The following is a 71,853-nucleotide window of genomic DNA, read 5'->3' as shown; positions in this document are numbered from 1 at the left end:
TGTGGTGTAAGAAACAGCGTCCAAGAACAAAAATAAACATAAACACAAACACAAATGCACACACAACTACAAGTACAAATGTAGAAATAAGGAAGAGAGAGAAGTGTTGGAAATTGTTTTGCCAAGAAAGAAGTTCAGGCTTCACTTCCATGTGATTACTGTTTATTCCAGAAGACCAGATCACTTGGTTTGTATAATGATTCAAAACAGATTATTTTCAAAAATCCTTGAAAGCTTTCACAAACAGACTCCCAGCCAGCCAAAACCCAGCTGGCAAAGCTCCTGGGTGTGAGGACAGACGTATTTATCACTTCTCAGTGATGAATATTTAGGTTTATTTTCTTGAAAAGGGAAATAAGTCAGGGGTTTGACCATCCAAAGTAGCAATCGCAGCCCTAAAACAAGAGAACCAAGAGAGAGCACCATGAAGTTCTGCAGAAACCACCCCCTTCACAGCATGTTCCCAACACAGAGCTCAGCTGCACTGGTCTTGGGCTGGAACAACTGTTCCAGCTGTTCACTGAGTAGTCCTGAGCTTGTCAGCACATCCAAGCTCCCATCCTGCTCCTCATCACTGTGCTGAGGGCACCATGCCACCTGCACCCCTCCAGCGCATACACAGACCCACTGGTCTTGTGCTTCCCTGCAGCATCTTACCCCATCACACCTGGGCCTGAGCCCAGCAGAGCTGGAAGCTCCTCTGCATGAGAGCTCCTCACAAACCGGAGTGGCCTTGTGGCACTTCCCCGCTCCCCCGGGGCTGCCCGTGCTGGCTGAGCTGCCCCGCTCCGCATGCAGACACATGATTTGGAGCTACAGGCTCTGTGCCTTGCAGTTTTTTCCCAGTCCATTCATAAAAAATGCATGTGGGATGAAAGGTTTTACACAGCAAACAGAACCAGATTTAGGGCTACAAATGTCAGGTTTCACAACGCTCCAGCCGTAAAGCAGCTGGGAGGAAAGTCACATCACCAGTAGCATGAACTGGGGGATGGTACCACAGATCTCCCAGCAGTAAATGAAAACGACATCTGGAGTTATTTTTCTCCTACTTTTAAAAATCAGCAGAGCAGGAACATCAAAGTAATCCATGAGTCTGGTCATTCCTGTAACACATTGGTATAAATCAAAAACAAAACCGTGGTCGAGTCAGGTAGAAAATCATCTTCCAGAGACATCCAACTGAGCTCAGCAAAGGAGAAAAGGCTGACACAACATCTTTAAACATTTTTAATTACCCTGTCAAACTGACAATTATAGAGCTAATTATTAGGAAGACAATACCAGATATACTGAATAGCACATCAACAGTGTTTTTATGTAATTATGCAATTTAATGAATTGAAGGCTACAGTAATGGACTATATCTGGTTAATTAGGGACTCCCTTTCTGCTAATAATGCCATTTATTTTCAACTCACTGTATTTGTTTTTTCTGTGAAGCTGGGTGTATTTCCACAGCTGATGAAGGATTCTTTGCCGCAGCTCCTGGGCTCCTCCCATTACGTACAATACACAGGTTTTTCATGGGGTGGACAATGAACTCCAGCTGGCTTCTCTTTCATTTCCAACTTTGCTGTATTCCCTAGGGGTTAATTACATCCTGGGGCTGGGCTCCTGCTGCTTCGATGGCATCCAGGCCACCCAAAGCCACTCAGCGCCCTGGGAATGGCACCCTCCTCCCTCGAGAGCACAGGCTTGAGTCCCCACTGCAAACCCAGCCCCACACCAAGGTGCAGGGACAGACCCCTTCCCTCTGCTTCCCTCTAGTTCCCTCCGGAGCTCTTGCTGGTTGTGTGAAGGGCTGGTGAGCTGATTCCCAGGTGAAGCCTGCCCAGCAGCACCCTCTGGGCCCTGCACCCACACCCACAGCAGCAGCCATGCCTCTGCCAGCCCCCCAGCCCTGCTCCCAGAGCCCCTGGGAAGCTGGCATGGGGCACAGGGCTGGTTGGGGTGGGGGGGGGGCTGTTCCCTGGCACTGCCACAGGAAGGAAATTAAATAATTTAAACGTTTTCCCTTCCAGATAAAATTTTGGAGGGTTTGAAGCCTCCTAATTCCTCATTGTTGAATGAAAATTGTCTGATAAATTATTGATTGTATTTTAAATTTACCCACAGAAACCATTTTAATTTTTCTTTTCTCTTTTTGGAAATAATTAACCTGTTTAAATTTTTTAATCACTTTAAGATATTTCCCATTAATTGTTACCCAGAGGGGAGGGGCCCTGCCTGCCACAGGAGCCCACGGGCTCCGGGGAGGCTCGGAAGGGAGGAATCAGCTGTGGGAACCCTCATGGCCACACTGTGCTGCTGGCAGAGCTCCTCACACCTCACACAGCATGCCCTGGGTGGTCTGGGAGGAGAAGAGGGTGTCAAGAATAGGAGTGGTGCCTTTATTTGTGCTTGGACTCACACCACCGCCCTCCTTGCACAGGCCTGTATCAGCAGGGCTGTTCTGTGTCAGCTTACACCCCGCCTTCCTGCCCCGAAAGCAGGGCTGTCCCACACCAGAACAGACCCCCAAACCAGCCACGCTCTGTGTGTGTGTGTGTGCAGAAGCAACGGGGAGCAGCTGGCAGAGACCAACCTTCCCAAAGTTCCCAACCTTCCCATCCCTCCAGAGCCCGTGGGAATGACCAGGGTGGGGGTGAAGGGCAGAGGAGCCCTCTGGGGCCTAAGCAGAGTGGAAATGGATCTCTCCTGCGCCGAAGCAAGCCCTTGGCTGCGTGCTGCTGGCTCGGCGCTGCTCACCAGTGCACGGCTAGTTGTTTACACCCAGCACGGGAAACAGGTTGCCTGTTCCTGTCACCTGTTCCACAGCTGGCTGGGAGATGCTGAGCAGGCCCAGCCTGGCTGTTCAGCACAAACGAGGAGCACTGGGAACATTATTCTTGCCATAAGCACGAGCTGGGATGTGCAGCCTGCAGCCTGCGATAAACCCTGGTAGCCTGCTCCAGTGGGGAGCACAGCACAGCCATAAAGGAAAATGCAAGAGGAAAATGCTGCTCAGAGCCCTGAAACATTTCAGAGGGAAAAAGGAAAACTGCATGCTCTTGGTAACCCCATCCCTAATCAGAACAGCAACAGCAGTGGCAGCGTAGGGGCCTTCCCGAGTCCCAGCTCAGCTCCAGAAAGCAGCTGCTGCCTGGTTGCACCATGGGAAGGGGGGTTAGTGCAGAGAGATGTCCCCAGGCCAGGTCGTGGCACATGCCATCAGCCACCCCTCCTTACCCAGCCACTGATGCTCAGAGCCAAGCGGGCCCCAGCATCAACTGCTCAGGATTAACAAGCAGCTCTACAGAGCCACCTCAGGGCACAGGACATGTACTCCTGAACACACATCACGGCGGGATGGACCACTGCCCTTGGCTGTGCATGCAGGGAGGTAGCCTGGAAGGCACTGACTGTCCTTGTAGGCTGGTGGGACAACAAGGGGTCTGACTGAAAGCACCAATGAGGATGGATGTGCTGTAAAAAATGGGGGCCAGGAAAAGACAGCACTGGTGGAGACCAGGACCAGGAAGAAGCGAGATCTGGAGAAGGTATTCCTTAAGGACAGGAGACAGGGGCTGAGCAGTGCCCTGGCTGGGCACAGAGGGGACACCTAGCAGGGCTGAGATGCCCCAGATGAGAACACAGATATGAGTTAAATTTGGGCACTATTCTTGCCCACCTTGACTAAGCAGGCGACACAAACTCAGCTGAAGGATCGGGTACAGCTAGTGAAGGTTGTGCTTGGCTCACTGCAAGGGACGCAGCAGCCCACCAAAGATGGGTTTGGTAGCGTGGGCGGTGAAGCTTCTGCAGTGTCTCTGAGTCAGACAGAGCCACTGTCACCACAGGTTACTGCAGCACTGCTTTATGTGCTGCCCACCTCCAAGGGGAAAGCTGGGCTCCTGGCGCCTCACCCCTCCTTACGGCAGAGGTGCACAGGCAGGGACTGCGACCCTGACAGTCGGCCCACACACACCATCTGCCAGCCTAAAACACCCCTTTGGCTTTGGTCTCTGTTGCTCCTTTAACTCTTGCTGTGGAATGGGTTGGCGGGTCCCAAAGCGCAGATAGAAATAGCAGTGTTTCACCCCAAAACCAGTGGGGAAATAACACAGTAAGGTCACAGCTTGCTCAGGTTCTGAGGACGCTTGTATCCCTTCAGGGGAGGTACCAGTATGTATTTAAATCAGGCCATGCTACTGACTGGGGTAAGGCAGACACACCGAGTAGCTTCTCTCATGGTGGAGAGACACAACTTGAAGAGAATGGGGTGAAGGAAAACCCACTTTCTGCACGAAGCGTCGGTGGACACCTCAGAGTGTGCCCGAGCCTCGTGCCCCACAGGCTGGCTGGCCTGGGCCAGCTCCCCTGCTGAGCCCGGCCCCTGCTCCCCCACTGCAGGGGAGGCAGGCAGTCCCCCCCCCCCAAAACGCCTCCAGCCTTGACAAATGAAAGCACTGAACCTGTCTCATCACGCTGGCAGTTTGCTGGCATTAACGGCACAGTTACTGGCAGGTGACTTCCTCGCAGAGTTTTACTGGCTGTGCTGACCGTGCACACCCAAACACACTAAAGGACTCCCCATCTAAGGGAAAGCTGTTGTTAGGAAAGAAGAAATTCAATAATGCACTTGTAAATTAATAAAATCCTGGCAATTGTGAAAACATCCTGGGCTTTTGTTGGCCTGGAAGATTTATTCAGTCCTGCTGGCTTCCCAGCTGAGGCAGAAAAGATCATAAACCTGCCAAGAGAAATGCCTCTGCAAAATGTTCCAGGCTCAGCTATAACATTCCCCTACCTGCTGGCACAGCAGCCAAGGTGCCCCAAAAAGGCCAAGAGCTGAACTTGCAAACCCCATCGCCTTTGTCCTTGCCGACGGCTGCTCATTGGCATTAACACTGACTGGAGCCGACAATTCTGCAGTTTGGATTTGGTTTGGGGGGATCTTTCAAAGCTTCCTTCTTTCTAGGAATATAATAAGCCTCACACTGTGTTATGTGCCCATCAAAATCAGCACAGTACACGAGGGAGTGCTGGGAAAGCTGTTACAGGGATCTGGGCTATGCACCAGCTCCTGTTCGCAGCCAGCCCAGGGTCCTCGCTGTGCTGGTTCACCGCTCGCTCAGGCAGCAGGAGCTGTTGTCAGGCGCTTCCAGGATGCACCTACCTCACCCCTGAGCTGCCATTTGGCTCCTGGTTTCACTGTGGGTTGCATCTTCAGACAGCCAGACTGTGAATTGGCACTGCTGGCAGTATCCCACTTCCCTATCATCAACACTGCATCAGAAACGAGGGGACTATGGAGACTTGGCCAAACAAAGCTGCTTCTCTGAGCTGCTCCACCTCAGCTGCGTGTGAGAACCTTTCATAACTTCAGGTAGAATCGAAGTATTTTGCCTTTGAAGACACCTCAGCATCAAAGCCAGACCATGAGGAGGGTAATGGTATCGGACACCCGTGCCGCTGCGGTGCACCGTTGTCTCCATGGCAATGGGGTCCAGGAGCAAATCTGCACCCAGTCGCCTCTCAGAGCACAGCCGGCAGCAATCGCAGCTCTGAGCTTCTCTGCTGAGCTGCAGTGGGAACGGCACAGGGATAAGCAAACTGCCTGTGCCCTGTTAAAAGCAGGGGCACAGGGGGCAGGGGGAGCAGACTCACACTGCAGCATGGGCAGGCGGGGAAGGGAACGGCGGTGCTCAGCGAGAGCACGGCAGCAGCAGGAGCAGCCGTCTGAAGTGACACCCACGTTCCTGCTCCTGCCTGTTAAACAGTCCAGACACAGCTCTCTTGCCCTCACTCCCCCAGCGCTGCTTCGAGACAGGAGAACATTTTGCTCCTGTGGTATGAGTCAAATACATTAACTCCAACCCTCCAGGGAGCCTCTGAGTGCTCTGCCTGCTTCTGCCACTTCCCCAGGGGTCAGCAGCTGGTCCAGCATCTTTCCAACTATCTGTTAAGGCAGCAGCATTCACAGCGTTTTCCTTGGTCTTATAAAGGCCCCAGACCCCTGAGCCCAGGCACAGGAGGTCCATGCCCTCTGTGAGCAGCACTATTACAGGCTGGACCACAGTCAAGATGGAAGGGCTGCTGATGGGGTTCCTGCCCTGCAGACTTGCAGCCCAGATCCCAGATCCCTGCTGTCCCACCCCAGGCCAGGCTGTCTCTGCAGACAAAAGACATCCACCAGTCCAAATTCAAACTGCCCAGCTGTAGTGGCAAGACAGATCAATCAGTGGCCAGTAGCACAGGGTGCTTCAGCTGCTCCTCTCCTAGGGGCAGGGAGGAGGCTGCACCCAGGGGCTGGCAGGGGCTGAGCAGTGAGAGGACGACTCGAGGTCTGCAGTCAGAGTTTGCCAACTATTTAATAGACAAATGATCCAGAACCAGCAGTCCTTCTGAGGAGCAGCATCATTTCATTTCCATTGGGGAATGCTCAGCTAGCTGATTTTATGACAGTATGTCTTTTATATATATATAAAATTTAGTGCTTGTGAAACCAGAGGAGCAATAGCGCTTGCAAGAGCCAGGGCTAAGGTGGGAAGACAGGCCAGTGTCCTGTGGCCATGAGGCAGCACAGCACCGTGTGTGATGGATGCCACCTGTACCACACTCAGGACAGCAGCTGCTCTGCTCTTCCAGCTCCCCAGACCACGTACCAGTCTTTTCTGGGGGCAGAAGTGCTCAGTCCCTCAGGAGGAAAATCTCCACCAGTCTCAGCAGAGTCGCTTGTGCAAGTCCTTGCATGGTGCAAATAATGCCAAGGAAGCTTCATGCAGTGCTGCCTGCCAGAGATCCACACCGGTCAGCAGAGCGGTTACCTGAGATGGCCCAGGATGCAACAGAAGAGAAAGCAGTAACTTGTTTAATTTCCCTCCTAGTTAGGCATAAGCACAACCAAGCTCCTTCTCCTGCACTGCAGAGCACCCTCCCCTGCTGTGGTCTCTGTCCTCCCACTGCCCCTCACACGTCCAGGGGTACTAGGGAGCCCTGGGAAGCATCTTGGGCACACCGCCCCTTCCCACAGCATCACCCCCTGCTTCCAACTCAGTCCTCAGCCTCCACAGCCTCTGTACCCATTAATGCCAAACCCTGCAAAGCTGCCCAGGCCTTTTGTAACGTCTCACTAACTGTACAACCAGCAGTGACCACGGTGATACAACACGTCCTTTCCTCTGCAGTGTGAAAATGCCTCAGCCTGGGCCCCCACCCCCTGGCTTTACTCAGCTTCTCTCCTGCATTCTCCCACTGCCTTATCAGCTGCACTGATACTCGGTCTTCATCTCTCTTTATCTCCCTTTCATGCACTGACACAGGCAGATTTTTTTTCCCCAGTCATTTACACATTTTTGCTACTTATATTCTAAGATTTTTCTGGCTGATAATGAAAGAATCATCAGGAGGGACATCCCCATCACTTTGCTCCATTGACTGCCTCTTGCATCTGCTGGGCTTTTGAATATCTCAGGTGCACTTGAAGAACCAGCTCAACTTTCCCTTCTAGCTGTTCCTGCTCAGACCCTCCTGGGCAGCTGCTTGCTCTTGCCCCTCCTGCTCTGGCAGGTTTTTGGCAGGAGGTCAGATTGGATAAGCAGAGCTGTCTGCTCTGGTCTGGAACCTGTGAAATGCCAGATTTTACATCTGAGCTCGGTATCCATCTAGTGACCAACCATCCATCAGCTTGAGTGGGACTGCACAGAGCCCATGGGAGCGGCACGGGGCCAGCAGAGCTGTGAGCTGTGAGGACAGGGGAGATGGGCATGGCAGAGGAAGGCAGAAAGCTCTCAGGCACCATGGCAGTGCCAGTCCACAGCAAGCACCCACTTGTCTCCTGGAGCACAACCCCCTGATGCCGGGGAGAGACTGGGGTGCTAGAGGGCACTCACAGGGAAGATGAAGGGGATCCTGGTGTGGAGGGGCTGGCAAAGCAAAAGTCGATCCCACTCCTTGTTCTGCACGCTGAGGAGAGGGAGATGGGAGGCAGAAAGCAGGACAGCCCTTTAGGCTTTGGGCAGATGGTCCCAGTACTGATGGACTGGCCCAGAGTCCCCAGGACCAGGACAGGAGCTGAGGCATAGCCAGAGCAGAGAGCACGGTGCTGACCCACAGCCTGGTCCACTGTTAGAGCACAGCCCAGTCCTGGCTGCTTCCAGCTCTGCTTTGCCAAGGCCACTCCGCAGCAGGGGCTGGGCAGCCATCAGCTGGAGAGGCAGCCACCCCACAGTGCCCACCCAGCCTTCATCTCACCTAGGGGGGTCTGGGTGCTTCACCCCACTCCTTCCTGCTGTCCATGGGGTCAGCTCCTTTCCACCCCAGCACAGAGGTCAAACCCAGCGACCGGCGGATGTGGGGGCTGCGGGGCAGCAGGAGACCTCTGCTTTCTGGCTCTCAAATGTTTTTGCAGAGCTCCATCTAGGGGGGATGTTGCTGGACAAGGCTGCACAGCAGGGCAGGTACCAGTAAACAGGCAAAGGGTTGCTTCCCCTGGCCGGAGGCCTCTTGTCACACACTTATGGTGCTAATTAAAAAGGGAGGGCGCAGCCCATAAATTTTACAGTTTATTCTAAGTTGAGTTCCAGCTGGTTTTAAAAGAGCTGATGAAGGTAAGTGCATCTGTGCAGATCACTGGTGCATCGCAGACAGGGAGCCAGAGTGCTTAATTAAATGTTATTCTAGGAATAAAATTTAGCCCTCGTTGGACAAGACTGAATATTAAAGCATCAATTTCCTGAAGGAGACCGACTGTAATCAGAGTCTCCTGCTACTGGAAAGCAAAAATAATCCCAGCTACTGACACCAACATCCATCAGACAATGGCAGGGAAAGTACCAGGGCCACAGAAGCACACAAAGGCCAGTGCAGCCCCACAAGCCAGCACCCCTCTGAAGGTCCCACTGGCACACTCTGCTCACAGCCGTGCCAGCAGCAGGGAGCCCAAATCCTGCAGGAAACCGTGGCTGTGACAGCATTCCTTCTCCTGGCAGCATGGGCCAGATGCCTGGCACAGCATGGGGGGCTCATGGGAGCTGGGTTTGAGGCAATTATAGTTTTGGGCAGTTCTGAGGCCCCTCACAGGCATGGGAAATCTCTGCCTACCCAGAGCTGAAGGATGTGCAGACAGGCCAGCCCATGTGAGGCAGAGATGCTGCTGCTGGGCTGTGTCCACAAGCTGGTGCCTGTACGTAGACATGGAGTCAGTGTCCCCTCACCCTGATCTATCCACTCCCTGCACCCACCCGGCCACCCTAAGCCTCTCCCACTGCCTTTCCATCAGTGCCTGGCAGCTGCTGTTGTTTCTGCTGCCCCTCCAGCACTGCTCCCTGCAGCTCCCCTCACTGCTCTCCCTCTTTGCTGGCGTCCCTGGCCATCCTGGGAGCTGACAAGTGAGAGCAGCAGCACAAGCTGCCAAAAGCAAACTGGGCACCTCCCCAACCCCACTGCACCCTGAGCTATGAGACGCTGTGCTGGGGAAAGACCCCAGGGTCAGAGCTGCAGCAACAGCAGCAGTTGGGCAGCCGGGGATCGTCCTGGGGAGGGGGTGCAACAGATCTACCCACACCCTCCATGGATTGTTATTTCCAAGTGACTCGTGGTGTCTCATTTTACAGCACCGGCCCCGGGATGAAAGAATAGCATTAAACTTCACAAATCCTCCAATATTGCTGTGCCGACAGTGGGAGGCCTTCACATATGCAGATATTACTTCTCCTTTGCTCAGAGGTCTCTTTCTAATTTAATACTTCCCCAATATTGCAAAAGTCATAACATGGGCTTCTCCAGAGGAGCACAGCTGATCTCTGAGGAAAGGGCAGCCTGGCATTGCGGGCGACGCTCCGCATCCCTGCGGCAGGGCGGCGGGACGATGACACCTCCGCACTGGGGCTGGGCGGTCAGTGCCTCGTCCAGCCCCAAGAGAAGCTGCAGAGAGCACTGGGCAAAGGTCCCATGGCCCTGGGGGTCCTTCCCCCCTCCAACAGTCCCTGCCATCTCCTCACCCAGAGCCCTGACAGGTCTCTGATCTTAATGATATCAGCCAAGGGGGCTGGCAGCTGGCTCTGCCCTTTGCTGGTACTGTCAGATCAAATACTCGCTAATTGACCAACGTGTCTCCTTTTGCTGAGCTATTAGCAACGGCACCATGGCAGCTTTCTGACATTAATTATCCGTGAGTTAGCAGTATCTGAAGGCATAAATAATGGTTTGCCATGATGGCAGGGCGAGCTGAGATCTCCAGGCACACTGGGACAGGCTGACGGGGCCACCATGCCCTGGTGCAGCCCAGCTCCTGAGCTGTGGGTGCCATCGCTGGGCCCTGCAGCCAGCAAGGTATCAGGCAGCACGCAGGAATGGCCAGTTCTCTCCCAAAAGCACTCAGACTTTGGTCAGGCTGTCACAGTCCAGGGACACCCTGGTTCTCAGGCCACTTTTCATCAGTGACAGCAGTCTGAGAGACAACAGCACTCTGGCATGAGTGAGACTGGCTGAGCTGAGCCCTGGTTTTGAAGCGTTGTCTTACAGCCAATGTAAACATGAAACACAGCAAGAAAACAGCCTGAGCAAACCCACAGGGGAAATTCCTCCAGCAGATCATCACCAAAGAGAGAATAGGATCAAACATAGCAAACCTCAGTGTACCTCCCCTTTCCTGGCAGCTCTAAGAGGTTCCCATTCACCCAGGTTGATCTAAAGATGGGGTCCCAAATTGTCTGTTTGCAGTGATCACTGTGGACATTGAGGCAAGAGCCAGTCAGAAGACTCTAGAAATGTGCTTAACCAAGGCTCCCCATCACTCAGACCCCTGTTTGCCTAACACCAGCTCAGGACCAGCTGACATTTATGCCAAAGTCGATTTTTTTATGCAATAGGACTGAGCAGCGTAGGACACACTCATCTGCCTGTCCTGGTGTCACCAATGTGTCCCCACTGACCCCAGCGTCCCCACCACCACTCCCCACCTTGCGGTGCCCCCTTTCCGCTGCCTTGAGCTGGCGCAGCCACTCGGCACCATCCAGCCCAGCCTGTGCCCACCAGCGCTGCCAGCCCGCGGCTGCCAGTGCCCCTCACGTCTCCCATCTCATCCCAGCTCTCTGTGCCAAGCCACATGGCAGGCGCCTGGGGAAGTGACACCCAGGAGGAAACGCAAGCGGTCCCAAACCCACACTTCACTGCTGCCAGCGCCAAGCTCGTACGCGGAAAGGATCTGGCTGGCACCCAGCCCCTGCTCTTTGCCTGCATCTGCTCTGTCCCTGGGAGTCTGGAGGCTTCTAGCCTGCTGAGGACAGACAGGGCTGCCTGCAGCATCCACAGCTTTTCTCCTACTTTCCTGTGGGTGCTGGCACTTCGGTGTCTCTGAGTTCTGCTGCCATAGCTGTCCCTGCCAGCTTTTCTCTGCCTGCAGTGGTGAACCAGGGTGTCAGGGCCCACAGGGCCGGCCCTGACCATCAGCCACACACAGGCAGAGAAGAACAGCTCTTCACCTTGTGCCCCCATCACCCTGCCTGCAGCTCTACTTACTCCCAGCCTGTTCTTGTGAGCTCCTCTTTCTTCATGGCTCTTCTGCCATGAGGAGGAGACTCTCCCCAGTCCATGGCACTGCCATGAGTCCTCCAGCTGTGGCTATCCCCCAGCACTGCAAGCAGGATCATGCAGCATCCCCCGTGTGCCCACCCCTGCATTAGCAGGGGGTGAGGTGTGAGCCAGTCCCTGGCACAGCTGTGCTTTCCAGTCCCCCCATCTCTGTGATGTCTGGGACACATCACTGTGCCTGGTGGGTGCCATAGCTTGTGATGGGTCGGTGGGCAGCAGAGCAGCACGGTGCTTTTTGGCTGCAGCCCCAGGAGGGCTCTGCTGAGATCCCCTCTGCCCAGAAAACATGAGAGGCGCCAGCAGCTGGACTGGTGCTCTCCTGCCAGAGCAAGGTGTGTTACATGGTTCCCAAGGTTTTAACTGGGATGATCCTCAGAATTCTAACTGGGAACATACTGACAAAATGACAACCAGTGTTTCCCTAGGAAAGAAGAGATGAGCTCACTCACTCTCTGTCTCGCTCAGGCCAGGACAGAAGCAACTAGACCTCTTAGGAAACCAGTAGTACCGTGACCACCCAGCTGTGCCCTGTGCACTAGCAAGGCAAGGAAATTGCCTAAAGGAGGCTGAGGGGAGAAAAATCACCTTCTGCCTCCCAGCAAAAGTCCAGGAATCCTGTGTGGGCTGTGAAATCACAGCCTGAGCAGCTGCTCTGGGGCAGGGCACAGTGGCGTGGGGCACAGAGCTGGGTATGGCCCCAGAGCTGTTGGCAGGAGGTGGGGGACAGTCTGCAGGAGACTTCTCAAAGTTTCCACTAAGGTGGAGTGAATGGTTCCAGCTGTGGAGCCACTAGAGCTTCCCCTGCCCCCACTCCCTTGTGTATTTAACCCCATCCTGGGCAGCTCCCACTCTGTTGAAATAACCAATGGGTGAGAGAATGGTCTGTTTCTGCCCCCTCAGGACAAGCTGATACCCACCAGCCAACATCTTACTCCCCCCAAGTATCTGTCTGGGCAAGGCGTGCAGCACATTAAAACAAGGGGGTCTCATCTTCTGCTGGGCAGTGGGGGCTTTGAGGGAATTCAGACCTTTAGCCAAAGGTGGATGGGTATGACCTTCTGGAGTGTAGTGGCAACAATCTTGCCATTTTTATTCCCTAGCAGTTGAAATATTTCAAGAAAACTAAATGACCCAAGGTCATTAAAACTTTGTAAAGAGATTGCTGCAGGTATTTCCAGACATCTATCAAGAACCATGGCACCGACTGCCTGCGACTGGAGGAGAGCGCGGATCGGCAAACAGTAAATTGTCCTGGTTTATATCCCTTCGGAATTTCTGCTGAGGTTTCCTAATTCTTCATATCCAATTTGATGACCATATTAATTAAAATTACAGTTGAATAAAAAGTACCTTTGTCCTCTTATCACCCTATCTGATATGAAGAATGGGTCTAACTGTTGAAAAATAGCATGAAGATAGATACCTATATAACACAGGCTTTTTAAACCAGGCTCTAATTTAAGGCAGGTTACTCCTGGGGACTACTTCTGCTTGGCTGTGACATTTGAAAGGGATGTGCATAAAGTTCCCATGGTTTTGCTTTCTCTGTTCGTAGCTGCACGAGCAGTGGGTATATAAACTTGTGGAGACACAGGTCTGGGATACCTTCGTCTCATTTCTGGTGCTCTTAGCGCCTATCACAGTTTTTATGGTAAGAATAAAAGCAAAGCAAACAATGAGATGCTTCCAAGCAAAGGTGCTGAGCACACTCAATTGAGCCCAGACAGCCGGTGTCCCGCTGCCGCCGCGGATGAAGTGCAGTGCCCCAGTGATATGCAGCCCCACAGAGCTGGGCTTGTCCTGCCCTGGGCAGAGTTAGACCAGGCCACTGCCTGGGGTTCAGCAATACTCCTGCCTCACCACAGGCACCCGCTGCTGGAGGAAGAAAGTCAAAACTGTGTAAGAAATCATACACTGCACCAACACAGCATCACACGTTACTCCGTGCAAGGGCCACCGCAGAGCACCCCGGCTACCCCCTTGGTAAGCAGTAGCATCCCTGATGTGCTCCGAGTGACGTCACGATGCAGGATATAAAATCCTCCTCAGCCAGCATCCCCATGGGGGTTTCCCAACCCCACAGCTCATGAGGGGTGCAGGATGAGGCCAGCCCATCCATCGCAGGAGCCAGGATCCGCTCCCTGGAGCACCCTGACTGCAAAGGCGATGCAGCAGCACCAGCTACTCTTGCTGCTCATTTAAAAAGTGTGACACAACCTTCTATCACCAGATTAGATTGGGTTTTCTTCCCATTCTTTTTGCTTTGTTTCGGTGGGGGTGGAAAAAAAAATAACATCAAGCCCAGAGCTAACATGATCAGGGTGAGCACGGTGAGTGGCCCAGAATGCTGGGAAATCACATAAAAGATTTGATCAGAGTCAATACCAGCTGCTGAGCTGTAATAGCTTTTGTGATTCTCCTAACAGGATTTTAATTTTATGTTTATTATTTGGGGACTAGCAAAGCACGGGAAAGGCCTGTGAGGTGGTGTGGGCCCCCTTTTCTCTTCTCTGGAAGGCTGGGAAGACTCAGTGCAAAGCAGGCTGACTTTCAGTATTTTTAATTTTTGCTTGCGTTCCCCAGGCTTGGCAGGAGAGAGTGAACTTAATTAAAATCAATGGAGAAAAAGAATGGGATAAAACACACGCTGAATATTCGCGGTGTCTGTGTGCAGGCGCAGCACACAGCGCATGCTGGCGTGCCCACAGTGACTCCTTCAAGGTATGGAGCAGCCTCCCTGCCCTCCATTGTCCCCACCAACAACAGCTCCTCAGAGCATTGCAGCTCCACTACAGAGGCTGCTTCCTCCCTCCTTTGCTCGCTCTTTGCCAGGATGATGGTTGGAAGCAGCCAGGAAGATGCTCCTGCAGAGTCTGGCACACTGTCCTGGGCAAACAGCGTGCTCCCCCCAGCAGAGCCAGTCCACCCTCGCTGCCCAGTGCATGCAGGGGGGTCCCACCCCCACCAAGCAGACCCCTGGAGGCAGGCTCACAATCCATCTTTCCTTGTGTTCTAGATTTGGCATTTTCCAGAGATGTAGGGGAGTTGTCTGATTCTGTTTTTCACCAGGAGACTTGGTTTGGAAGCACGTGATTCCCACAGCAGCACAGAGCATCCACCTTCCCTCACCAGCATCCCCCATGCCTGGGGTCTCCCTGCTGCAGAGCAAGAGTTGGGGATGAACCTGGGACACGGATGGCAGGGACAGGAAAGGGGCTGCACCCATCACAGGTCATAAAACAGGAGCAAAAGATTAGGGAGAGGAGCAGCAGGAAGAGGGATACCAGGAAGGAAAGTGCCAGACCCAGCACCCTGCTCATCCCCAAACAGGCTGTTTAAGGGTAATCTCTGATTGCTTTTCAGAAGCAAGTAACAGCTTTTTAGAGTCACCTGCCAGTAAACATTGACGGACTTTAAAGCTTTTACCATGTCTGTTAGCATTAGATGCCATCTCTGGCATGCTGAGCTCTCGTGCAGGTTACCGCAGTGCCAGGGGTGCCTCACCCCAGGCCCACTGGGCTCTGCAGCCCTGCACCGGCACCCAGAGAACCAGCCAGCCCTCATGTCCTCCAGGACCGTGAGGCACCTGGCTGTGCCAGCGGCGTGGCTGCCCCAGAGCTGGCAGCCCTGATGCTGTGTCTGGTGTCAGCACCGCTCAGGAGATTTCACAGGGGCACCCAGGTGCTCCCCCAGCCCCACCGAGAACCAACACTGCCTCACTGCCCCCAGCCTCCTGACGTGCCCCTTTTTTCAAGCCTCTTTGGATGTTACATGCATTATAAGGAGCCACAAAGCACAGAGGAGACCTGGAGTGACCTGAGCCCTGCGGGCTGGAGGAGACCCCTGGACACAGACCTGCCGCAGGGAGCCCCAGCACACCGCAGCGGGCCAGGGCAGCCCGTCCTCCTCTCCAGCCTCTGCAAAGTCTCCACTGTCCCGACTTGCCTCCTCCTCGCCCTGCAGACCCACGACTGGCACTGCGCTGGGGCTCAGTCCTCCCACCACATTTAGCTGCTTCTGCAGCCATCGTGCAGGAGCTACAGGGCTTCCTCTCTCCACGCAGCCAGGGGTTCAGCCTTCATAAAAAAAAAATGATTATTCCATTGTTTAGCACCGCATGCCAATCCCTTCCAGATGAATTAATTTCTTAATCACACTTTTAATGGGGGAGACTGTTAGAGCCCATGCGGGAGTGGTTAATATTAGTACTATTTAACTGTCGAAAGCTTTTCATATCGTAAACCAGGCTCACGGTCCAACAATAAAACCCACAGTTTAATTGGTGGGTAACAGGCCTCCAGGCACTCGTAGCTTATGACGGCTGACAGCAGCAACACCGTGTGTCGGACCAGGACAGCCAGCTGCTCCACACAGTCTGAGAGCAGCCCTGCCACATCCCCCTGCCCTGGCAGCACCCAGGCCCTGCTCCCACCAGCGTGGTGGGGTGACACCCGGAATGGCTGTGTGGGGCATCCACCACCCCCTCCAGGCTGGGTATCCACGAGTGGTGGTGGTGAGCACGAGCACTCGGTGTGTATGTGGGCTGTTCATGAGGGCATTTTTCTTTCAGTCAATCTTCCAGAGATTTATGCTGGAGAAACGGGAGCATTAAATATCCCCTTGCTGTAATTCAGCATGCAGCAAGAGATACAGATTTAAATATTTAGTAGCACATAACTGGCTAAAAGCCTCAGCAACATTTTTAAAAATCACTTCTTAATAAAACTGGACTGAAATATTCCCAACAGTTAGAATTTATGGTTGGTAATTGGTGTTCTTGTGATAAATAGGAGTGAATATATATTTATGAACAACAAATATTAATGCAGAAATAACACGGAAGCCCAACTTCAGGCTGTGCAGCTTGCTATTACTCCGCAGTATTCCTCAAGGAATGCTGACATTAAGCAAACACAAAGGCCAGATCAACAGTGTTGTTGGACTGAAACATCCAGGAGAAAGGGAGCGAGCTCCCAGGGCACAGGCCAGCTCCAGAGGTGGCTGGATTCAAGGAGAGCCTCTGCGTAGAGGCACGCCTGCATCCGAGGTGAACTCTGCTCCCTTGCCTATGTATCAGAGCCATCGCCTATCTGAGCCCCAGCCTGCAAACACTCAGCACTATTGATTCTTATCATGGGTGAGCCATTAATTTGCATGTGTTCCCCCATGATTAAAAACCCAGAGGCAAATCCCACAGTAACTGCTCCTCTTCCGAGTGATGGCAGGAAGAGATTTATCTCTAGGTGATGATCTTGATTACTGCTTGGGCACAGCACAACCGGAGCAGCATGTTGATTTCTCTTCATTTCTCACCCAGCAGGAGCAGATTTTAATGTGTGCTGCCTTCTGCACCAGAATCTCGAATTAATGCCTGAGCCAGAGGAATCCCAGAGATCCCCATCCACTGGCTGATGGATCCTCACTGGAGCACACTGGTGCTTCAGGCCAGCGACAGGCTCTGCCTGAGCCCGAGCTGGGCAGGGTGGCAGAGGGAAGCAGCATCTGCAGCATTCTGGGTACCACTGCTGGGCCTGCTGGAGCTGAGCCAAAGGACATCCCAGGATCCCAGAGGGTACAAGAGCCCGAGGGAAAGGCAGGCAGTCACAACATGCTGATACAATCCCAGCCTGGCTGTTCCCCTGCCCGCTGCCCTGACTGCCCTCCCGGAGAGGCGGGCACCCTGCACCGTGCTCTGTCACAGCCACGCTGCCTGCGAAAGCCGCAGCAGCCTGAGGAAACAGTTCCAGCATTAAATAAAAGAGACATTTTTATTCCACGATAGAAGCTCTGTGATCTTGGAACACAATTTGCATAAACAGACAATTTGGCTATAAACAATTTCAACATTAACTGGTATTTACATATAGAACAACTCACTCAAAATACAATTAAAGGCCTTGATGGATTGGAAAATGTCAAAACATTTAAAAGGCTTCAATGCACGTGTTTGATTTACATCTCCTTGGTCAGACATAAAACTGGAGTTTGTTTACATTTTCGCAGCCAGAGCCTGGAGCACATGGAGATTCTGGCTCCCCGCATCGGCACGTGCAGGGATCGATTTACCAGTTACTCCTCCACACAGGGAATCATCTGTGCTTTCTCTAAGAACTAATTTAAAGGGAGAAGGCTATGGCTCAGCTCGCTAGGCTCACCTCACGGCTGTTTCCGCTCACTCGGTACCCTTAAAGGAATCTGCAGGGCCACTAATTTTCACACTGTCCAGAAAAAGAGAGGGTGGGAGGATGCCGTTTATCCTTTAGAAAGACTGAGCCATTCCAGCAGAAGACAAGACCTGGATCTCAGCCCAGGCTGCAGAAACAGAAGCACCCCAAATCAGCAGCTGCTTTTACCAGGTTGGGCTGTAACTTCTGCCTGTTATGGAACACCTTCCTTTATGAGGAGAGGCTGAGGGAGCTGGGCCTCTTTAGCTTGGAGAAGAGGAGACTAAGGCATGACCTCATTAATGTTTATAAATATGTAAAGGGAGAGAGTCAGGAGGATGGAGCCAGGCTCTTCTCAGTGATGGCCAGTGACAGGACGAGGGGCAATGGGTGCAAGCTGGAGCACAGGAAGTTCCATGGGAATGTGAGGAGAAACTTTTTCCCTGTGAGGGTGACAGAGCCCTGGGACAGGCTGCCCAGAGAGGTTGTGGAGTCTCCTTCTCTGGAGACATTCAAACCTGCCTGGATGCATTCCTGTGTGATTTAGTCTGGGTGATCCTGCCCTGGGAGGGGGTTGGGCTAGATGAGCTTTCAAGGTCCCTCCCAAACCCCTAACATTCTGTGATTCTGTCCAGAGAAGGCAACTGACTTCTCAACATCCATAGGAACAAACCCCAAAACCCACCTCTCCTCACTCCTGGCCGAGTCCCCTTCTTTCCTCCTTCCTCCTCCCCACCAGAAAGCTGACTGCCCTACGCAAAGCGGAACGGGTCCAGTACAGAAGAAACCCTGTTGTTGAGAAGAAGACGATGACTGACCTGGATTCTGGTGATTAAAGATTCCCAGCAATCTCTCCAGACACTTGGGATTTTTACCCCTAAGTCTTCTGCCTCTGACTGAACACTGGTTCAGTATGAGTGGAGTGGAGGAGCTTGAACTGCTTCCCCAAATCCCAGCAGCTCAACGAGGCTCACCTACTGCCAAAGCAATAAGCAAGAGCACTTGTCCCGTCTGTCCCTTCCCAGAACACTTCGAAAGCAGCTCACAGCTGTATTTCTTCTCTTCAAGGTCAGATTCCTCAAGGGCTACAGGCTCAACAATCCCACATGCATCTTAAAAATACAGAGCTTTATTTATAAACTGCCTAATATATTTTAAAGGGCAGGCACTCCACATTTTACTTTTTATTGCCACTTATCTTCCATCTCTGCTGCTGTGTTTATCCTTTGCTGTGCAGAGGTGCGTTTCCAGCCCTGGTGCTGTAAGGCTGACACGGCAGAACACCAGGCGCTCAGTCAAGTGCAGCCCTTGTAATCTGTCAGAGAGCTCATGGAGGAGATCACACACTTTCCCAAATACCACTGAGCATATAAAGCCAAGCGAAAACCCATACGTGATCACTGACCATGGAGCTCAAAGGAGGTAAAGACTGAGAGCTGCGCTCATAAACCCCACAGAATTAGCCTGGGAATGCGATGCACGAGTGGCTCCAGAAAGGAACACGCTTTGCTGCTGGCTGAGCAACGCCCTTGGCATTGGGAGCTGGTTCAGCTTACAGGGAGCCATTCTCCTAGTAAGGCTCTTGTATGCTTCCCTCCAGGCGACAGCAACAGCCTGAGCTAGGCACCAAGCAGCACACTCCCTGAGCCCTGTCCGTGCAGCTTTGCTGGGGGCAGAGGCAGCGAGCTGTGCTTGCACACACAGACAAGCCCTGGGATGAGGGGAAAGGTGCTGCACAGAGAGCCTGTGTGGAGGCCACCCGCTCCTCTCCCACCTGGGTGGGGGATGCTACTGGAAACGCTCCTCTGCCCGCAGCCCCCACGGTCTGTGTGGGGCAGGAAGCTCATTTGCTCCACCAAAGACATGGGCACTGCATTAGTTCGGCTTGCAGAGGGTTCTCCCATCTCATTAGCCTGATGCTCAACATGCACTAGCTCCTGGTAGGGCTTTCCCCCAGCAAACGCTCAGCCTGAGCCTTCCTTTCCAGGCCGTGGTGGAGCCCTTTGTTAGAGCTGCCTCTGCTATTGCCCAGCAAGTTGCGAGCTGTAATTTATTACAGCGCAGCATATGGATGCTCTCTTTTTCCATTTGTCTGCATTAAATAATTATTTAAGCTATATTAGGTATTTATCAAGTAAACTGTCAGCATCTGAAGTTTCTTTATTGTAGCTGGAGATTTAGAGCAGCAATTTGTATGCATCCTGGCCCTCACATGGAAAGGGCTTTCTGCAAGCTGAAATTATGATGTGAACATGATATTTTATGAGATACTAGAACTTAACCTCAAAATTCTGGGAGGAGGGAGAAGGGAGGTGAGGGGGTGCAGGCTTGTCCAGTGGTCTGGTGTAGCGAGAGGCTCCCAGCTGTGGAAACTGATGGTGGGGCAGCAGCAGACAAACCAGTCCCAGCCCTTCAGTCCCCTGTCTCCCCCAGGGATGTCAGAGGGCTCTGTGAGAGCACTGCAGCAGGGAACTCAAGCTCACTGCAAGCTGAGAGCTTCCTCCAGGGTCCTGCCCACAGCCCCCACACATAGGGCAGGAGCAGGGTTCTGGGTCAACGAACATCCCTAAGCAGGGCTGCCTCCAGCCCCACACAGGAATAGCTCATGCTCGTCCCAGAAGACAGCACTGCTGGGGTTCAGAGTTTCCATAGGGTGCTCCAACACTTTTGACTGGGGGCCAAAATGGGAAGGGAGGTGTGAGCCATTCCTGCCCTCCTAAGCATGCCCCCTGTAGCCCCAGGAAGGTCAGAGAAGAGGCCTGGGCTGCGAAAAGCTCTGCAATGGCTCCTCTTCCTCCCCTCTAGCTTCAGCATTTCTCTCACCTGCCCCAGCTCTGACAGTTTCCACAGCAGGAACCCTGCATGATGGACACGGCATCCTTTAACCTCCTAGATGCCTCAGACTGCTCCTTCCCTTTCCCTCTCTCCCCACCTCTCCTCTCTGCTGAGCTGTAAGTGCTTTCTTCTATGTCTTGTCCAAGCTAGACATCCACATGGGGAAACTGAGGAGATGATGCTCTTTAGAAAAGATGTCAGTTCTTGGCAACCTGGGTATTTGAGAGATTTAGCAGCTCTCTGCGTGAACAGCAACCCCAGCCACACTCCAGCCATCACCATAACTACAGCCTATGTCAGCCTCTCACAGCAGGTCTTTTAACAGATTAATTTAAAAGGTTGCAGTTTGGCTGATTGCATCTAATTTGCCTCGAACCACTGTCAGGATGCTGTGGCAGAGCTGTAGCTCTTGTCCTGGCAACCTTCTCTCACTTCACCAGATGGCTGCCTTGGCAATTTCACATCAACTGAAGAGGCTCAACACATCGGGTGCACACCAGGTGAGCCCCAGGAGATGGCACAGTGCTCCTTCCCATCTTTAGATGAAGCTTTGGTCTGTACAGAAGGAGCCAGGGAGCTCTGGGCAGTGCCTCAGTCTCCTGAGGAGGCTTGGCAGGGCCATAAAGTCAGCTCTTCTGGAGAAATGATCAGCAGGTGGCTGGTCTGGGATCAGAGAGGTAGGGAGAGCCCAGAGGAGAGGGCTCAAATGGGTGAGGATACTGGGTGCCAGCAGCAGAAGTCCTGGTGCTTTGCATGCACCCCAAACTGGGCATCAGCTCTGGGACCAGGTCCATGTTTGGGCCTTTCAGAGGTGCCAGGTGCCCCTCTGCTGCGGGAGAGCCCGCACAGGCGAGGGCTGTCAGCCTGCGTTTTGCTCAGTGCGTTTCACCTGGTTTGTGTGTCTGAGCAGAGCAAGCAGAGCATCCACAAGAGCCATGTATCCTTCCAACAACAGCTTCAACCCACGAGAAAACAGAAACTGCAAAGACTGATGGAAGAGTTACCTCCAACACAGGCAGCACAGGCGCCGGCACTCGTGTCCGGGCTGGGACCGTGTCCTGAGGTGGTCAGCACAGAGATGGAAACCCATCCGATTCTCAACTCCTGCAAGAAAGCACAGAAGACATTTCTTTCTTTATAGATTCTTGACACTTAACCTACTCAATGCTTTTTATTTGCATTGATCACGTTTTATAGTATGATTAAATTTGTATGGAAAAGAACCAATTAGTTTTGTTTTACACTTATTGAATCCACTTTATGGTCAGACAAATTAACTCTGAGCAGTTAGTTTGATTTATCCAGCAGCATAAAGCTTGACAATCTGTACTCTCTGATAATCAGGTTTAAAAGAATTATCTTTATTGTTATTTTTCCTGCTTGGGAGAAAGCATTAAACCTGGAGGCAGGTATGAAGAGGAAGCAAACACTGCCAGCAGACTGACCCTGGCTGGAGGTGTTTGGGTCCTGACACAGCCTCTGCTGAGAGCTACCGCCTCGTCCTGCAGTGCCTGTCCCTGGGCAGAGAGCAAGTGCCAGCACAGTGCCTTTCTCTTGAGGAGTGAGTGCCAGTCTGTTTTAGGAAGGTTGCTCTATCCACTGTCAGGAGTGAGTGTCTGAGCTGCTGCCCAGGGAGTGGGTGGAAATGCTGAGCTGAGGCCTCCACCCAGGGAAGATGACCAGCAGGACACCTAGAAGAAGGGTGTCAGCAAAGCCAGCAGTCTGAGAACCCTGTCTCGACCTGCCAAGGGTGAAGACCTGCTGATAGACACCCCTTCTCTCTGGGGTCTGCCCTTCCTGGCCAACCTGTGGTCTGTTCAAAGAACAGGATCTGTCCCCATGCTGCAGCCAGTGCTGTGCCCAGCCTGGTGGTGCCCCAGGCAGAGCCGAGCAGAGCCATGGGACCCATCACTCTGCTCCAAGAGTGTTAAAGGGGACACTGGCAGCTCCAACAGAGCCCCCAGCCCTGTGCTTAGCTGGCTGCCCTGGCAAGGCAAGCCAGCTGTGGCTACAGATGGCCCAAGCAGCCTCCTCTGGCAGCTGGCTTCACTAGCCTGAGCACTGGCAGGATGGACACCCAGCACAGCCCTCACACTGTGGCAAGAATCCTGCTTCCTCCTGATAAACTGGTGCCAGGGAAGGGATCCCAAATGGGATGGGCAAACACAAGGAGCGATGTGGCTGTGAGTGCTGCAGGAGGAGGAACAGGTGGCTGGAAACTGTGAAAACCTCCTGAGAAAGTGGTGGAAGTTCTGTTGCTTGGATCAGGAGCAGGAGAGCAGATGACCCTCATCAGTAGCAATCCTTGCTCTTTCCATCATTATGTCACTACAGATGCTGGGATTGGGCACAGGCTGTGGCTGATGGCTGCCCTTAGGAAGCTGCCCACTCCAAGCCTGTCCCTTCTCTCTCTGCTGCTTGGACCAGGCACATAGTTTGGAAGAACTGCCAGCCAGTTCTGATAATGTGCTCCTCCAAGCTGAAGCAGACCACTTCCAACTCAGAGATGGGTCCACCAGTGAGTCTGGTCTTCTTCTTGTGTAAGCATCCATTAGGTCAGGCTCAGTAACCCACTCATGTCTAGCAGGGCCCATCAGAAGAGCAGTTTATTACTGGCAGAGGGACACTGCCATTGACACAAGGACAAATGGGCCAAGGACACTGCCTGGCACCTGGGCAGTCTGAAGCCCAACCTCATTTGTATTCAGCAGCTACAAGTGAAAAGAATTTGTTCTCAGTTAGTAAATGAGATTTAGTTAATAAATTGGCTCATGTGTGCAGGCTGCCAGTTGTTCTCTTGCAGTGCAATAAATGAAGAGATGAAAGCTTATTATTTCATGAGAAGGAACTGTTTTCTTACAGGACTAGGTGCTGGGGAGACGCAAGGTTTTGGCTGACAGTGCCCATGTTCAGTGACCATTCATTTCAAGGATCTCTGCAAGGCAGTCAGGAGGCTTCTCAAGTCCACTGAACTGTTGAAGGGGAGCCCCTTCTCCACAGCTCTGTTGCCACCAGTCTCTTCCCACCACCTTGGCATCCTCAGCCAGGAGACACGGAGGGCTCCTGTCGCTGATGCAAGTCCCACACATGGCAGGGACAGAAGGAGCCCAGTCAAGTTACCCTGTGCAGCAGCCAGAGATCCACTTAGGGCTGTGGGTGCAACACAGAAAACCTGATATGGTAGAACTGAAAACTGTCCCAGGAAAAAGATCTGGAAATCCAGGGAGCAATTCCATCATCAGGCCTCTGCAGGCTCCTCTTTCCTTTGCCCTTTCAGCCTCTACCCAACTCTAGTCCCTTGCTAAATCCACACAGACAGACACCAACAAGCCTAGCACTTGTAGGCAAACATAGATTGATTCTTCCCTTTGTGCCAGAAAAAGTTGTCCTTGTCTGGTTCTCACAAAGGTCTTGTGGTCATCCATTCTGCAAACATACAGTGTCTTAATCCTGTAACCCAAAATCCAACCATAGCATCTCTTATCAGAGAGAACACTGTCTGGAGCCTAAATACCATACTGACAGCATACCAGCAACAGACTTACCAGCTGGGAGCAAAACTGTGGTTTGGAGGACTGCATCCAACACACAAAACAATCCCAGCACTCCTCTAAAGTGGATCCTAACTTTGCAGGGTCCTTAGAGGACACAGTTGCTCCTCTCCCTTTACAAGGATCCCCTTGAGAAGCTTCCCAAGTGCAGACTACACAACTGCCATTTGGCCAAGCCATGAAGTACTATGAAAGTCAAAGCTTGCACTGGGAGTAGCATCCCATCTGTTCAGGCTTGAAAGACAGGAAACAACTATCAAAACTACAGTCTAATCATAATCAGCTGGCTGGCAGCTAACAAGCACACACGCTGTCTGGTGAAGAGCTGAGATGCTTATCGGCCAAGCATCTTGCAACAGAGGAATGAAGTATCTGAGGGGCTGAAGGAGCAACACAAGAGCAGGCAGCTAAAACAACGCTAATTGAAGAGGGGAGTGGTGTGGTCCACTGAAAACTAGGGAACATCTACACAAGGTTCCTCTACTTACACCTACATACCTCTGGTTAAATTCATATTCACTATGGGGAAATGTGTAGGCCAGGAAGCAGTCACCTATATCTGTGTGAACAAAACTGAAGCCTACAACAGAGACAGGAACAGAGGACTATGTGTGAACCATGGGAATTAAGATATGCACTGGATAGAAAAGCCTTATCTATAGGAAAGTATGTAAGATGTCCTGTGAAAAAGGACACTGACAGCTCAGTGATGTTGGGTTCCTGATCTCCTTGACCCCAAGAGGGATGTCACAGTAACTGGCAGTAGTGCATTGTTGCTTGGGATTCATTATTTGGACCAATATGGAGGTGACAAATTAATCACCAAGTTAAATCTTGGCTCAGAGAAGTCTTCTGGGGTCAGTTCCTCAGTATGTCTGGAGCATCCACATAACTAATGGTTGGTGGGTGAACAGATGCTCCTGGGATAACAAGACTCTGGAAGGAGATAAACACAGCAAATGCACGTGAACCCAAGGAGATGCCAATTTGTAAATCAGTCAGCAGTGAGAGAGTCTGATCCTCACCAACCTGTCTGGATTCCCAGCCAGTTGACAGTCACCAGGAGCACACACCCATTCGCACCCTGTGCATCCGTTCCAACAGTCCTACTTGTGTGTATGAAGAAACATCAAAGGATTGTGCATGGATAAACCACTCAGCAGCCTGAAAAAAAATGAAAGCAAAGAACACCAGGCTCATCCTTCAACAAAGCACACTGAGGGGCTGACAGCACATCTTCAGAAACAGCAACACTCCGCATGCTGCCCTGTGAGCTGCAGCGAGCCATCTCTATCGGCCATGAGACAAGGCGCCAGGCAGCACTTCTGGAACATGTCCAGCCCACCAGCACGGAGGGGGAAGAAAGAGGAAGGAATGTGTGATTATTACAAAAACCATGGGGCCTCCTGACTGTAGTACCCAACGATAAGGAGGTGTGGAAAGGAGAATGATAAATTGACCTGCTGCGGAGCTGTCCTCTTTCAACACCCTGGTGAAAGCCCCACCTGAATAACACCAACATTTAATTTTGGGAAAACTGGAAGATAAAGAAGATGAAAAACTTAACAGAGACATGCTCACTGTAACAGCTGTGACAGCTATTCCTCAAGCACCACAAAGCACAGCCCTGTCTGCGCTCGGCTCTGCGGAGTAAATGGCAATTAGAGTTTGCCAATCATTGTTGCTTCCCTATTGACAACAATGGAGAGATGAAGGATCTGTGATAGACATAGCTTCTCCTGAAGCTTCTCTCTCCCATTTGTCATTTCAAGCTTGTGGTTAGAATCAAAGGATTTGCTCAAAATGTGTTTCAAGGATTTCTGTATGTTTCTGTTCTGGATGTAAAAAGCTCAAATTGTGTCTGGAACAGCCGTGTGCCACTCACCCTCACACACATGGAAGTGCATCAACACAGATGCCACAATACAATCCATGTGGATCACACCTATAGCATCCTACCAGCAATTTTCTGATTTCCTACGCTGGTCTGGATTAAGACCGACTGTCAGGCACAGCCTGGCACAGCCTGTCCTTACAGAAACAGAAAGCATGTTGCATTCAATGAAGACGAAGGGGCTAACTCCAAACTCCAAAAATCATAGAATCATAGAATCACAGACTGGTCTGGGTTGGAAGGGACCCCAAGGATCACAGAGCTCCAACCCCCCTGACACAGGCAGGGACACCAACCTCCAAGCCTGGAGCTACACAAGGCTGCCCAGGGCCCCAGCCAACCTGGCCTTGAACACCTCCAGGGACGGGGCATCCACCACCTCTCTGGGCAGCCTGTTCCAGCCCCTCACCACTCTCTCTGTAAAGAACTTCCCCCTAATATCTAATTTAAACCTTCCTTCCTTTAGCTTTAATCCATCCCCCTTGTCCTGCCATTATCTACCCTTTTAAAAAGTTGATTCCCCTCCTGTTTCTATGTCCCCTTCAGGTACTTAAAGGCTGCAGTGAGGTCCCCCCGCAGCCTTCTCTTCTCCAGGCTGAACAAGCCCAGCTCCCCCAGCCTCTCTTCGATCACAGATCACAGAACATCCCGCATGACCCCACAGCAAACTGGGGTGCAAAGAGTTCCAGGAAGGACAGGCAGGAAAAGGAAAAATCCCTCCCTACCCACCCCAGCCCCACGGCTGTTCCAGCTGCCGCCCCTGCAGACCGCACGTGTGCTCAGGTCCGGAATGCCAGCCAATATTGATCGCCCTGTCACTTGTTAATCGAAACAACTCAGGAAAGCCAAAGGTAGCTGAGTGCAGCCGAGCTGGGTACACAGAGAGGACGTGCACACACTGCAAGGAGCCGGGGAGCCGGCCCGGGGGGCCAGCGGCAGAGCCAGACCCCGCTCTCCATCTCCTGCAGGCGGGTGGAAGCGGAGCCCGGACCAGGAGGGTATTCCACAGAGAAGGCAGTGGTGAGGTAACAGCCCCATTTTCAAGTCAGGTGGAGGGAGCAGGCAGCCCCTCTCCCAAAATGGAGGGACTTTCTTCAAGTCTGCAGCTCAAAACCCACTTCTCTGTGGTTGAAGCGACCCAGGATGTGCATGTCCTTCACCGGGAATGGCTGCAGGCAGGGAGCACCTCAAAGCCCTGGCCAGGGACAAGCAGTCCCACAGTCACAGCTGAGGAAACACAGGGCAGCACAGCCTGCAGCTCCACCACCCCAGGGAAGACCTTCTTCGGGCACAGGGAGCCCATTGCGGAGAAGGAACTAAACTCAGGGAGTTTTCAGGCTTCTATGATACACCCAGTTCTGCTGCTGAACGTTTGTTTTTCTTTTCCTCCTGCCTTTGGTCTTTGGTTTCTTTCTGGCACAATAACAGGAGCAGATAAGCATGCTTTAATCTGCTCCCAGTGAAAAAGGTGGAATGCTGATTGCTTGCTCTGCCTCTTTTGGCCAAGCATTTTTATCCTGAATTGCTGTGGGGAAAGGTCTTGGCTCTTCAGGCTCCGGCTTTTGTCTTTTTGTGAGCTGAAGGGTTTTTCCCAAAGTGAGTACAGAAACGCTTCAATGATCTTTAAAAAAAAAAGTTGTGCAGATTTGGTGAGATTTTGGACTGCAGGAAAAGAAAAACCTAACAAGCTGAATGTCATTTTTTTTTAAGGAGATAAGAAAAAGGCTACTGGAGCTGTCAGAGTTTAAGCTTCAACCTTTATGTTTACAAAGCAAAAAGGGCAATTAAATGTGGAAAAATAAATCTTTCCAGGACCCTGCCAGTGGTTCTTCTGGTTTGTACTCAGACTGCTGAATGACAGGCTAGTTTAGTGCCTTAGGCAGGGACTCAGAATAGAGCAACCCTGACATTTCTTTGATGCTAAGTAGTGTACCCTAATAAAGATGTTCTTTAAAGACATTCCCTCTTGCCTGGCAACCAGGCGTTACAGAGCATCACCGCTGCAAGGGGACTGCCTGCCTGCTCCCTGCCTCCCAACAGCTGGCACTCTCCTTCCCTCCCTGCTGAATGTGGCTGTGTCAGACCTCCTGTACATCTTTGCCACTGGATCTGAGGAATAAACTGTTAGAATAAACCCAGGATATAGTTAATAGGCAAATTCTGCGCTTTCACCCTCGGGCTGTTTTGCAAAGCCTATTTTCACAAAGGTGTTGATGGACAGAAAACATCCTGGTCCTGCAAGCCAGTAAACACACACAGACCACCATGCCCACACTTGGAACAAGCTGCAGCCCTCCGAGCATCCAAAAGAGCAGATGAAGAAAGAGCAATTTTCTCAGTACGTGGAGAAAGCTCCTCTCAGATCTCTGCCCCTGTACGCTGCCACTCTGGAGCCTCTGGGCACATCAGCACAGCACCAGCTGCAGACAGGAGCACCCCTAATGCCAGCTGCGAGGCGCTGGCTGCCACTCAGGGAAGGGCTGCGTTGCCTCCACATTCCCTTCCCATAAGCCTCCAGCTCTTCACACATTTCTCCTCTCTGCAAAGACCAAAATGCAAAAGAAGAGATGAACAGAAGTGGGGAAAGGCACTGGGAAGCCCATCTCCAAGTGTTAAGCGACGGCAGATGGTAGAGGCGCCGCTCTATGACAGATGAAGAAGTCAGTAATGTATGTGTCGAAGGCAGTGTCATTATCAGCAGCCTGCCTGGCTGCCTGAGCTCCCAGAGCTGCCAACCCCCTTTGGACTTGGATCTCCTGGGGACACAGCACATCCTTGCACCTTCTCCCACAAAGCTGCGTGCCCTGGCCCTGGCACAGCTTGCAAGGGCAGCTCCTCGTCTCCTTGGGAAGGACCCCACCAGTGTGGGGTCAGATGATCAGCCTGCAGCACAGATTTGCTCGGCACTGCCTGGGTGGTAAGTGTTCCTCATATGCTCAGCAAAGTAACACCTTTCCCTGTACCATCCACCAGCCGAACATCAGAGACTAAAAGGCAAGGATGGCTGTTGGCATGGCCCCTCACACCGGCTAACGCCTGGGCACGCAGTGCTGCGAGGCAGCCAGCCAGAGCAATGGCAGCACACGGCTTCCAGGCCGACAGAAGACCAAGGTGCTGCCCCCAGAGCTGGAACAGGGCATCTCAGGGTCCCTGCATGCCCTGCTCTGCAGAGAGCTGCAGTGCTGCACATCAGGACCAGCACCATGCACAGCAAGAAAGGGAGAAGAGGATCAGAGTACACTGGGAACGGAGCAGGGCAGGCAGCGAACCTTGGGAGGCACCAGATTCATTTAAGGGCAGATTCTTCTTCCTTGGCTTTGTGCTCCATACATCACAGCCCCGATGCTCTTCCCCTCAAGCTGTTCCCTTACACAGCTGCTGGCTTGACACTCCAGGCCTTATGTCCCCTGCATCTCCTGGCTTGCCTACCACTTCAGCCCATTAAAGGTTGAGTGTGATGAACACACACTCTCCCAGCTGCTTCTGCAGAAAAGCACCAGGCTTGCTGTGTTTGTGAGGAGGTCTCCAGCAGTGACAAATGCCATGTCATCACCTCCCTCCCAGGTTCATAAGCCTAGGAAGAAGAGTGTCTTCTGCTTACTGACCCAGAGCTTTATAAACAGTGTAGGGGCCATGTTTGGGAGACAGGATTCAAACTGAAACAACTTGTAGAACAAGCATGGGAAATCCTGCTTTCATTGTTTACCCCAATAAATGTACAGACCAGGTAAGTTTCTATCTGCTAGTAGAGTTAGTATCATATTTCCTTCCTCTTTTGCAGACCAGGAACAGATTGAGGTTGCAATGTCCTTGTTGGAAGTGGCTGTGTGGCAAGCTCAGAGCCTGCCAGGCTTTAAAAAAACCCCTTGGATCACCAGAGATAGATGGGAATAGTAAAATACCAGCTTTTAAATGAACGTCTGGCTAGTAATTTGCCGCCTTTGCTGTTTAAAAACAAACAAAAAGAATCTGGAGAAATTATTCTAAGCATAATACAGGAACTGCTGAATGGGTTTTGAGCTCCACAGACAAGACAGAAAATTAGAAAGACGAAAGGCAGCTTTTAATTCTTTTAGTATTTATTAGTCCCAGGGGGTGGTATGGATTTCTTACTGAAATAAACTCTATGTAAAAAAAAAAGAGGTCATCGCACTTCTAGGAGCTGCTTCAGCCCTTTCAAGCTATTTACACTGGTCCACAGGAAAGGGATGTATTGAAGGGTTTGGCACACTGCAGATTTGCACAGGAATGACTGCATCTGAATGACACTCAAGTGCAGAATCCACATGTGCCCTCCTCAACAGCTGCCTCAGACAGCTAAAAGAGACAAATGAGACAGCAGTTGCTGTTTTCATGTTGGGCCCTCTGACAGCACAACGTGTGTTTACTTTTATATAGAGTCGACTGCATCAGGCAATAATCGTAAGTCTTCCATGCCCAAAAAACCCAAGATACACACAGACCACCCTAGTGTGCCAGCCAGAAGCAGGGCTTCCTGGAGCCTCAAGGAAAGGCTTCATGAGGTCTTCCAGGCAATAAGCATGAGCACAGGGGTGGGACTGCTGCACAGCGAGCCTGTGGAGTTGGCTGCATGGCTGGGGCCGTTATATCCCCTCCTGCTCCACGCCCCCCCAGCCCTAGCAAGACTCCTCCAAGTGTCTAAACCAGAATGAAATAATCCCAGCACTTAGCTTTGCTGAGAACTAGCCTTGGCAGCATGCCCATGGGCTTAGAGGAAACAAAGATGCAAAGACTTCTGTTCTGTGGGGAACTTCCAGCTAGGATTGTTCAGGGATCCTCCACCTGGGTCACCCATCTCCTGTGCTTTGCTCCAAGCTCGAAGTAAGCTGCTCACACAGAACAGCAAGATAAACACCCGTGTGTCACACAGCCCTCCTGCAGCGCTTGTTACCTGTGGTCTGTGCCAGGCCGCAGAGGGACCAGCTCCCACCCACCACCAACGGCGACACAAGGCAAGGCCTAGCAACACCTCAGCAACACCATCAGCCCCGCTGCTGACCAGCTCTGTGGTCATCACTGTGCCACCCACACACTCCACAGCCTGTCCTGGCTGTGGTAGCACCCTCAGAGGACAGGCACAGTCACACCACAGCCCACCGCCGTCCCCCAGATCGGGACCTGCAGGCCATTCGCTCCGGTGCAGCCTGCGAGCCGGGAGGCATTTGGCAAAACTGGAGAACTAAATGCTTGGTGGGGTTGTTTCCCATAATGAATCTTACAAATAGTGAAAACCTAATTAATAATAACACTTAGCACTGCCATGCTGCCTTTATGTTTACAAAGCACTGTGTAAACATTAACTAATTAATCTACTGTACTTAGCAATTATATAGCGCTTTATGTTTTCCAGGTCCTGTGCAAACATTAGCTAATTAATCTACTTAATTATTTCCATGTTTTATATTCCAAAGCACTGCACAAGGAGGATGCCTTAGCAGGGATACTCCTGAGCGGCTCTTCTGCTCTCTCAAGTGTCTGTAGCCCCTGCCACAAACACTGCCAGCGGGGCCAAGGGTGCAGATGCCTCCAGGGAGCAGAGGCAGAGCCTGCTCCAGCTATTTCAAACTGAAAGGGGTTCAGTGTACAGCAAGAATGATGTCACACCTACAGAACCTGCTGTGCAGTGAAGGACTGAAGTTACTCTGCAGATTCAGCACATCCAAGGGACATTTAAGAGACGACTTGCTCTCAGCCCATAACCCCCCCCCCCCCGTACAGGGACAGCACATCAGATATTCAAATAATGTTTAAATTAGATTTGACACCTGGAAAAGAAAGGTGGGAAAACTGGGGGTGAAATTCGCTTCTCTAAAAGGGACTGAACGATGCTGGGCCAGCGAGGCCCATGCTGAGGGGCAGCTGGAGTGAAGTTCAGGGGTTGTGATTTGGTGTGCTTCTAATTTCTGTGGGCTTTACTGCTGCCTAAGGGTTGGCCACTTAAAGAATGCACACTGGCTGAGGGAAAGCACCTGGCTTTGGAAGAGACACACCCAGGTATGAAGCATTATGCTCCTGGAGAAGCAAGGGCAGATCCCAGGCATGCAGCATGGCTGGCAGCAGAACCCACCCCAACAGCCAAACTACAGAAATATGAAGTATTTTCCATCAGAAAGATTCTAAAAGAACTAGGTCTGCCAATCAAACACTCTCTAAACAAGTATTAATGTACACCCACTCATGCAGAGCTGCATCTCTCTGCTGTTTATTGCATTTTAACATTGTCAACAGAGCTTGCTGAAGCACTCACAGTGCTCTGCTGACCTCCATTATTTATGTTGGCATGTGAAATTGATTGTGGTTGAAAGATCCTTACTGGAATAAAATGAGCTTCTCAATTATTGCCACACAAATAAATCTGTGTTTTCCAGTGATCCCCCCTAGGGAGCACTTGCATAACCCCGAGTTCACGACAACAGGTCTCTCCAGCTGGCACAGTACAGGTGACTGCACTGTAATCATTGCTGAGGTACAGGACGGCGGAGGTCAAGTGATTCTCTGTATGACCAAGGGGAAGGGAAGCTGTGGGACACTGTAGGGCTTTACTGGTGTTTCTGGGTGGATAAAATGATAAACTCTCCAGGAAAGCACGTTGTGATCATTTGTGCTACTTTCTGTCAGACGGGGTGCAGGAAATACGTGCTGAGTATTAATGGGATTATGAACAGATGAAGATGCACAAGCTGTGTTCAGAGACCCAGCCTCCTCCTTGCCTCTCCTCTCTCAGAAAGCCCCAGCTAGATGTAATGTAGTAACTCAACCCCTTACAGCAATCCTAAGAGCAATCTTGCCACTGTTTTTAACTCTCTTTTCCCCAAGAAACTCAGACCTCTACCCATGCAGTGGCAATACTGCACGGAGCATCCCCACCTGTCTGCTTCCTGGGTCTTCTGCTCGGGCAGCACCACAGACTGCAGGGCAGACCCTCGCCCCGTGGACCCCCAGCACTGCCCAGGCACCCCGGCTTCTCTGCAAGGATGAGCCCTGGTGGGGCTGCCTCAAGTTACTGGATTTCCCTCTCAGCACGGGATGTCAGCGGGTCACTGAAATGGAAACAGGAAAGCCTGGAAGATAAAGAGCCACGGAGAGTCCTGCCCACACTGTCCTGGTGCAGGACAGTGAGCAGAGCTGAGAGAGGGAAGCCCAGCCTGGGAAACCACACACAGTCAAGCCTTGGGGAGACATGACCTCTACCACTCAGGAGAACTTCATGGGAACAGATTTGCTGGGGATGTGGGGCTTGAGCCCCCATTTCTACGCTTACAGCAACCCCACTGTGAACCAAGATCTCTCTTGCACCAGTCAGAACTATTTTTCTGTTCTTACAGTTCATTTGCAATCCTTTGTTCCAGGTCTCCTGGGGGAATTTGCTGTTCAGGGCATTCAGTAGTTCTTTCTTGGTGACCTTCAATAGTAAGGAACATTATTAATTCTTGATTTTTTTAAACCAGTCTATTTTGACAAGATTGCAGAAGACGAAACTTCTCTGTTGAAGGATTACAGGCTGAGAATTAATTAAATGCCAACAACAGAGCACTGAAAGCTTTCCAAACACCCACTGAGGAATCTCCCTTCCTGCTCCCTTATCCTGATTCTTGCTAGAGACCTTTCTAAGAGGTCTGGAAGCCTGACACACTCGAAGGAGACAGGAACTCTCTCCTCTCTGCAGTGACCTCCCTGAGCCTTCCCTCTCTGGTTAACTGGGCACTGAGCAACCTCTCACAACCTGCTCACCTTCTGTAAACAGACATGGCCTGCTTTCAGTCTCAGAACTGTCTTCACAAGGACCAGCAGACTGGACCAACCCAGGTCCTGTCTCTGGACATTGGCCCAGAGCGCACAGTCCTGGAAATTCATCCTTCCTGTTCCTCCACCTGTTCAACCATCCTCTCCCAGGTAATGTAGTACACCTTGGCTGCACAAACACACAGCAATACAGAAATCCTCATGCTACAGTAATTCAAGAACTAGTTCTTCTCTAACTGTGCTTCTTTATGGCACTGTCACACAGGCACATATGCACAATTATTAAAAAAATGTAATTTGGCTGGAAAAAACCATCACTTCTCTATAAAACAAAGGTATGTGGAACAAATGAACTCCAAATCTTCTGCAGAATTATCCTGAAGAGGCTCCACGTTGACATTTGCTTCTATCGAGACCCATCTCGTAGTGCAATAGAGGTAACTTTACGTCTTTCATTACCTGAATATGCAAACCAGTAGAGCTCTGCAGTGACAAAATACACTATCAAACAGCATCCACGGCTGGAAATGAAAACAGTGAGGTTCCCCTCTTTAATCAAGATGCACATGGTCTACTCACTGGGAAGCAGACTGAGATTAGGACTCTGCCAGCCTTCCTGAAAGGGATTTCCTGTGTTCATCATGCAGGATGGTGAAAAACGAGTGCAATATTTTGCTGGTGATGTCATAAAAATGATTGATAATACTGAAAATGAGGCATCTTGCTGTGACAAAGTAAATGGTAACAACTTTCTACAAGCCTGGTCTTGAATAGGGTATTACAATTTGCTTCAATTTTCTTGGAGGAATCATGGGCTTCATGTAGAGAAGGTGCTGGTACATTTTCCCCTGCTATGAGGAGTTTTCAGTTTGATAGCAGAGGAGAAGAATGAAGAGCATCAGATAAACTGGCTACATGTCATGATGGATGAGACAATGTTTGGACAGCAGTTTGCAAAAGCTTTATGTTCCTAGAGCAGATTTCATTGCTTAGAAATAACTAGGGCCTTTCAGAGGCCAATTTCTCTTTAGACGGTGTGTCTAGGGAAAACCTGCTAAATACACTATCTATAGCATGTGGTGTTGTGATTCTAGGACATTATATCCTCTGAACAAAGATGCTTGTCTCTTCTCTCATGTCCCCTTTTATACTTGCTCCTACCCAAGTCAGCCAAAACACATTTATCTTGCATCAATTTTGATGTCCATCTCTCCCTCTTCACTCTATCTGCAGTGCCTTTCGGAGAGGGAAATGATCAAGGACACAGGCAGTAGGCACAGCAAGAGTGGAGGAGTCATTTACATGAAGTTGGGATGCACCAAATGTTGTTTCTTATCACATTTCCTGTGAATTCTTACATAATGTTTTGTATTTTGACTACTGGTACACATTGAACAGAGTTTCCTTGGCTTGCCTGCAACAATGCTCCACTTAATTCAGAACCTGTAAGAGACATGAATAATTCAGACTGCTCGTTCCAGTGTGCCTTGCTCTACATTTGTCAGTAGTGGATAACACTCCACGTTGCTCTCAGCTGCCACTGCCATGAGAAGAACTACATGTGCAAACTCCTGGCTGAAGTCTCCACGTATTTATCCATAGCTGGGCGCACTGGCCTTGTTGGGGTGACCCTCGCCACACATCGCCTCTCAGACTGACACTCCAGAGATGGATACCCAGCCAAGGAAGCAGGGTACGTGTCTTGCAATTCAAATGTCATCCCATTTTCAGATGGTCTGCACCAGCCTGGATTGCTGAATCACTTTCTCATGTGTTTCAGACTGTTCTGCTGACAGCAAGGTTGTCCCCTGCCAGCTGCTCCTTTCTGAGCCAGGTTTTCCACAATGAAGGGCTCCTCTCTCCTTGGAAAACGTGTGGGGTGGGAAGCAGGCCCCTGAGCACCACAAGCTTGACCTCTCTAAGCTGCTAAACGAAGCACTTAATCTACTCCATAAACACTTAGGCAGTGTTTTGTATCCCTGTTCAACAGGGAAACGTTTTTAATAGTCTTGTTCTCACCCTTCTGCCTGAAGACTGGCAGCAGCATGCATGCCCCCCCTCCCAAAGCATGTCCAGGAGGACTGGCCAATCTCTAGGGATTACAGCTGCATTGCTCTGCCATCCTGTCCTGGCAGCTTGGCTCTTCCAAAACCAGTCCTCTGGGAACACTGGAAGTACCCATTGTAAAGCTGAGGACCTCCACAGGCCACACAGCCATGGCAAGCCAGCAGACCCCGAGACCTCAGGAGAAACAGGCAGCCTCTCAAACCCCTGTGGTTGAGGAGGGGAGGCGAGGGGCTGATCACAACCTGCCTGCCCCAGGCAACCCAGCCTGAGCTCGGTGCCTTGAGCACAGGGTGCCAAGGGCAGGTCTGGGCACGTTTCTGGACAGTGAAGCAGCAGCCTCTGTCTATGCTGGCCTTAGCCTGCATCTGTCATAACTAACATATGAAGTATCAAAAATCACTTGAAATGCACCTGAAACCATCCCAGCTGAGCAGGAAGAGCTGTGTGTCCAGCATGGAGTGCCTGGCTCACCAGTGAAGCTGCCATGAGGCAAAGAAAGAAGTCCTTCCCTCATCAGAATCACTTTTTTAATATCCCTTTTCTGTGCAGTCTCAATTAATTCAGCTTCATGTCTATGTCTCTTGCAAATTAATTGGTTAGAAAAATGGAAGCCATTAAAGCCACTAGTTTCTTCCACATTCCCCTGAAGCAAAACGCTGCAATGCTGTCTGGGCCTGCTGTGCTCCTCATGAGCAGGACAAAGCATGGCCAAGGCATGGACTGTGCCAGGTGCTCATGGGTGTATGGGCCTTTTTCTTAAGCTTACCAGTGTTCTGTTACCTACTTCTGGCATTTCTTGGGGAAATGCATTTTAACATTGCACAGAACACAGGGGTGCACAGCATTTAGGGCCTGGGGCCAAAGCATGTGTGCAGCTGAACTCCCCAGGGGCTGCAGGGGTTCTTCTGCAGCGGGCCAGGTGCTGCTAGAAGCACATGCAGAGCCAGGGGTGCTTCCCTGTGGGCCAGGACAGCCAGCCCCCCACTCCACGGGGAGTCCAGCCCCGGGCCAGCTCCCCAAGGGATGCAGTGAGGAAGGAGCTAATTGCACAAGCGATGCCCTAGTGCTGAGCTGGGGAGCTGAGCCCAGAGCAGCCCAGGGACCCTGCACTGTCAGCTGCACGGCTGCCTCAGGGGAGGTGTGCAGATGTGGGGACGTGACAGCCAGAAAATGGCTATTTACAGCCCAGGCACCTTCAGCTGCTGGGAGCCCTCGGGGGGACTTGCCAGCCTGGAAGGGGGTTCTCAGGTGGTGATCACTGCAGCGAACACGTACACCCTGCCAGGGTGCTGTGAGACACACAGCAGCAGTGTTACCAGTTAAGGTGCTTTCAGTCAGAAGCATCTCCAGGGACTTCATTCCCTGTGCCTGCTCCACACCACAGAGAAGCTCATGCCAGTCAGGCAGGCAAGTACCTTGCCCACGTGCCTGGCAATTATTTGCAGTCGCATTAAGGAACAGATCTAGCAGACTGCTTAATATACATAACATTTAAATTTTCATTATAATCTATTAAAGATGGATTCTCTCAAGTTGCTGTTAGAGAAGAAAGATTTCTGAAAAGCTGATTTAAATACAGCTACTCACAGGGACAAAATCAGGCATTCAGCAAGCTGTTTCTGTTTACCTGAAAATATATTTATTCTGATGGATACAGCAAACACTGCCCATGGTCACTGGTAATTGGAATTCTGATGGCGTGTGCATTGGCATTTTAACACCAATTAATAACTGTTTTATAAATTTGCATTTATTAGAAGACTTTTTGTGTCTGGGAGGAAAAAACACCAACACAAAATCCTAAAATGTTCATGAAACATTTACCCATGCTTATACTTGCAAGCCACAGACTGATTCTGAAGAATAATGAGAATTCATTTGGATCTTGACTCTGTCCCACAAGTGTTGCTCTCAGACAAGCAGCAAAGCCCAGCGGACAAGTTCCCCATCCATCCCTGGAGAACGAGGGCATGGGGACTCTGCAGAAGGTAGTAAGGGGGACAAGGGAGGGCTGGGACAAGCAACCTTTGTTTGCTGTGCTATCTTACTTAAAAGCAAGAGGCTGAAAAAGGAGAAAGCCCACAAAGTGTGGCTGGATGCAGCTCTGGCTGGGAAGTACCAGCTAGTGGGGTATGAGTGCCACAGACCTCCAGAGCATCTGTCTCAGTATTGCTCTCCCCTCAGCAGGGAAAAGCACTCAGGACACAGGATAAGTAAGCAGATTTCAGAGAAGGCTTTGTTCCTGGAGAAAGACCTAAGAGGACATTTTAACCAGCAAGTGTAAAGAGATGACAAAACTGGTGCTGACACTGTCACTGCAGGGTGGCAGCACTCACACAGGGCTCTGCTCCCTGTCATGCATGATCTTCCCAGCAGCAGCATCCCACCACCCTACCACACTTCACCCCCAGACTCCACTCATGCAGAGTGAAGATACTTTCCAAACCTGCAAGAGTTGGGGAGCAAGAAGCAGGATGGCTCCAAGCAACACTGTAAAACACCACCACAGACTACAGCCACGTGTCTGCAGAATCAAGCAGGTCTAGCAGAGGAGAGAGGTGCTGTGTTGGGGTGAAAGTTAATGTCCAGAAGAAGACAAGGCCAAAGGAGGCAGACCAGCATCCTGTGCTTCTCTGTGTGTCTGCTGGGTTGGGAGTTGGGAGATTTTCAGGATCACTCGTGGCCCCTTGGTAAGATGAATCCAACAAGAAGGCAAGCAAGGAGCAGAGACACACTCTTTCCTAAGGCCTCCTGAGCCTCCACTGCAATCAGCACAAGATCTGAAGGCATCCACATGTCCTCTGCCCTAAGCAGCACCTGCACGAGCAGCAGCTGTGACATGGCACCACAGAGAACTACTGTGTGGTCTCAGGGACAAAGGCAGGACAGCTGGCTGCAGCCCCTGCCAAGGACCGACGCTCACAGCAGCCTGTTTTCAGCATGACTGTGGCTGAATCATCCCTGCCCTATGAACTGGTGCAGTGCTGCAGTCCCACTGCCTGCTCCCACAGCAAGCCCAGGGTTAAAACCACCCCCAGCAGCTGCTCCCTGGCCCCTGTTCTTGGGGCTTCCCTCTGGAAAGGCAAGCGAGCGAGCGCAGCCGGGTGAGAGATAAGCAAGCCACGGTGCTGTGACTGCCGCTCTTGGGGGAGTCAGGGGTGAAACACAACTTCATCAGCCTACGAGGAAAAGAACCAATTATCTGGCAATTGTATGCAGTCCATTTCAGTGGGAGGCTCATAACCTAACCAGCCCTTGTAGTCAAGGGGAATAAAATATATGCTGACATCAGTACACAGAGGTTCCCATTGGAAGCCACTTGCACTGCAGCATCGTGAATCTTTTCCGAAACAGCTTGAGAAGATTCATTCTGTGTATCAATCTTCCTGGGTCGCAGAGCTGACGATGGTTGTACATAATAATGCTTAAGTCAATTCACATGCACAGTCAGTGACTGTCTACAAGTCTTGGCCCTAATCAGTACATTAAATAGAAACTTATGACTAATAACTCTGAAAGGGCCTCTCCAGGGGCTGTGAAATGCTCCGCTCTGGCCACTGTCGGCTCCTCCAGCGTGTACTACAGAGGCACACTCTCCCCTTGGCTCCAGGAAGGGGGAATGGAAAGCTGTAACTCTTCCTCTGTTTGTTCGCCTGACACATTTTTTATGAGCTGAATCCTTTACTCCAGGTTTGACACTGATTCTGTGACTTTGTGTTCAACCTGTAATCACAGTACAGCTCCGGAGCAGGAATAGAGCCCAGAAACGCTGCTGGCCTGGCCAGCTCCGTGCTGGAGGGGAAGCAGATGCCCCACCGCAGCCCCTCTGAAACCATTCCTGCTGCCCTCTGCTCAGGCACCATGTGCCAGGGCTGGCTGGCTTTTCAGTGCAGCAGCAGTCCAGCCTGGGCAGGTGGACCTGCACTGTGCTGTTCCTGATGCCTCGGGGACCCTGGGAGCTGTAAGCAGAGCAGCAGCCCCGGCTGGGAAGGCACTGGGCTGTCAGGAGGTGGGATACATCCACTTTCTCAGCTCTGAGCATGCTGCTTGCTTCCAACTCAGCTGTCCTCAGCAAAGATGCCCCTGCCAGCAGCCTCTGCACCCACAGCTTTGCACAGAAAGCACCATGCAGCTGCTCTGCTTCCAACAGAGTCGGCTGAATGAGCTCACCTTTCCTGGAGCATTCATTCAGCTCCCCCACCAGCCGGGAAGGCTCCAGCCAACCCAGCCCCCTGCAAAGCTCCTTTAGATGCACGTCCTACAGAGCTGCAGCTGAGCTGAGCTGGGTCAGGGCAGAGCAGGGCCCAGGGCCCAGACAACCCCAGCAATCACAACGGGCACCACAGAAGACCCGTCCATAAGCAGACAAGAGAGCCCATGCCTTCCCTTGCCCACAGCTCCTGCAGCTCCAGCCCAGGCAGCACTTGGAGGTTTTCTCCCTCACCAGAAACCTCCAGTCAGAACAGAACTAAAGGAATGTGCTTTCCAGACTTCCACATGCGAATGCCCAGAGCAGATCTATCTTTGCTATTGAGCTGAGTCGCTTTTGTTGCCTGAATTATGGGGATAAGGAAAGCTATTTCTCTCTTGAACAACACACAGCAGAGATCCTTTCCTCACGCTTTCCCTTTTACCTCCAGATCCCATGCTTCATAGGCCACTTGAGGGATCAGCAACTTTACAGACCTAACAGAATGTCCACCTCTCTTTTAAGCATCTAAAAATGACCACATGCACCAGTGCTGCCTGGTGGGACCTGAAATGGACTACAGAGCTGAGCCCACCAGCCCTGGGGGGAGAGACGGCGGCTCTAGAGGAAACAAAGAGCACAGAAAGCATGGCCAGAGATGGCTGGAGACACTGAGAAGCCCTGTGAGCCAGGGGACATGGCAGCAGCCAGCCCAAGGCAGCCGCTCTGGAGGGCAACCTGTTGAGTCCCTTCTCATTTGAACCCTGAGGAGCAGGGGCTGTGGTCCACCACCACAGGACACCTGGCCACCCCAGCCACTGCAGCACCCAGTGGGAGGCAGCCTGGGAGAGGACCTCTGCTCTGTCCCACACAGCTCCATGTCCCCACCATGGCCCTGGGTAGTGCTTATGGCTCAGCCCCAGGGGCAGAGCATCCATCAGCCAGGGATAGCTACAAACTTACTGCTCTTCAGAAACCATCCTCTGCCATGTTCTCACACTGAGCTGCCAGAGACAAGCTACTGGGCTCTCAACACACTCAGATTTTTCTCTGAGAAAGGTCTGTCTTCCCTGTGTTGCTCCCTACTCCTTCCCCAGTAAGAACCTGGGGGAGAACAGCAACTTTCATGCTGACCTTCCCAACACCTGCTACAGGAGACTCCACAGTGGATCCACCCAGGAAACACGACTGACACATTGAAAACCTGTCAGGAGCAACGAGGTGGAAAGAAAAAGAGAAAGAAAGAAATGCAGACAAAGTGGAGGGAGAGCTGAGGCAGCAAGGAGCAAAAAGGGAATAGAAATTCATCAACTTTTTTATTTACTTACTTCATTCAAGGTTTTTTTAACTTCCCTATCCTTGACAGCAGAATAAAACCTCTGAATTCCTCGAGGGCCCACCCATCATTCCCTGCAGAAACAGCATGCACAACAGGGCATTTTTAAAACATGCTGTGCCAAAACATGAGTGAGAGTTGTAGCATCACCAGCACTTCTGCATAGGTTCAGAGAAGCCAACCAGCCAGGCAGGAGCCCCTCGGCCCAGCCAACCCCAGGTGCCCAGGGCACAGCTCCCCCTCAGGGGATGCAGCATCTCTGCTCGGACAGTTCTCCAGTGCAGCTGATGCTCAGCATTCTCTCTGCCCCTCCTGGTCCACTACTACCTGCAGCCCCAGGCCACTCACTGCACATGCTGCAGGGAGGGTTTGCAGTCCTACTGCTGGAGGCAGGAACAAACAAGCCTGTCTCCCAGGCCATCCCACCACTGCTGCTATCCACCAGCTTTTTCTTCTGCATGACAACGAAGGGACTTGTGAAGAGCAGTACCTGCAAAACTCCTACAGAAGCAGCTCAAGGAAGCATTTCAAGCCAGCAGGTCCTTAAGAGTTCCCTGGTGGGGAAGAAGGCTCATCACAGCCCACAGCAGCAGCCAAGCAAAGCAAGAGGTACAGACGTGGAACGCACACATGCACATCATTTGTAGGCCCAAGGAGGAGGCCGCAAACCTGGCACCTGCACAAGCAGGATTTAGCCCTCTGTTGATGCAATGCACCCTGAGAGACAACTGCCTGCATGGCATCACCAATGCACTGAGGAAGCACAGGTTGATGTTTAGAAGACATTTTGTCTATGTTTTAAAACCTCCTGCTCCTCAGGTCTTTAGGTGCTTCCCTAGGAAGACGAAGATACACAGCTAGATAGTGGGAGGCCTGAAAGTAAAACAGCTCTTGCCTGGTTTTCCACAATGTGCCCTCTTGTCTAACATCTCATTTCCCTCCTCATCTGTCACATCTCATCCCTCTCTCACATTGGAAATGCACCAGGAATGGACTTGCTAGATGCATTTGCTCTTCCTTCACCTCTCTTTCTCCACTGCTACATGTAATGGTGTTTTCTGCTCCTCAAGGTGCAGGGACAGAGTGGAAGTTTACCCTGAGACTGCACTGCAAGGCACACTCTGGAGGACCAGTGAAACCCTGCCCTGTACTTCCTTGAGAACCACAGTTCCTTCTTGAGGCTGTTCATGTGAGACACCCTGATCTCTGCCCACCCTGCAGCTCAACAACTGCCTGGGAATATCCCGTTTCCCATGCAGAACCTGGGCAGCCCTGAGTGTGTGAAGGAAGAGTCTGAAAAGGAACAGTTTGATAGCAGGGGCAATTCACCATGCAAAGTTTCCCCAGGAAGGCTGGGACTGCTCCACCACTGGACAGTTCTTTCCCTTTGGCTGTAAAGCTCTACAGTTTTGCAGGAAGACCTATCACCAGACCTGTGCAAGACACAAGACGAAGCAATTGCGATGTCTTCTGTCCTCCAAGTCCATCAGATGGACCTCATGGATTTTCATAATCACGGCACTGCAAAGGGACAGGCTGTGATTCCCCGGATTCCTGCAAGGCACAGGTGGCTCAGAGCCCTCTGGTTCAGGATCTCCCATCCAGTCAGGATTTCTGGAGCAGTATTTGGAATGCCATGCCAGTTATAACCCACCCTCCTCAGAAGTGGGACATGAGTGAGGATAGAATAACCTTAAATCCCACATCTTCTGCAGAAAGCATCTGATGCATCCTCACCAGACATCCAGGTGGGCATCGTATGCTCCAATACTGCTGGGAGCGTTCACTACATGTGCAGGAAAATCCCTCTAGAAGAAACATACTGCTGTTTGTAGATTTTCCCACATAAACAGCTCTTGTGTGTCTTTTTCCCTCATTGAGATCCTCGTGGGGGGTTTTAACAGGTAGCAGACCACCTTAAACCTCCCCTTTTCATCAAAACACAGAGAAAATCTGACCATTAGTCTCCTGTTCACCCCCTGGGCACAGACACCACTCATTACAGCGGCTGTGGGGGTCACCCATTTAATTAATGAAGCCAGCACTTATTTTCTGTGGCCAGAGGAATGTAGTGTTTGAGAGAGAGCCTAGTCTCCACCCTTCCTTACCTTGGTGTGTGCTTTACTGCTTGACTGACGGGGGGGCACTGCATTGCAGGGCCACTGCTGAGGTTACACAGGGTGCTCCACAGGTAGGCAGGACCAGAGCGAGCCGGGAGCTTGGCTTGGAGGGACACTGCTGAGACTTCTTGCAGGTTTGTCAGAGTAAAGAAGTGTCATCCAAGATCAAAGTCTTCTGAACGATTCCCTGTGAAGAAGGGGGATAGAAAGGAAAGCCTCTTACAAAGCAGATCCTGGCTGCCTCCATCATCCCACCTTCGTGTGTCTGCGGTGCAGCTGCTGGTGCAAGCACATGGGAGATGCAGGCTCTGCCCAGGTCATGCAGACGATGACTCTGAACTAGGAGCCTCTGTGGCATCTGCTGTGACACCACACCAAAGGCAGGAGAGCTCAGGAGGGGTGGCCAGGCTAGACTATGGCCAAAGCCCATGTTAAAAGCTCACTATATCTTGTTTTCTACAACAGCTGAATCACAGATGGTGCTTCATTAAGCCTGAGATTCATCAGCCATTGTTAGCGTTGCACTCAGTAATAAAATAATCATTTAAAGAAAACAGTCATCAGAACTAAGCCAGCCCACTGGCTGCTGGGTTTGAGTTCCCCACCAAGGCCTGGCAGACAGCCTGCTGCCTGCCAGCACTGACAGGCCGGGCAGTGATGGGAAAACCCCGGATGGCTCTTTTTATTGTGAAAGCACTATATGAAGCTGCAAACATATCTGTCACCTTCCAGCACATTGTTTACCAGCTCTCCTCAACATTCCCCAAACAATATTTTCTAGAGACTGTAATTCAATACCTCACACCCCAGAGCTGTAGCATCAGCCCAGAGAGCAACATGATGAATGAATCGCATTCCTCCAGGGCTTGGGCTCAGGAACTGGTTTGTGGTGTTCCAGCTGTTAATTATGCCTCTGCTTTTTGCTATTCTCATCCCAGCTGTGCCTCTGGATTTATCATGTGGGTCTGCATGCACTAACAACATTCTGATTGTTTTAAAGTATAAGGAGCAGTTTACCCCTTTTGTGCAATGTGAGGCAGCTCGGGGGATCAAATGGCACAGCCTGATCAATACGGCGCTCGCCAGATCAGAGGCACCAGGGCTCAGACCTCAGAGAGCTTGTTTAGGGGAAGTGCAAGCGGGGGAACGCACCGCGAATGTTAAGCACAGGCACAGACACGATTCCATCACTCTCCCGTCCCCACCCCTTCCCCAGCCTGCGTCCCAGAGACATCCTCAGATTAATCCCTGTGCTGAGGTGAATGCTGATCCATCCGGAGCCATGATGGCCCAGGCCAAGCTGTTGGCTGGGATGAGCTGTTCCTGCTTTTCCAGCCCCAGCAGCACTGGCTTCCCTGGCAGCTGGCACGCAGAGGGTGATGCCCAGGCAGCTCCACGCTCTTCCAGGGCGAGCCCCACACCAGGCCTGAGGTGCTCCAGCTCCCCAGCACAGCACAGGGCAGTGCTTGCAGCAGCTCCTGCCCCAGGAGCATACTGTCCCCAGGTCACCCAGACTTTCTCCTAGGAGAGCTGGGGTGGCAGCCTCCCGCTCTGTGGGCTGTTACCCTGGTCCCACGCAGGGAGCCTCAGCCATTCCCCGGGACGTTTCCGCTCACCCTGTATTTGTTAAGGGCTGCACACACACATTCCAGATGAGCATCCACCAATACTGACATAGAACTTAAACATCCCAACACCAGTCCTTCACGTATGGCCAGTGAGCGTGTCTCATACCTTCATACACACAGTAATGTGCCCTCAACTTTCTCACCACTCCACGACTTCTGCAGGGCCTTTCTACACCTGCACTGAAGTCTGTCTTTATTATTACTTATTCAACAAAGACAGATTGGGTGCTTTGTGAAGCCTGCAGCCTGCCAAAACAGTTGTGATGTACCAGTGATCCCTGACAGGGTCTCTGTCCCTCTCTACAACAGTGTCCAGGAGGCTTCTTCTTACCAAGGCACCACACAATGCCTTGCCCCTCCAGAAGTGAGAGGTAGCTGCTGCCTGCAGGGACGGCACAGGGTCCCGATTTGCTCATCATCAGCAAATACTATTATCCCCACTTTGCTTCCAAGGACCTCATACAGGTAATTAAGACCCATGCTGCCACTTCTTGAGCTGTGAATTGCTGATATTTAATGACATTTTCCAAATATTTTTAATAGAAATTTCAGGTCTTGTTCCTAATCTGACATTTATCTTCTATTAGCATGAAAACAAATAGAAGGGCCTGAGAATCATTGCTTATATTATAAATGACTTTATTGTTGGTTTTATTACCTTCCCCATTAAGCTGTCACAATCTGTGCCTCTTCCCATTTTTGTGATGACCAGCCAGTGAAATCTGTCATCGTTTCCATGTGATTTATACAGGACCCTAGTGATAACTTTATTCATGTGGAGGATAATTATCAGCTATATTATTAAGGTTGCTCAGTTGCCCTAGGGGATAATGTGTCAGAGAGGTTAAAATATTGACAAGCAATAAAGAATGTATTATAATTATACAAGCACCAGGATAGATAACTGGCTGTGAGCAAGGCGCTGAGATACAGTTTTGCATTTGCCCAGTGATGACATGGTCACATCTTACACCTCCCACTAGGACTGCAGAAGTCTGGGCCAGTTATTTGGAGGGGACTCCCATCAAAGAATATGTCCTGTCCCACTCATATATATCGATCACTTAAACCCTGACGACCGTGCCCTGTAGTGAGCTGGTCTATTATTCATAATTGGGCAGGATGTGGTAGCTGGAGTAGACAAGGCTTTTCCATGATCCTTCTGGATTTTTTCCCACGCCCTCTAAAAAAGTTTGTCTTCATAAGAATGGCAAAAGGAGGGAGAGCAAAGGATTGGCATCTCTGAAATGAAACATTGATTTCTTCAGGGATTGCAGCAGCAGGTGCATGCCTTATTGGTAAAATGGTATATAGGTATAATCTGAAGGACATTGCTGAGATAAATTGCCCTTTGGTTCAGGCACTAACAAAACGAAGCGCTGAATAACTTGGCACTACATCTGAAGTGAGACTATAAACCTAACCTTGGTCATTCCTCCAGATCTACTATTGTTACATCAAGAAGAGTAGACAAGGGACCGAGGAGCTCATAAATAATTTCTCATGGAAAGCACGTACACTAGCCAGACGAAATCTCTCTCTGAGAAAATGTGGAAAAGTGGTAGATTTAACCTACTTCAAAATGTCATTTTTTGAAGGAAAAAACCCCGATCCACATCTCTTTCTTGATGCTTAAAGGATGTGTCTGTACTGCAGCAGCATGTTAAGCACCAAGCCCTAGAATGAGCTTTGGGCAGCTGAAGGAATTTGCTGCAGCAAACCCTGACAGTTCCCTCCAGTATAATCATATTGAAAATAGATGGTCACCTCTGGATAAACATGACCAAACAAGAGCTGTAACACATTCAATAAACTACATCAGGTAACTTTCTGCTGCTATGGAAGTGCCAAGGACTATAGGAACTGCATTTATCTCAGGTTCATCTATATCTTTCTGGGTTTGTCCAGTGAAACATAACTAGTGTGGAGCACTGAGGTCCTGCAGACAAGGGTCAGAGCTGTAGCCCAGCCAGCAGGAGACATCTGGCAGCATTTCCCTGGAATATGAGTTTGTGCCATTCTTTCCCTGTCCCTGTGAATGAGTCATGGGTACTGGAGAAAGCAACTAACTTCTATAAAATGTCCTATTTCTGCTTGCCCCAAGTACAGAAGTGAGAGCATGACTTTCTTCTCTTACTCAGAGCCATGAAGACTGTTGCTGCAGATGCAGCCTTGTGCTGTTGTCTTCCGGCACAAGAAGTGCAAGACACTCCACTGGCTCCATGAGCAGATTCAAGAGCCTCCTCTGCCCTACTGTCATTACAAATCGTGACAAGAATCAGCTACAGCAAGTCTGTGAGACACTCCAGCTCCCCTGTGCAGGCTCTCTGGAGTCCCACAGGTGATGCACAGTGCATCTCTGGAGGAGAAGCTCCTTGGGTACCCACAACCATGTCTATCTACAGGCTTAACATTAACTCTAGAGATGGACAACCTATTTGTGCAGCACACTACCCTGATCCCTGTATGATAAGACCTCCACAAGGCCTTCCTGGGAGCCTGCCTTCCTGCCTGCTTCCCATGTTTTTCTTCCTCCTTCCAAGTTGCTGGCTGGCACTCAGCAAAGTGGCAGACCCAAGCCTGATTTGACTTAGGGACCTGGCTGGGTAATCCCCAATGCCAGCTCCAGCACAAACACACAGAAGTCCTCAGAGCCTCAGTCTGTTCTCCATGCCACAGGAGACATTCCTGGGGTCAGTGCTTCTATTGCACAGAAGGTAGCTTGACCTCCCCTGAAAGGCTCCTTTTCTCTCAAAAACCTGTTGATAATTTGCTCAGTAACCCACAGAACTTATGCTGCAGGAGGTGTAAGAACATGGCTAGATGACCAAGATTTTCCTCAGATGACAGCTTTGTGGAACTGTTCTGGAACTGGTTCTCTTGAGGAAAAGGTACTGGCCCATAAGGGACTCAGCCTGGCCACAGAAGGTGCTTGTAAAAGGATTAGCAGGACATGAGCAGCAAGAGCTGGAACAGGAACTCATTTGCTCCATAAGCACCTTGGGAGCTGAGAGCATTTTACAGTGTCACACCAGCATGCAGGGAACAGATGACATAAACGGAGGTGAATTAAAACCCACCATCTCAGGAGGGCAATGGCTGTAGCACAGAGCATCTGCTCAGCCTCCGGTTTCAAAACAGCACGAATTTTAAGTGTTACCATTTACAGAAGGTTCGTTTCCACCTTTTGGTTGACTGTAAATCTCTGAAACTTTATTAAGGCAAGGCGTGAGGCAGCAGGAGCGCTGTACCTGTCACACCTCTCCACATATGCTCCCCTCTGGTGCCTTACAGATCACCTCCACGGGAGAACACATCTGCATTCCAAAGCACAAATACTCCTGTCAGATAAGTAACAACCACGTGTCCACTATGTGTGTTTGACAGCAGGAGACAGTCCTGGGTTTGCAGTCATTGCTCCAACCATTAGCTGAGCCTGCCATGTTTCCCTCACAGATGGGCCTGCAAAGTCCCGTCGGAGTGGCCCATGCTGCACAGCCAGGAAGCCTGGATGTGCTCACTCCATGCTGTGGGACAACTTCTGCTACAGCGAGGGAAGAGACAGTACCTGCCATGGTGCCCTCCTGCGCCTTGCTCAGGTGGTTACCTCCTTCCCACCTCCCCTTCAGCCCTAACACTCTTCAGCCAGCACTGGCAGCAGTGTTGCTCTCTTGTCTCAACGTGGCAGGGGTCTCCTGAATTCCCCTCCTAGATTTGCTTCAGATCAGGCCATCCCAGCTCCCTCAGGAATTTGCTTTATCAGCTCAGGCAGTCTGGAGTGCCCCGTGCCTTTCAGGACAGCTCTCAGGTGTACAGGCCTCAGACTGTATTGGCAAGGCCAGCACTGTCTGCCCACAAGTCTTTGCTACGGAGCTGTAGCTGCAGCTTTAACAGAATCCTGATGAGCAGTGTAGCCAAAGGGAACATTTCCCTGAGTCTGTGTGTTGTGAAATAGCTGCACACCCTCATTTACAGGAGCCAGGTGACATGACGGTCCTGGAGAGGGGCTGGAGGACAGACACTAAACATGGAGTGCAGGCCAACACCTGGCAACCTGTTCAGGGCTCCGTGCTGGTGTTTCCCACAGCCAAGGGCTGTGTTTGGGGGCTGCCCTCACATCTGCCCCTCTTCCCATGGGGCAGCAGCTCAGCGAGTCACCACCCTGTGTTAAGAGCCTCAGGCAGGGACTCACCAGACCGCAGAAAAGGAGGTGCAGAGAGCTCCTGCCATGCTCGGGGTACCCAGGCACCCAGCCGGTTCAGGGACCGGGGGTAGTGCCTCGGGTAGGACACAGCACGGACACCAGACAGAGCACAGTCAACTTCAACACAGCAGGAAAAGATGCCTCTTTAAGAAATGCATGGGAAATCATAAATGTCAAGTCAAATTAAGAGGCTGTTCTCCTGGCCGACTCTAAATGTTATTTCCACTTTGTTTCAGGCAGCTCTTGGAATGGCACACACACACTTCACACATAAATATAAACTCCCTTCCTCCCTCTGTGGTCAAAACAAAGTGTCTCTCAGTGTGAGAATGGGGCAGCTTCAGGCTCCCAACCCGCTGCAGAACTGGGGGCAGGTCTCAGGGACACCCCCACCTGAGCCTGGGCAGCTGTTTGGACACAGGAGGTGCTTCCTAGATGTGCTACAGGGAGCAAGAGCACAGGGCACGCTGCTTGGTAGGAGCTTTCCCTGTGCTTGTCTTTGTCCCATTATTAAAATGATGAGACAAAAAGGAGTGAGAGGGACTGGTATGAGCCTGGAGAAGGCACAGGATGATGGTCTATGCATCCTCTTTCCTACCAGAAGCACTGAAGGGTGAACTCCCTTCTCATTTGGAAGAAACCCTTCCAAGAGACGTATTCACTGACAGAGAATTAGAGAACACAGACTCTGGGAGGAAAGCATGTTTAAATAACATACCATTCCTTGCACAATGCATACAAATGCCTACTTTGGCTCTCTGAACAGTAACATCTAGCATCATAATACTTTGTAGAGCACCAGAAGACCATCTCCACAGGACTATTACCTCTAACTCTTGATAAAACCTCTCCTGGAGTGTTTTCTTCCCATTGAGCCTTGAGGATGCTTCCTTTTTTAATTTGCTGGAGACAAGCAGCTGCACCTCTGAAAAGAACATCCTTCAATAATGCTCTGTATACAGCCAGATCTCCTTTCTCAGCTAGTACCGGTTATGTTTATCCTTGTTTATCAGAAGGGCAAACTGCAGCCCAGGACCATGGTTTAGGTTAATCTCACAAATATGTTCAAATAAAAATCGACTTTGCACTACTGACAGCTCTGTAGCTATGAAAAGATGGGAAACGCAAAGCCTTACTTCAGCTATGTATCAGAGCTTTCCTATTGTGATACCTTCTCTGAGCACAAAGGAGTTTTCTGCTCCTTACCAACAAAACCCAGATGGCACTGATTTTAATTGTCACCTTCTCAGAGCTGAGGATGCTTTTGTTGTGCTGGATCTATTGTAAGCTAGTTAGCTTCAGAGGTAATCAGATATTTAACATATCAGTAATTTAATGTGAAGTGTCTGGGATGTATGTAGTAACAAGCTTGTTAATTGTCAGCTGTTTAGCCTAACGACAGCATGGGGAGTTGGTTAAAAGCAGTTATGAAGACAGCATCTGACACTGGGGGCAGAACTTCATTACCAGAGGAATGGTCCCTCCAGCCTGCCCCTCGCTGCCGAATGCCATCCCACCCCGTGCAGGGCCACGGCGCGGTGCCACACGTGGGACACGAGGCACAGCATTTGGGAATGGATCCCCCATTAGCTGAACTGACCCTTGGGAATCAGCACACCCGCTGGCTCACCCACAGCTGCCTCAGCAATCGGCACATCTCCCAGTGCTGCTCTGCACAGGCACCTGCCTCCTGCCTCTGCACCGACCCAGGAGGGGAGGCTGGGAACATCCAGGGGCTGTCCCTGCGTTAGAGAACCGGGAATGCCATGAAAGCCCCCACACAGGGCTGCAACAGGGGAAAACCAGAGAGTGCTGATGGTACAAAGCTGCTTCCCTGCCCAGCTTCTGTCGTGGGAACTGCAGGCAGGATGTATCTGACAGCATGCAGGTCACAAGCTTTTGTCATTACCAGATTACAGCTCCTGGGAACATACAAATCACTCGGCATCTTCAGGGAACCCAATACAGCAGGGTTAGGAAATTCCTCCTACAAGTTGCTGTCCATTTGTGTTACAGTCAGCACAGCCCTAGGAATCAATATTACTGCTCATAGAAATTACAAGCGTTAAGGATGTTAGATAGAACACGAGCTTGTCCTTTCTTAGAACTAAATGTCTTTTAATGGCACTTGAAGCAGCCTAGAAGTAATCTGCCCTTATTGGATATATAATGGCAGCTGCTCTCCCAGTACGCTGTGAATGGATAGTGGGGCCAGCGCTTCAGAGTGTGGCACAGTAGCAGTGCATGGGTGACAAAAGAAGCCTGAGAAAAGGAGCTCCATGTCCTAGAGTCTAACACGGAGCCAGGCTCCGCAGGGACACAGCAAAGCAGAGATGATGCTGTGCAGTGCCAGAGGAGATGCTACGTCACCATTAGCACTTAGCACCTTCGTCTTCTCTAGGGACCACTGCTAGCTGATCATCTTCATATTACAGATTAGGAATATTTCAGCCTTTTCTATGCTGTGATTTTCCAATCAGAACTAAGTCACCAAAACTGTGGTTAATATTGCATTTGTGCTTGCTATGTTTAACCCTGGCCCTCACCCCAAGCTCCCTCATTGATACCTGGACCTTCTCTCAGATGAATGGCCAAATAGGTTTCATTTACTGTGTTTCTCATTTTCCAATGAGATAAATATTTGTATCTTTTTAACTGCTACTTTCATAAGATTTTCCTTGATCAAGAGGCTGTTTAACTGGAGGTGCCTTCTTCATGACTGTGAGATGATGAACATTTGGGGTACCTGCTAAAGTACCTTAAACAATCCCAGTGTTCATTCATGTTTATGCTTAAACTCCTCCTTTCTCAGAGATTTCAGTGGTCCCCATCCCCTTCCCTCAGCCAGCATACCAAAATGAAATACTGGGTCTGGGCTTGTATAATGAATGAGTTGGACCCAGAAGCCTAATTAAACCTCTCCTGCTGTTGCTGTCTACAGCCAAGTCCTGCTGACAATCGAACACCAGAGCCTCAGATCTCTTCAAAGGAAGATGCTGGGCTGCACAAGCCAAACAGCTCTCCTCTGTTCCCACGCTCTCTGTGGCAGCTGCTCTTCCCTTGTTGAACCCAGACATCACCTTAGCCCCCCTCCTCACATCTGCAATTCTGTGCATGAACTTTTGCCTTCGTAATGCAGCAAGTGGTAATGTTTGATGACTCAGAATAGGGTGAGGAGACAGGCAGGCACCACTCAGCAAGCTAATAAACCCCACACTCAGCGTGGCTTGTTATTTACTTTGGGAACATGAAGTTCAGGAGAGAGTATCTTGTGCCTCCTCCTAATAGCAATTTTGAGAATCCACCAGGGATCAGTTTAATGCTTTGGAAAAGGTTAATGTTGTTAGGGATTTACAGCTATATTTGAAATGGTTTAAACTATTATTTTTATTTCCTGGAGTAAAGTGGAATCTCAGTGAATCGTGCAAAGTTAGATGGTCAGTTTGTATCTGAAAGAGGTCATTAAAAGCTTGGGTGGTTTTACATAGCACCTAACTCTGTCTGTCGGGAGTGGGGAACCGCCATCAGCTCTGGGTTACCTGCTACATGTCCTAAACCTGCCCTCCTCCACTCTGAGAGCAGTGAGACTGAGCACAGCCAGTGTGCCGCTGGAGCGCGCAGCCGCTCCGCTCCCTCTGCCAGAGCGGCTGCCCGGGGAGCAGCTTGCTTCCTGGAGCTGTGTGCTCCAGGAGATTCCCAGCCTGGCTGTACGTTTCAGGCCCAGGGAGCATCCCAAGTAGCTGTGCTGTGAGTGAGCACAGCGTCCCATGTAGCTGAGCTGTGAGTGAGCACAGCATCCCAAGTATCTGTGCTGTGAGTGAGCACAGCGTCCCCAACGCCTCCACTGCTCTTCCCACCACTTAACCCACATCCCAGGTGCTTCCTCTCCCTGTGCAGCGTCCCACCTGCGGCGCTGCCATCCCTCTCCATAAGAAGTGTCAGCCAGCACCCTGACAGCCCAACACTCTCCCATGGTAAATACCCAGGGAGTGAGAGTTTTCCTCTCCTGTGGCTTTGATCCCCAGGCCAGTCCCGGATCCCTTGCCCTCTGCACCTCATAGTAGCTGCTGGCACTTTTCTCAAGGGTCAAGGAGGAGACAAATCACTTCATGCACCCCTCAGTCACCTCCAACTCCAATGTCTACTGCCAATGCTGTTACTCTCAGGTCACTGGAGGTATCTCATGGCCAAAAATGCTGACAGGGCAAAGTCTGTGTGCAGGCTGTGCAAGAGTGGAGTAGTAACACTGCTTCTTACACACAACCAGCAGAAAAGCGTTTGCTTTAAAAACTTGACAATGGCCACATGTTACCCTGAGATCCAGCAACTCTTCCCTGTGGAGGAACTTTAGGGCATTGGTGTCTCCTGCTGCTCATTTCAGGGGTCATCTGCTAGCCTGCAATTGAAGGCATTTGTGCAAAATGCTGTGACAATGTCAGCTGTAATTGCATCAGTCATGCCACACAACAAGACAAATGTGACTGGAGATGGCGTGTCAACCTCAGAAATTGCTTAAGACTGAAAAGCAAGTGGAGGAAACAGCAAGTGTTCAGAAACAATTATTTCACTATAGTAGGAATAATAACAGCTCTCATTTCCTCCACACAGTTCTCCTGGGAGGTGGTGCAGAAAGCTGCCAGAGTCTCTTCCCTTCCCCTTGGGATGCTCTCAGACTGAAATAAAAACCACAGCAATGGTGTCCTATTTTCTTACAGGAGGCTGAAACGGCAGGATTCACCCACCTGGACACAGACCTATCCCTCTTGGAATCTCTGGTCTTCACAGCCACAGATACCTGTCTCTATGGGAAGTCTAGTTCTGCTGAGATACATGATGAGGCATTTTGCACTGCCAAACTCATCAGCAAGAGACAACACAATGACTTGTCCCTGTTGCCTTCAGTGAGCTGTGGACACACGTCTGGTACAGCCCTGTGACAATGGCATCCTGACTGCATGTGAGATGACCTCACATTATCCCCATGGGAAAGGACAGGGCAGGTTTCCACCTTGGCAGACTGTTAACCTTGTACCAGCACTGCTGCCTAGACCAACCAGAAGGTGTGGGAGGGATTCTTCCTCCTAAAATTAAATAAACCTTATGTGAGAAACGCCATTTTCAATGGCTTGAGCTGTCAATTGCAGGAGAAAGTGATATTGATTTCTACAGAAACTTTATTTAAGTGAGTGACCTATTAAGTGAAACTTATTTGACACCAGATGACTCTTGCAATTTAATTCCTGAATGAAGTGATGTCTCCAAGGCTTTGTGATGTTCTTTACCTCAAACGATGAAAGACATTTTCCTTACAGACATTTGCTCATGTATCCCAGGGTCTTTGCAAACACACTCCTCCAAAGAATCCAGAATGCTTATACCTTCATTAAGAACCCCCAGCTGATAATGAGACAGCCCAGCACACACCAGTCCTTAGGAGCAAAGCTGAAAGGTGCAAAGAGACAAAGAAGAACCACCAGCCTGCCATGTGAATGAAGGTGCTGAGGAAAGCAGGAGGATCCAGGACCTCAGCTGCAGCAGGCTCTGCCATCCTGACCCTTGCCAATGCTCCTGCAAGAGCAACCCAGCTCTGTGCTGAGGGACAGGGTGACCTCTCAGCCCAGGGCACAGAGCTCTCCTGGTCAGCAGCACCCGGAGGGGATGGAGCCTGCTGCTCTCAGCACAGGCACTCTCAAGAGATGCATGGTGGGGGCTGCCTGGCCCCACCGAGCTCCCCCCTCCCAGCCTGGGAGCACAGCAAGGCATCCAGCCCTCTGAGACCATCCTGACAGACACACTCCTTACCATCACTGCCCAAAATGCAGCCCTGCACTTTCTGTCAGCCTGTTTAATGTCAGGGCCATTGCCCCCCTGCCTCTTCTGTCTGCACCAAGGTTAATTCCCCAGCAGTGGTCTGCCAGCAAGCAGCTCCTGGAGACATGCACTAAACTCATCCCTCCCAGGCAGACTGCCTCGGGGAGCCTGGCAGCCACCCTGCCCTTTCCCAGCACCCACCAGTGTCTCCCATCACCACCCCAGGCTTGGCAGTCTGCAGAGGCTACCAGTCCTTCAGAGAAGATGTCAGCAGGATGCTGCCTGGAGGGCAAGGACACGCAGGTGGTGTATAAAAGCAGCAGATAAAGCTCCTAAGCCAGCAGTTCCTCCAAAAGCAAACTGAACACATCACAGTGCCTGTGGATGGGCTGCTCCCCAGACACCTGGCAGCAGCCTCTGTGGAAAGCAGTCTTACAAAGGGGGTGGGGGGCCAGGAGGCATCCAAACAGACCCACTCTGCCACCAACTCCATCACCCTAGAAAAAGCAAGTCCACCACAGGCAGTCATGGGAATGTCTGCACCCACTGAGAGCCCCTGCAGAGGCAGTCAGCTCCCAGCCCCATGCCTGCCCTTGAGAGGGAAGCACCCCAACTGCCTGTTCCTTGCAGTCTCACCCCGAGCCTGTCAGCCCCACCGGGCAGGAACAGTGTCTCCCACAATATCTGGGCAGCAGCTACACTTGATCTCATCTGGCCTCCTGCATCCACTGCCACAGAAATGACACACAGAGGCTGTGCCAGACACAGGGGGTTTCACTGCTGCTCCTGCAAGAAGCACCCTGCCACAGGGGCCGAGAGGCATCGCCAGGAGCTCACCAGTGCCAGCTGCGTGCTGCCTGCAGTACTGCTGGGATGGTGTGAGGGATGAACCTGCTTCTGGGGGATGCTTAGACTCTAAAACTTCTCCCCTTCCTTCTGTGCGTTCCTTTCCCCAAGTGCCTCAAGGCAGAGCTGGAGCTGAGCAGCAGCATTGCTTTTCAGTCCAGCCCCCTCTGCACTGGGCTTTGAAGCGCTTGTTAGCTGGCTGTGGATACAGAGCTGTCTGCCATGCTTCAGAGACCACTCACTTCTGCTTACAAAAGCTTTTCCACAGTTTGTTCTTTTAAAAGAAGCCAATTTCTTTTTATTTGAAATCTATAAGAAACAATTGAATAGTAAAGCTGTCAGAGTCCATCTCTTTCATCAAAATGGCTTAGTCATGTCTGGAATGTCAGCACTGAGTAACAGCCCAGGTCCTTTGCATGCTCACCCCCCAACTGCTCCCACTCAGCCCTGAGCTCTGCAGCACACCCTGCAAAGTGCCCCTCGGGCAGAGACCTGAGTCCTGGTTGTCCTTCTCACTCAGGAGCACTTCCCAAGAGCCCTTCATGGGCACAGACCCACAGTTACTTTGTGATTCTAATCCCTCTGTTCCTAAAAAAGCAGGCACTAAGACTGTCCTGAGTTTCAAGATGCCTTTCTCCAGCTGTGTGCTGCTTAGCATTCACAGGAGAACTGGCAGAGCACCTTGTCTGTATGCAGGAGGATCCTTCCCTGGTGCCCTGAACCGCATGTCGGGCAGGGAAAGCCACAACCTGGTTGTGCCTGTGCTAGTGGGATGGCTCTGAGAGGTTTGGAGCTGAGCAAACCCCTCAAGCAAGGCTAAGGAAGGAGACAGAAGCAACACCCATGGGTCTAGGCTAGATGGCAAAATGTCTCACTAGCACTCCTTCCTTCTGGGAGGCCTCAGACCACGGGGCTGGATGCTGAGCACCCTGGTTAGGTGAAGTTGCCAGCCAAGGTCAGCAAGCCAACACCACGTTTAAAACAAGAACCACAGTCCTAGCAAGAAGCCATCTGATGAGCTGCTCCCTCCAGGTGGCTCTCAGCAAACACCCCAGGGCCAGGAACAGCAGCAGAGGCCACTGCCCACTCAGATCCCCCAGGGACAACACTGCAGCCTCAAGAGCATATGCAGCTGTGTCCCCCTTCTTACCACAGACCCCTGTGCCATCCCTGCCCTGTTCAGGAGACAGTACAGCCCAGCACAGAGTGCCTCCCCAGCAGGCAGCCATCCAAAGAGTTTCTGTAAAACTACTGGGTATATCTCCCCTAATTTCAGTTCAGTCACGGCAGAGCAGCCCACAGGATTTGAATGCAATTTTCTCATTGAGTTATACTAAATCCTTCGGGGAAGGAGCCAAAATTATGTAGAACCCATAAAAACTAAAGCAACATTTCTATTCTGCATTTTAACTTTTTATTATTATTTAGAGTTAACCTTTTCTACTTCTAAATCATAAACTCATTTTACATTCCACTATCAGATATGGGCCATAAGCTACAGGAATCATGAGGTGACTGTTGGTTTCATACACACACTAAAAGACAATGGGGCACCCACTGGTCACTGCTGCTCAGAACAAGACCCAGAGCAATAAATTCACTCAGACACATGACACTATAGCCCACTTGTTAAAAAATGATGAAATGACGCAGATGAGACGTGGATTATATGGCAGCTCCCCCAGCTCAGCTCAGTGCTTCACTGCCCAAAGCAGTTTCACCCCAGCAGAGATTCCCCCTCTGCTCCCAGGGTCCCATTAGATCTAAACACAACAGCTGGAAATCTGGGGCATAAGAGCTTGGGCAGTAAATACTACAGCACATAAAAATCACATTTAAACCAGACCTGCTCTCTGCTAAGCTGCACAAGGCACCACTGCCTATAAGCAGCACCACAGTCCAGAAGGAACTGCTCTCTTCCAAGGCATCATGCCTGAGTTGGCATTCCAGGGATGGAAACTGGGCTTGACGGATGGAGAGTTAAATCAATTATGATCCTTTCTGTGTTAGCTGCCTGCAGGGCCAAGTCACTGAGGGCTGGCAAGGAGCTGCAGGGTCCCCTCTCTCCCGCCCAGCGTGCCCGCTGGAGAGCAGCACAGCTTTTCCTGCACTCAGCCCAGCAGGACCCAGCACCGCTGTTCCAGCCCACTGCACCACCCAGCTCCGGGATGGGCTCCTGAGGCTTCTCCTGCCACGAGAGTTAATGGTAGATCACTCCAACCTTCCAGAGGGAGGAACTGAACCATGGCCTCAGATGGAACAAGAGGAGGGACCGGTTTATTGGCGCATACCGATGGCGGTTTGATTTTCCCAGGAAGCTCAGTAGTGCACCTGCACAGACAGCACAGACCTGGCACTGCAGCATCCCTCCCAGTTAAGCTCTGATGGTATCAGTACCTAACCTGCTTTGAAGCAGAACGAGGTGCTCCTGGTAGTGCACAGGGCATGCGCTCTCGCACGGAGAGGAGCAGCTACTTTAATCGCCCTGTCAGTTCAAAGCGGGAGCTCATGCCACAGACCAGCAATTTGCCACTGAAACCAATTCCTGCCAAAGGTGTTGGTATGCTGCTGGAGTCTATTACACTCTCCACACACAGCTGATGGGCTGCCACACCGATCTCTCTGAGCTGTCTGCCAGTGGCTGACGGAGTACATCCTTAAAGGCAAGTTTCCCTCATCTAGTATGCTCGTTTTCTGTTCCTGCTGCCTTTCCAAATGCCAAGCCTTCTTTAAAAGGAAAGCACACAAAGCAGAGCTTAATTTATAAAACACTACTTTCTTTCTGAAATTTCAACAAAGCTGATACTTGACTTGAAAATTAACATCAGCTGCATTTACTCTCCATGTAATTAATTCCCTTCATGCCAAGTGCTACCTTGGGAAAGAGAACAAGTCATAAACGTATTCATGTGTCATTAAAAAAAGGCAGACAAAGTAAATAATTCAAGAGATTTAAAAATAAATTCACACTTTCATAGAAACAGACTTCCAAGCTTCTTTTCATCTCCTCTCTACAGCACCTTACCATAATAGAACAGTGATACAAATATAAAGGGAGAGAACACAGAGCAGGTCCTGGGCCTGCCTAGCTTGAAAACCAAAGGACTCTGTTTGCAGGGACAGAGCCTTGTGAAACACACACAAAGGCCTCCTGGATTTGCAGACAGGTCCAAAGAAACCAAGCCCTTGATAGTCTGGAAAAAATACAGGCTTTCAAAGCAGGCAGGGCTGCTTTGAATGGGATGGGGGAGGGAATCTGTGGTGCCTCCTCAGAGCTCTGTGAAATGGGATATACAGGCGAGTTGTTTGGCAGGGAACCACATCAGCTTTGCTGTTGCTTTTATGATGCAATTTCATCACTATTTCAGTCCTGACTGGCACTTTCAAGCCCTACCTTTATTAACAGCATCCTTACTAGAATCGGAGAGTACTGCGGGTGCAAGACACCCCCAGCATCAGCGAGGAGGCTGGCTGCATCTGCTCCTCACAGGGTTCTGCACGCATCTCAAGGAGGCCAGGAGAGGGACCCCACTGCTCTGGACTTCTGTACCCTCAACACAGAAATAGGGGGTCACCTCCCTCGCACATCCTATAAAGCACTAATTAGTCTCTACTGACGATGAGGCAAAGATGCCCGTGGCTGCAGGGAAGCACAGGGCCATGGCACTGACATGTCTCTGCACCAGTGCCACATCCTGCGCTCACTGCGTTAGCTGGTGTTGGACTGCAGTGCCCAGGGCAGCACAGGGCAGGATGGTCCAGTGCCAAGGATGATATGTACTTCATCTCCTTCAGGCTAGATGCAAACACAAGTGTCGGGTTGGTGTGGCCATTAAAGCCTCCCCCAGCCATGGACCTGTGGGCTATCGCTGCTGAGGTCCTGACCATGCCACTGGGTAGAGCCTGGGGCTGCCTGGGGCCTGGGTGCTGGCTGAGCTCATCACAGTCCAGTGCCCAGAAGGACATTTCTCAGGGACTTGTCTCAGAACTGGCCCTTCAGCAATTAAAAGGTGTTTCAGGATTGCTGGGCTTGGAGGTAATCCCTCTGTGTCCCTAAAAAGAAGGAGGAAGAGTCTTTCCTGACTCCACTGTGCCCAGGATATTCTGAACGGAGGCACTAATGCTACAGATGATTGCTGGTCCTTCCTCCTACCAGCATGTGCCTGACTTTTCTACACAGAATTAGGAAAAATAACTCCTAATGCCAGGTAATAATGATCCATCACTTTTAGTATCTTCAAAATATCTAGAAAATTATTTGCTAGAGTATTTGAAAATTACTCTTTTCTATTGACCAACTAAATAATGCCTTTGATACTAAACAGCTTTCCGGGGCATTGCAGGTAGTTCAGCTCAGTAATTAGCCTTTGGGGTAGCAGTCACATAATTAAGCATTCCTCTGCAGCTCTCTCAGTCTCAGTCCCTGGTTCAGCGCTCACAGACTGAGGCAGGGAGCTGTGCAGAGGCAGTCTGAGACTTCTCCCAGTAAAGAACTGGCTCTTAGACAGAAATTATGTGGTATTTTGCCTTTATCTTTCCCAGTGCCTGATCCCTCATTTCCTCCCTTGCCATCTGCCAAGCCACACTGCGCTGACAGGTCAAATGTAGTTTATTTTTGAGAAATTCTTTATTTTCTTTTCACAGGAGCAGCAACAAGAGCGGGAAGTTCTTTGGCCTCTAAGCCACAGTTGTCTGCAGTGCTGTCTCACTGAAGTCAAGAGACATCCTGTCAAGTGAACTTAAATACACCTACATCATACAACAAAAAGAGTGAAGCCATCTTCCAGACAAGAGCAGGAAGCATCAGTTCCTGGCAGGTCCAACCAGAGCAATGACAGCATAATGTTCTTTAATGCTGCTCCTGTGCCCAAAACAGCAGCCCACTCTCACTGACTGAGTCAGATACTTCCACGGCACAAAGGAGCCCCATGGATGTTATTAAATGCCACCCAACGACTTTGTGCTGAGTCTCCAACTTGGGCAGCTCTGTGGCAAGATGCTCACAACTCCACATCAACTACAGGAGCATGTGGCTTCCTGAAAAGGCTGTGTTTCATCCCTCACTGCACGAAGAGCTCCTCTTACCTCTTAGTTGAGCACAGAGCTCATATCCATATTGAACAGCCAAACCTGCCCATAGGCTGCCTGCTTTCCCAGACTCTTCCAAAAAATGCTTCCAGTGCGTGCTGGCAAGAGGCAGGGTCCCAGCAGGCCTGCAGCATCAAATACTCAGACTTTGTGATGCAGGTTTGGTAGAGCAGCCAGCCAGTATTCAGACTGGCCCTCAAAGGGATCCTCCCAGCGTCTCGTGCTGGGACTGAGTGGTTCATCAGTGTTCTGTGGGCCTATGAAAACTGGCTCACTGCTGGCTGTGATGAAGAGGAAAAAAATGGATCAGTTCCCCAAAAAGTGTTTCTCCTTGCAGTGTTCTTGGGGGAAGGAGACAAGGAGAGAAGGCAACAATGGGTATGAGCTATTGCTACAACTCCTGGGGCATGCTGTAGGAGAAGGAGAGCTTCGACCATACTCCTGTGTGGCCTGATTCTGGACATGCCCCAGGAGTTGACTGAGCAAAGATTGAAGTGGGATGGGGAAAGCTGTGCTTGGGACCTAGCATGGAGGCAAGATGGATGTGGTTCTGAAGTCTGATGCAGAGCATGTTGGTCATCTGCTGAGGGTGAGGGAGTAAGAGCCCCATCTCAGCACAGCTTCTGTCAGAGCTGGTCTCAGTAGCTGCCACTCCTCTGCTTGGCAGGAGGGGGAAGAGCTTCTCTTTGATAGAATTTCATTTATTCTCCTTTGCAATCTCAACAGCAGGATGGAAGCAGATAATGTGCAATTTGTTTTAACTCGGCTTTATCTTGTCAGTCCTCACTATAATATTGCAGCAAGCATCATTCTGAAGAATAAAGATGCGACGGTGCTGGGTGAGATTCTGCAAACCCTACTGATTGCATCACAAGTCATCACTATAAATATTTGAAGCAGAGAAAAACCCTTGTTCTATCTAAACATGTTCATGTAACAAAATGTGCAATTGAGAGTGAGTGAGAGATGGCTCTAACAGGACACAGATGCTAGAAAGCAAAGCATTTAAGCTGCTTACCTTTCAACCTAAATAACATCCATTAAACGGAGCATCGTGGGACTCACACTGTGAAGAGAAAAATACAAAGGGCTCAGTGTGCAGGAGTCTCAGAAGCACAGACAGTATGTCATGAAGGAAGCATTGTGTTCCTAATCACTGCAGAGAAATTAAAGCACTTTCTACAGCTCCTTTTGGGGCTGAGAACCACTGCAAAAACAGGACCCCAAAGCCTAGAGTTTCTGGGTGCATCTGTGCTGAGTGGAGGAGTGGAGGAGTGGAGGAGTGGAGGAGGGCACTGACAGCATTTACACAGCAGCTCGTTTACACTGTGCTCGTTACTGCAGGTTTGTCATTGCACCAAGGCTGTTCTCAGGGTGGAGGAAGCAGAGAGGATGGGGCTGCCTGGCAGTCCTCGGACTGTCAGCTCGTGGGAAGGACCCTGGGCTCCTGCTCCTCTCTGGAATAAAAGTCAAATTCTGGAGGAAGACAATGCCTGCAGCCAAGACAGGCATTGAGCAGCTGAGGGCTCTTGCCAAGGCTGTTGGGGTGATTTGCATGGCCAGCAGGCTGCCCTCCCAAAGCCAGCACCTGCAGTCACAAGCCCTATTTCTCTCCTTGTCTATAGGAAGCAACCCTGATTCATTTGCTCTGTTTGTATTGATCCCCTTTTCTTTATTTTTACAAGAAATGAATTGTGAGGAGCTTTTTCTCTGTTTAAACTTGAGGAGATATTGTTCAAGGACTTGCTGTGATGTTTCTCTATCTGACAGCTTTATTGGGTAATAGCCACTGATGGTATATGTGTGCACAGACAGTCAGACCTTTTATACCATGTGTGTTCCCATAAAAATGATTGGTTTTAAGGTGCTGTTCCAGCATTGTTGTGGTTGTTCCACAGGACCAAGCAGGCTGAAAGGCAGATGTGAACTGAAGGCAGAGTAGTAGGCGTGTGTTGCTTCTCCCTGTCCTCCACACCCCAGCAGGGAAAAGCCAGGCTGCTATCTGCTGCAAAAGACAGACAGTGCAGGAGGGGAAAACGTGGCTTTGCTGATGTTCAATCAGCAAATAATATTCAGACATCCCAGCTCCCTCACAGCATGGCCATATTGTATTTCCTTGCCATCCTGAACCAAGCTGGAGGTGATGTTTGAGCCTGACAAGCCAAACATGGCTCTTCTGTCACCTGAGGCACACTCTGCACGTGACAGTGTCCCTGGCATGACCTGCAGAAGTGCCTGGGCAGACTGTTCTTCAGCAGCTCACCACTGCCCAGGGCCTTGGGAAGCCCATCTCTTCTCCTGGCTTTCCCAGAAGAGTGTTTGAGTAGCCCATGCTCTGCTAGAGTGAGAGCAGCTATTTAAAGCAGACAGCTAGCCCTGCCTTTGGTGTGGTGTGGCTGGACAATCACTCAGGGCTCCCGTATTTGTTAGCATGGTTTTAAAGGCTATCCACTGTGCTCAGCATGTTGCAGGGGTTTCAGTCCTATTGTTCCTAAAGCAAAAGTCAATCCCTCTTAAAAGCAAGCCTGAAGGTATAATTGATGCTACTAGCATTCCTGTTACTCTCATTCCAAAAAAGAAACTCTGCTTTTCTCAGTTTATTAGCCAGTGCCATTAACTGCCATTAGTTAATCACCACACATTAATTGTAACTGGGATTTCAAATAATTTGTAGTTTTTATTGCTTATTTTTTCGTCAGTGGTTTCAAAACCCCATCCATCCAGAAGTGAAAAAGTTTAAATGTTATGCTGGGGGTGGCTGGCTCACTTTGGCATGGTAAGTGAAGGTGATGAGGAAGAGTCACTGATTATTTCAAAAATGAAGAACAGATGTTCCACATATTAAGGAGCTATTATGCTAACTGTCATTCCAGTGACTTGTGGGAGTGGCACACTCATTTGACTAAGATTAGCTGTTCCAGCAAGGTCATTTATGCTTTAATGTAATTAGTTATGCCCGTATTGATAAAGAAGAAAAAAAAACAACCTGGCAGTGAAACATCATTACCTCATCACAAGACTAAATCCTGGAGTTCAAGCTTCCTCAAAATCCCAGTAGAGTCCAGTTCATACAAAACACAAGATTTTGTTCCTTCCTTTTCTGTACTTCAGGACTAAAGGGGATGAGTCTGTTGAATCCAAGATCCCAATAAGAAAATGGAGAGTTTCAGAAAAAATGTCAGCCTGCCACCCTCCTGGGAAGCAGCAGAATGGCTACAGAGCCCAAGAGATCCTTACCCAGGACAGCATCTAGGAGAAACAGCTCCATATACTTAGTGACTGAAATCATACTGACTACAATTACCCCTCCTGTGCCATGGTTAACTTCTCCTTGGGCTGCACCAGGCAGGACTTTGGTCCAGTAACTGGAAAACAAAATCTCATCAGATTCAGCACTGGTTTTCTGGGCTTGACCTGACACGTGTCATGATAAAGGGTCTGGTGTTTCTGCTGACATGGTTTTTATGTGCATACTGTTATTATTCAGGTTGAACCAGAAGCCTGGCGATGGAACCGGTGCCTGTACACCGTGCCAGCTGCCTGTGCTCCAGAGACATGTCTCTGTTGATGCCACCAGGTCACCATAGGACATACTGATGCAAAGTCTTGACACCAGCAGCCGGTGCAGCCAGGCCCGAGCACTGCCTGCCCCGCATCCCCTGCCAGCCCTGCCCGCTCTTGGCTTCTCGGCCTCTGCCTGCCAGTAGCACCTTGGGCAGCCTGGAAGCTTCAGCCTACCCTGCCCGGGCCTGCACAGAACCGGCAGGCTCTGGGCTGTCACCCTGGCAAGGTTTTCCCTCCTCAAAAAGGGCAAGCTGAAAGCCCAGGGCTTTCTGACTGCAGTGGGGAGTCAGTCTTGTAACCCGGGGGGCAAGGGGCCAGCAGAGCCTCTCTGGGGGTGAGGCAGCCCAGCCCCGCAGGCAGGACCCATGGGAAGCTGCTGCTGGAGCTGAACGGAGCCACCAGGAAGGCCTGCAGCCGCCCAGGAGTGGGTTCCATGTCTCCCAGCTCCTCCAGCCATCATCCAGGAGCTGCGCTGGCCTCTGCTCCTAACCCTGGGTCCCTCACCAGGCCGGCAGGCGATGCCAGGCCCTGCCCCAGCTGCGGGGCTGCTGCCAGCCGTCCCCAGCCCACACCACGCGCTCGCAGGCAGGAACCTGGCTGCGTGCCCCTTCTCTCTCCTGCTCCAGAAGTGCAACGTAGTAACGACAAGAAGAAAGGAGACCTCTGAGTGCAGGCAAACAGCTTGTGAAATCCGCAGGAAACCCGTTTAAGAACCTCGCGACGCGTTCAAACAGCCTGGCAGTAAGTTTTCAAACAAACAGCTGTTTCAAGAAACCCAGCTCCGATCACACCCTCTCCTCTCCTCTCCTCTCCTCTCCTCTCCTCTCCTCTCCTCTCCTCTCCTCTCCTCTCCTCTCCTCTCCTCTCCTCTCCTCTCCTCTCCTCTCCTCTCCTCTCCTCTCCTCTCCTCTCCTCTCCTCTCCTCTCCTCTCCTCTCCTCTCCTCTCCTCTCCTCTCCTCTCCTCTCCTCTCCTCTCCTCTCCTCTCCTCTCCTCTCCTCTCCTCTCCTCTCCTCTCCTCTCCTCTCCTCTCCTCTCCTCTCCTCTCCTCTCCTCTCTCCGCAAGGCGTGTCAAATCTCCATCAAATCCTTACCACCTGTTTCCACTTCGCAGGCGACCAATCCTTGTTCATCAAAGTAACAAAGCTGTTTTCAATTTGAAAGCAACAAATCAAAGTTTAATTATTTTGTCCTTCAGAGCTTTATGCTATCTTTTAGGGAAGCTTTTTTCAGACACAGAGAACTATCATTGGCTGGCTTAAAAAGGGAGTAATTGAGTGACAGCTGAAAAAACACTTCTAAGGACAATAGTATTTGTCAGTCTGGTATTTTTCACTCTGAAGACAAAACCCATTTTATCAACACCCTGAAATTATTTTGTCAACAAAATTCATTTTGTAGCATTACCTTCATCTGTCAAGCTGACAGAACGTTCTGGGGAGTGTTTTAAAAACCATTTTGCTAACACAATTAATTTCTACAAAATTAAGTTTGGCCTTTTAATGGTGTGTGGGGGAAGGTGTTGCCCTACACGCACGGGAAGGTGTGAACAGCAGCACCGTCAGCTCACACACAGCAGAGTCCGCGCGTGCAGAACACGTGCCAGGAGAAGACTGCACAGGCCTGACAAAAGTGGAAGAGCTTCAGCATGTAGACAAGAATCCTCCTTGTGTAAATCATGATTTTACAAGTCATTTGACCTCACTGGAAACATTTCAAAGCGCTTTATGTAGAATATTGCACAGCAACTAGAGAAACACACGTGTGCGTACACAGGGAAAGGCACTATCACCCTAAAGCAAGTGGCATCTGCAAGAAGGTTCTATGGTTCCGTGGCACTGGTGGCATGGAGGAGGATGTCCTGGAACCCCATGCAACAGCAATACATGTGGCTGATGGAGAAGAACCTTTCATACACTTGATACACTACTGCCCGTAGCAAACACATCTCGGGTTCTATCTCAATAAGGGGATTTTCAATAGGAATTTTCCAGATGCCTCCCTGTGACTCAAACACCAAATTCTCAATTATTTTCTGCTTTTTCCTCTCAGAATCTCTTGACTGCCTTTCTACTTGAATTTAGATTTCTAGTGGATATCTAAGTGGACAATTTTCCTTGTGATCACTTTGTTTTTTGAGAAAATGATCCACAGAGGGGTCAACTAACTTTCCCAAGGCCATGCGTTCAATCAGCACGAGGTAACAGAGTAAAACCAAAGCTCCCTGTTTTGCAGCACATCCCCCTAGGCAGCAATACCAGGGAAAGTCACTCATGCATTGCCAGAATTACACATGCATGTGCCTAGATGAATAGTGAATAAGCCCAGATGTTCTCAAACACAATTCTGTCTGCATGTGTAGGGACAGAAAGGATCCTCTTCTCCATGGATCACACATGTTGCATTTTGAACCACTGAAAAGGTTAGAGGAAAAGGTATTTTTGAAGCTTTTGGAATTAATTTATGGGCGACTGAAATACAATTCCCAAGAGCTGTGTGACTTTGGGACGTTCTCTGACATCAGCTGATAGAAAAGGCTGGAACAGTGTTTGGGTCTCCCCAGACTTTGAGCCCTTCAGGCACACAGACCCCCAGATGCTCACACAACAATGCCAGGCATGCAAATCTATACACTATCTTATTTTCTCCCCTGTCTTGCTGAGAGGGGGGAGTGAGAGAATGGCTCGGTGGGTGCTGGGCAGTCAGCTGGGGTTAACCCACCCCAACTGTTAATGGCTGAGCTGGAAAACTTCAACCTCACCCCAGCAGATGACACAGCTGGTTCTCTCTTACCTCTGTGCTGCCTGCTCCGTGTCCCCCAGACCTTCAGTGCCCATTCACTGCCATGGAGTTAAAATATGGCACATCCCTCCCCTGTCCTGTCTGTGCCCAAGTTTGGCAACCACTGCCACTTGGCCCCTTCCCCATAGCCATCTTCTTACTAGCTCCCGATGTGTTTACAGTCACAGTCACACAGCTTAAAGGGTTTTACAGTCACAGTCACACAGCTTAAATAGACATGCTCCCTCTGAGCCCCTTTCTGACACTGAATCATTAATTCATTAATTCATTAATCTGTTTTTCATATTTCTAAATAGAAACAGACATGACTGGTGTGGATGATCAATACTGTGTTCTCTCATTCCTCTCAGTTCCCTTCATTTTAGAATCTACGCTGCTTTTAATCTTAGGTCTTTTTAATAGGAATTGGTTTTGTGAAGTATTTGACACTTCATTATGGCAGCCCCATGCTAATAGATTTAATAATTCATATCTGCATTGGTCACTTTTAACTGATACTACACATTCCAGGGCTGCTTCAGGACTCAGTGTTCTTGTGAGCCAGAAGCAGCGTTGGCCTTCCCCAGGGATCTCCATTGCATTACCAACACCTGGGGACCACTCAAGACTTCAGATGCAGCCTGGAAAAAGAGCAGAATCTCCTTCCACGGATCTGGAGAGCACCAGTAAACAGACTGTGGGTGAGGAGTGAAATCCAACAGACTGCTAGAGCCAGACCTAAGAGACCTACCAACACAGTCAAGCCATAAAGCACACAGACAGTCGGGCACACAGTGCTGCCCTGTGCCAGAGCAGCGTGGCTGTGATGCATCTACAGAGCCCTTCAAAGTGCCCAGCATGGCACCACAGGGCCTTCTGCTGACAAAACAGAGGCAATCCTGATAGTAGCTCCTCACAGCAGGGGAAGAGGCAAATGCAAGTCCCATCCTCAGAACAGACTGAACAGGTTGTATTTCTGGCTGAGTTCATAATCGTTAACAGCATCTTTATTGGGTCATTACTATTATTTAAATGATATAACGTTTTCTGCAAGGCCGATGGTGTTTACAGCACCACTGTTGGTGTGGGGTGACTTTACCAACACCCGAAACAGGAAGAAGCAGCTATATGCAGCTAGGAGACTGGGGAGGCACTGCAAAGGGACTGCCTATCCATCAACACTGCAGCAGAGCTTCAGACAGAATGTAAAGCATTCCCTTGGCACCCAGCCTGGACACCACACCTCACAGCCTGACTTGTCTAGGAAGTGGACCAAGAAGTCCTCAGGGCTGGGACTGGTCAGCATTTTGTAAATCGATGATCATGGACAAAAATGAGAGCACTGGGTGTTGTGTGTGTGTCAGGAATGGCACTTCCACTATGACAAAGTGCCTTACATGTTGTTCTTCAGCACCCTTCCATAGTGTCTGCAACCTGGGAAGGTAAAGTGGCCCAAAGGCCACTGAGGAACAAGTGGGAGAGCTCTGAGGCTGCCAAGCACCCTATCCACTTGACAACGAGACTCCTGATGCCAAGAAGAGGGTTCAGTGGAATCAGGCACCAAGCACACCACAGCACAGATAGAGAGGAAGAGCAACATCACTAAGAGCCAAAAGCAAAACCTACAGGCCACAGGGCTCAGCACATCTGTGGGGTGACTTGCTCCACTGGCTCTGGGAGCTTCCCCAGTGACTGTTCTGGCCATGTTGTACACACACATCAACAGCACAAGAAGTCACCAGCCTCCAGAGTTCTTTCTCTCCTGATCTGCTTATTAATTTTGCAAGCCCCATTGGACCAGTGAGATGAGAGCAGTCTGGGAATCAAGCCCAAAGGAGGGACCAAACCTCAGAGGTCAAAAGTATGGACTGTGCTGGGTGTCAGGAGATGTGCTCAGTGTTGCTCACTTGCCCTGGTGCTGAGTGGTTAAGCCAACAGATGCCATCAAAGAGAAAAGGGACATAAAAACAACAGAGAGCCTGAAGGCCAGTCTCTGCTGTCTCTGGGCATACAGATGTTGTGACCTTTAAGCACCTCTCCACTCCAAAATTGTTGGTCACAGAGGACATACTGGGAGATGAGTGCAGAGACACTCCTTTTGGAGCAGGAAAAGCAGGTGCCAAGCTCTCAGAAACGAAGTGGCAATCTGCACTCTTCCTTCAGTGTGAAGATTGATCTGGTCCAGCACCACTTCCACTACAGCCATGCAAGGGCCAGAGGTGCACACAGTTCATCACGGGCACCAGTATGCAGAGGGCTTAGCTCTGTCACCAGGGCTGTGACATACTCTCCACACTCACCCCGAGGTAGCCCAGGTCTGCTAGCCCAGCAGTGTAACATGCTTGCCCTGACCAAAACCGCTAGGCTAAAGCTGCTTACCACAGGCATCTGCAGTGTGCTGTGTAATTAGCCTGTGATGTGGAGTCTGACGAAAGCTCCTACATGCCAGGCATGGCAGGGTGGAGGGGGTTCAGAGACTGGAACAGAGTCACTTGAATGAATAAAAGCAGCAGGAAACAGTGCGATGACACGCTGGAATGAGGTTCACAGGCCCTGTCTTTGAGGTGAAACCCCATGCTTTTATAAGGGAGGCATCTTTTCCTGGCAGGCAGCCTAACTCTTGCCCAGATACGCAGCACAACAGCTCCCAGCTCTACCCCTTGTAACTGTAGAGAGCTGTTTTACCCCTGAACTCTGATTTCTCTTGAAACCTACTGTCCTTTCTGTCAGCATCATATGCCTTGGGGCAGGACTTCTAGGAGAAAATAGTTTGTGTTATTTAAAACATTCAAGTTCACAAAATTGACTCCAAACAGCCCAGACAAAAAATGCACATGACATATTTGCTGCAAATTCCAAAGAGAGAAAACCTCATCTCTTGCTTTTATGTTAACAGAAAATCCTGAAAGAGACATTAACCACTCCTTTAATCATGATTACAGAAGATGTTGTTCTCTTTTCCTGAAATGAATGAACACATTGGTAGTTGGCCCTCAAACCCTCCTTAGCTGAATTACAATTGCTCTGTTATGGATTTCGAACCAGACTGAACAAAGCCAGTGTTTCCTTTTGTTGTTGCTATAGTAAAAGCCTAATGCCCAGGGCTGCTCCTCTTGGCACAGGAATTTGCTCTGTATGAAAGGTTAGAAACCAGCCCCGGTTCAGCTCACCCAAAGAGAAAGCTGCAGAAGATGAGCTGGACAGCCCTGCCCTGGCCTCTCACTCTGATCTGAGGGGACACAACACAGCAGTTTGTACCCCTTCTTAGCTAAGCTACCCCAGAGGCGTTACCACCATCATTGATGGGCTCAGCTTTGGACAGCAGTGGGTTCATCTTGGAGCTGGCTGGACTTGTCTCTCTCCAGCATGGGGACAGCCTTTGGCCACCCTCACAGCCACCTAAACCTTGCCAAGTAAACCCAATACTGATGCCAACCAAGCAATGCAGCCCAAGCCATCTTCTGCTCCTTTGCTCCTTCTGGCCCTTCCCTCCTCCAAAGCAGATCATGGAGGGGAATAAGGGACCCACCAGGTAAGCGAAGGCGCTGAGAGGTGGATCACACAGGGTACGTGCCTTTCACTGACACACACACCTCTGGCACTAGCTCCCTTGTCATCTAACCCCAGCAAGTATTTATTAATGAAACTCTCCTGACTGTTGATTCATTTGATTGTTAAAGCTTGTGGAACTCGTACTGTTATTATTCATTGTTATTAATGTTCACAGCTCAGCCTCTCTCTTTCCAATATGCTCCACAGAGGAAATCGAAGGCTGAAGCCAATCGTTACAGTAAATGAATGATGGAGCCGCTTGAGGACAGGAGTAAGCCTGCTGCTCTGGGACTGTTGCAGGTTATTGGGAGTAAGTTAATCTTCACACACAAGGACTGCAAAATGAGAGGCTGTTTCAGGTAGGTTCTCTGGTCTGTGCACTGCTTCCTCAGTCAACCCATCAGTGAGCATCGCACTCACAAAGCCATCTCCACACAGGACCTGTGTCCCAGGCCAGGTTTTGATCTATGTGCAGAAGTGGGTCTGAGCTCAGCAGAAGCATGGCCCCTGCTAGATGGGTGCAACACAAAGACTCAGAGAGATGCTACAGGCAACTCGGCACAGCCTCACAGAGAAAACCTCTCCGTGTGACTGAAGAAAAGCAGAGCTGGCTATCCTCAGAAAGTTTTCTCCACTCCTCTGATCCTGCTCATTCCTCATAAAAGGTCCAGGACAATATTAGCAGGACAGTATTAGCAGGACAAAGCAGGTGGCAGACTGAAGCTCAGGAGTGCAACACCTGAATGTGCCATGTAGAGGGGGAACAGCACACTGCTTGATTGAGCACTTACTGTCCCACTCTTCCCCTTCTCCATGCTTTCTCCACCTTTCCACAGCCTCTTTGCTATACGATGTTTGCCAGTTCTTGCACCATGTATAAACT

The 71,853-nt window shown here is 50.6% G+C and overlaps 1 long non-coding RNA gene across 1 annotated transcript; it reads right to left on the bottom strand.

Annotated features, from left to right (window-relative positions):
* Positions 1 to 21,642: 21,642 nt before the first annotated feature.
* Positions 21,643 to 62,926, bottom strand: LOC311197464. The gene is made up of 4 exons (XR_014617639.1): positions 62,896 to 62,926; positions 62,093 to 62,140; positions 43,486 to 43,684; positions 21,643 to 21,680 (listed from the first exon to the last, which is right to left on the bottom strand). It is a non-coding gene; the product is annotated as an uncharacterized lncRNA (long non-coding RNA).
* Between the last annotated feature and the right edge of the window lie 8,927 nt (positions 62,927 to 71,853).

Source organism: Gallinula chloropus (assembly GCF_964237585.1).
Source record: "Gallinula chloropus genome assembly, chromosome: 15".
NCBI classification, from domain to species: Eukaryota; Metazoa; Chordata; class Aves; order Gruiformes; family Rallidae; genus Gallinula; species Gallinula chloropus.
Note: the sequence above shows the minus strand (reverse complement) of the source record. Positions and strands in the feature narration are given on the sequence as shown.